Raw genomic sequence first — 64,452 nt, forward strand, 5'->3', positions numbered from 1 at the left:
GATTTTTTTTCTGCAGCCACCATTCGTTGAGTCTACGTCCTACATTAGAGAGAGAGAGAGAGAGAGAGAGAGAGAGAGAGAGAGAGAGAGAGAGGAGAGAGAGAGAGAGAGAGAGAGAGAGAGTACACATTAAAATTAAATTTATTATGTTTCTTATTTTTTTACCTCAGTGATTTAAGATTACCTTCATCCCTTCATCCATCGAAAAAAAAAAAAATAGCTAAGTTCTTTTTTTTTCCATAAAGTATGTCATACAGTACAAAGCGGACTGAACCAGCAAGAATATACAAATCCAAACATAAATCATTCTTTTCCTCAAAAAGATAGATCTTTGTTGTTTGTATTCAAGATTTTTTTTTCTTTTATAACCAACTACAAGAAAAAGCAGTATTTGAAGGAGTTCTTTTCTCTTCTTCCTCCTCATCCTCCTCCTCCTCCTTCTCCTCCTTAGCCTTCTGATATGCTATCCTGTCTCTTCCACTAGTAGTTAATGTAGGATAGTTATACATACAGCCTAGTAAGGACCTCGGTGTTAAGTACTGTTTGTATTGCTTTGTATTCCTCCTCCTGGTCTCCCTCTTCCTCCTCCTTCTCCTCCTCCTCCTCCTCCTCCTCTCCTCCTCCTCCTCTTCCTCCTACACTTCCTCCTTCTCCTTCTTCTTCTTCTACGGCACCTCATTCTGGTCCCGGTGTCAGTAAGGATGTGGATCCTGCCAGTTGCTTCTCAGAATCCTTCATCCTCTTTGACGCACATTCTTCCCTGACACAAAGCCAACCACATACCATGAATCACCCAACTCCCCACACCTAACTTACTCCGGGAATGTAGCACGAGGACATTGGGTGTGTGCCTAGCAATTCTCGGTTCGCTTCTTGTCAATATTGCATGTGTGGATCGGTGTTAGGGGGACATTGTTGCTGGTGTGTGTGTGTGTGTGTGTGTGTGGTGTGTGTGTGTGTGTGTGTGTGTGTGTATGTGTGTGTGTGTGGTGTTGGTGGGGGGTGTAGGTATGAAAAAATGTACTTTGTATCATCTTTGGTTTGTGATCAGTTCTAAAAGAAAGCACGCAGGAAGTAAAGCACACATACACACACACACACACACACACACACACACACACACACACACACACACACACACACATACACACACACACACATACACACACTGATCCTTCTCTTTGAACTCGTAATCCTTTTTTTTTCTTCTTCTTCTTGTTTTTATTGTACCACTTCTTCTCTTCCTGCTTGTTGTTGTTGTTGTTGTTGTTGTTGTTGTTGTTGTTGTTCTTCCACTTCTTCTTCTTCTTCTTCTTTAAATTTTAGTTCATCTTACCAAAAACAACTGTGTAAGAACCAACACATCCACTAATTATTTGTTCTTCCTTTATACCCCTTTGTATTTCAACGTGTTCCTCCTCCTGCTGCTTTTCCAGCCTTACCCTCTACGCTCCTTGATTTCCAGCCCTTACCTACCAGAGATTTGTAAGAACCCCTATTAGTTGTTTGTTCCCTCTTTGTATCCCTTTGTATTTCATTGCATTTCTCCTGCTACCCTTCCCACCCTACCTTCTACGCTCCTTGATTTCTAGCTCTTCTCTAGGAGCCCTTACCCCCGCACCACACGTCACCGCCACGAGTGAGACACTCAAGCACGCCGAACACAAACGCGCCGCTGTTGCAATAAAGCGAAAAATAAACTGAGTGCACATATTCCGTGTTGTAATTGCGAAGCGCGAGACCTGTTTGTGTCGCCAGCAGTGCGCCCTGAATTGGCCAACATATTTGTGTGTGTAATTTGCCCAGCAGGTGAGAGAGAGAGAGAGAGAGAGAGAGAGAGAGAGAGAGAGAGAGAGAGAGAGAGAGAGAGAGAGAGTGTGTGTGAGAGTGAGAGAGACTTAGTGTGTGCCTAGATAGTATCAAAAGGAGTGAACATAGTAGATTAATCGTAGTTATCGTGTGTGTGTGTGTGTGTGTGTGTGTGTGTGTGTGTGTGTGTGTGTGTGTGTGTGTGTGTGTGTGTTGTGTTGTGTATGTGTTTGTACAAATACACAACAAATGTATAATGTAAGCTGTATTTCTATTTTGACTACTATACTCGTACTTACGTGTCTTTGATGTAGTGGTAGCAGTAGTAGTAGTAGTAGTAGTAGTAGTAGTAGTAGTAGTAGTAATATTAGTAGTGGTGGTGGTGGTGCTGGTGGTCGTAGTAGCACCAGTAGTAGTAGTAGTAGTAGTAGTAGTAGTAGTAGTAATATTAGTAGTGGTGGTGGTGGTGCTGGTGGTCGTAGTAGCACCAGTAGTAGTAGTAGTAGTAGTAGTAGTAGTAGTAGTAGTAATAGCAACCGTTGTTGTTATTGTTTTGTTGTTGTTGTTGTTGTTATTGTAAATTTAAAGCTAGTTCATGTACATTTGTTCACAGAAAATAGTTCAAAATAATACAAATGATTCACACTGTCACTTCTACCAACACACACACACACACACACACACACACACACACACACAGTTCGTCCCGTAATCTGTCTCCGTTATCGCCTGCTAGTGTCCTGCGAGAAGCACGAAATCTTCCTTTTAATTGCCGCGATGGTTCAATTACCGCTTGATGAAAGAGAACCGAGTGAGGAAGAATTGGAGGGGAGAGAGAGAGAGAGAGAGAGAGAGAGAGAGAGAGAGAGAGAGAGAGAGAGAGAGAGAGAGAGAGATCCAAGAGTAAACATGAAAATCAAATTTGCCTTCATTCTCTTCCTTGTCTAAACTTTAAAAAGTTATATAGGTAATTTTCTCATTTTCATTCAATAAATAATGACAAAATAGAGCAAAGCGAACTGAACTAGGGGGAGAGTAGGGATCCAGTCACAAATTATTCCTTTCTCAAGGCTGATATGAAAAAAATATATATATTCAAGAATGTCTTCTTATAACGCAGTTCGAGTATAAGAAAAACAGTATTTAATGGAGACTTTTTTTTATCTCTCCCCTCCTTCTCCTTAGCCTTCCACTATGCTATCCAGTCACTTCCACTACTTGTCACTATAGAATAGTTATACAAACACCCCAGTAGGGACCTAAATATCTGTTGCTGTTTGTCTTCCGTCATATTTTTTTTTTTTCTATGCTTCCTCCGCCTACTCCTCGTCCTCTTACTAAACCTCCTCCTCCTCCTCCTCCTCTTCCTGTGTGTGTGTGTGTGTGTGCTGGTAGGTGGCTGGGTGGGGGTAGTGTGTATGTATGTGTGTGTGTGTGTGTGTGTGTGTGTGTGTGTGTCGGAAGGTGGGTGTGTGGGTATGGATGGGTGGGTAGGAGTGTGTGCAGCAAGGAGCCTACTCTATTATCTTTGGTTTGTGATCAGTTCTAAAATGAAGCACGCAGGAAGTAAAGGACACACACACACACACACACACACACACACACACACACACACATATGAGAGAGAGAGAGAGAGAGAGAGAGAGAGAGAGAGAGAGAGAGAGAGAGAGAGAGAGAGAGAGAGAGAGAGAGAGAAGGCTAGTAGGCATTTACACATACAACACAACTTTGATACGAGATACGCCAGTGTCTCTCTCTCTCTCTCTCTCTCTCTCTCTCTCTCTCTCTCTCTCTCTCTCTCTCTCTCTCTCTCTCTCTCACGCAGCTGCGGCTAGAGAAGCAGGAATCCCTCAGTGCTGCTCTGTATTCCCTTTATCCCTTCCCTTTATCTCTGTCTCTCGGCTTCTGGAGTCTCTTCTTTATCTCATTCTCAAAAGGACAATTTAAATTTTCCCATGACAATGTTTTATGGTGAAATATAATAGCAGATTTATTTCTTGGCAGGGTCTTGGCTTCGCAACAACGTAATATGAAAAGTAAACAGGTTTCCAGTATTCATTCTCGCTATAGTGGATGTTATTAGGGTTTTCAAGGATGTTTTCATGATTTTAGTGATAGTTTAATGACTATACTGGAATTAATGGATTTTCAAGAATGCTTTCATGAAATTAGTGACAGTCTATCGGTTGTACGAGTATTAGAAGCTATTGAGATTTTCAAGGTTATTTTCTTGATTATACTAGTGAGTTTAACAGCTGTAATAAAGTGTGGTGGTGTTTTCAAGAGAGTTTTCATGACTAGTGATAGCTTAACAGTTGTAGTGGATGTTGTTATGACTTCCAAGGGGGTTTCCATGATTCTAGTGATAGTTTAACGAGTATTCTGCATCAGCAATGAGAAAAATACTCATGGAAACCAGACAAATCATCTGTAAGGCTTTTGAAAATAACCCTTTTGAGAGAAAAACCACAAAAAAAATACGGGCCAAGTATTCCTCTTGGGTCTGTACCGTATGACAATTAATCTGCAAATTTAACCCCATCTGCAGGATTTTTTCTTTTGGCTGTCGACTGCGAAAGGGCATGGGAGGAAAGCATATGAAACACTTGCTCTCCCTCGCCTGACATTACCATCTACTCGTGCTTCAATTATGCACCAGTTAATGCCTCACTCTGCACCTTCTAATGGACTTACAAATTGTGTGTTAAAATTTCTCACTTTCCTGGGCTAGAGAGAGAGGGAGAGAAAGAAGGAGAGAGAACAGTGGTGGAGTTTCTCCCTTGTGTGCTTGTGTAATAAGGGCGATGCTGCTAGATAGCTGGAAGGCTACTACATTGCTGTCTGACTACGGCCTTCGTCAATACACACACACAAAAAAAAAGGAGTGTCATGCAACATTATACCAGTGTTGCTTCACTTTGATTCATTGTGAACTGTCGTATTTTCCAACATTGCGGTGTCTTGTCTTGATTATATTTGGAAGACCTTATGTTCTCCTTATTTTCTTATATTCTTCTTTATTATATTATGTCCTTTACTTTCAGATATTCTCTTTTATTTTCATAAGTTTATTTTTATTTTCCTGTATTTATTTTCTTATTTTCTCCTTATTTTTTATTTTTCCTTATTTTCTTGTTAACTTATTTTCTTGTGTTCTTTTCTTCTAGACACTACCTGAAGTTATTGAGATTTTCAAGGGTCTTTCCATGACTAGTGATAACAAGAATTCCGGATCACCAGTAGGAAAGACTATCCATTAGTGGCGGTTCATATATAGGCACTGCGGAACTACAGCTCCCCCTATTACCACTCCATATTATCGATAACATTCAATATAAAGAGTCCTATTCTTTAGTTCTTTCTTTATACTAGTACATTATATAATTCTTAAGCTTAATGTCAGTAACCATCCCGTAGTTTATGAAAAAAAATACAAAAATCGTTGTAAAGAACTGTGCGCTTCAGTTTTAGCGATGCGGTGTTTGGCTGTTGTGCGCATGCTCACATGTCCGAGATAAGAGAGAGAGAGCACTGTGGCTCACGTAGTGCCGACCCTGGTGTGTTGCTGGAAGCTAGTGTTTCTTTTTGGATTTCGTTTTTAAGTTAATGGATCAAGCTTGAGCTGTAACAATTTAGGATATTAGTAAGTAAAAAAATGTTTGATTTTGTTCTATTTAGGATTTATCAAGTTTATGTATAAATTCGTTTTCTATTTGTTTGTTTCCTTTTACACAATATTAAAATAATGACTAAAAATTTTCTGAAGCAGCACCCCCACTAATTTGAACTACGAGCCGCCATTTCATCCATGAAAGCCTGACTGATCATACATGTGAGCTTTGAAAATCTGTCCTTATAAAAATGCGAATCGTTTCAAAATAATTATGGGACTAAGCTCAAATTCTTATCTTTTGAATGTCACTCCCTGCTGCAATATATTGTTATCTGATCTTTTTAAATTTCAGTTATATTTTCACTGTTTTTATTTATTTATTTATTTATTCTTATTATTTTTATTATTATTCTCCACAGGCCAGTGAAGAACAGTTCCCCCCATCACCAGCGGATCTTTCCACTTCCCCTCAAGAGTTAACAGCGGCAAGGGATCCCGGCCCACCCCAGCTTTCAGTCAGTCAATCAGTCAGTGAGGGGTATTCGAGCGAGCCTTTCTCCCTCCCTCTCCGCTAACTCTCAGCAAAATTATGACCCTCATCAGCCAATCAGGGATGAATTTTGAAACATTTTGGACTCTAACCAGGACTGTTCACAAAGGCTCAGAGATGATCAGTCAGGTTCTCGTGGCTGTTTATCTCCACTAACGATGTTGAATCTGTTAAACTATCACTACAACCATAAAAAAAAATAAATAAATAAAAATAAAAAAAACACCCTTGAAAACAGATAGTAAAAATATTTGAAACTGGACACCGACACGTTTCAGAAGCGCTCCTTCAATTTTACCACCATCATGGCTGCTTTTCCCAACGATGGTGCCTAGTCTTCGTTAAACTATCCCTACAGCAGTAAAAACGCCCTTGAGAAACTTAATAACTACCATCGGAGATATTAAAAACAGTCAAGATAGGAGACCAACATGTTTCAGAAGAGTTACCTTAGTTTTACCGACGTCATGATCTATACGCTATCAACTGGCGAGACATTTAAAACTTTCTAGGAGCTTTCAGTATTCTGTGTGCATGCGAACGGCTCATATTGCGTCATGTAGCAAGTCGCCAAACACTAACTTTAGATCGAAGCGAGAGTTCATGAGCTGCAGCGGATTCATCTCCTCACTTGCAAGCCTCTGCCAGCCGGGGGAAGCGAGAGGCAAGGCTGGGATGGACACGCGCGAGATCTGCAGTGCCTCAAGTTATAATGAAGTGTTTGCGGCATGACTGAAGGACAACGTGGGCAGGTGAGGTGTAGGCGAGCTGGGTTGAGGGGCTAGGACGCCTTCCAGATTTAAGATTGTTATTGTTAGTCCACGTCGTTTTAAATCTTTGTAGCTATCGCTGTCGTTGTATCCCACATATAAGTCGACTGTGCTTGTGATGATGATGATGACTATCATGATAATAAGTGTGATGGTGATAACTACACCAACAACAACTACAGCTGCTACCACCAACTATATCTTATAGGCTTGATGTGGAGTGATTAACTCTGGAGGACCTGGTAGTAGCTGGATACCCCTGTTCTAGTATGAATGATTCACCACTGTTCTGATTGAGAACTGCACACTGCTTGTATTAGAGAGATCACTGGCTGCCTGGCTTACTGGATGTTCTGGAGATGACGGTGGCAGGATAGATGGTGGTGGCTGATTGCTTCTCCGAGGAATATTGTTGGTAGCGTGGAGATCGTGGGTAGTGGTTTGGATTATGGTTGATTGTGCGAGTAAAAGAACACAATCTGACAAGTTTTCTTCTTGATTTCATGATGGACAGAGATGTACACGCGTGATACCGAGACATAGATTACGGCGAACGTGACGATGCTTGATTATCTCCCTCTGAAGATTGACTATCTCTGAACTGATCTCTCTCTCTCTCTCTGAAATTATTGTGAACTCTGTGAACTGATTCTAGCTACGCGTACAGGCTTTATTTATGTGAAATGAAGTGGATCAGGATTCAGAATCTGAGATGAAGAAATGACCAATGAGGTGCCTGTAAATGAGGTGAAGGAACCAATCACAGAGTTTATTATTCTGGCCAACAACAGGGGCAATGCAAGTGTTTTCCCTAAGGGCTGGCAGGAATGTAGGAAAGATGTGGTATTCCCTTGAGAGAGCGATAGGGAGGAGAAAAGGCTAAAATATACTGAGGCTGGCCACGTGGGCACGTGGTATGAAATATGTGAATGATGAATATATGGTAATAATTGTTATGACTACAACAACACAACAACAACAGAAACATAAACATAACCAATAATGGTATTAATGACAGTAATAATGTTGATAACAATATGGATAATAACAATTCAAAACGTAGAAGGATGAAGCTTTAGACAACCAATTGCTAATTGTAGGTCAGTTATGTTAATCACTACTATTAAAATTAATCCGAGAGAGAGAGAGAGAGAGAGAGAGAGAGAGAGAGAGAGAGAGAGAGAGAGAGAGAGAGTGTGTGTGTGTGTGTGTGTGTGCCGCCAGCTAATCTAACAGCTTCCATCTCCAGGAGGGTCTTCTTGCCTTCTTTTCTCCATCAAGATCTTCTCCACATCCCCACTGCTTTCGTCAGAAGCATCTTCTTCCATTCCGAGTCCCGTATTCGTACGTAACTGATTGTAAATAAGGGCATTAATATGAAATATGGCAAAGAAAAATGGCAGATATGAATGATTATTTCTATTTATTTTTTTTTATTTATTTATTTTTTTTTATTTATTTATTTATTTTTATTTTTATTTATTTTTTTTTTTTTTTTTGCCAGTCCTACCAACAAATGGGTTAACTGTAGAACAGGGAATAAAAATGAAACTGCGATTCACTCACTCATTCGAAGCATTCGAGTGAGAAGCGACACACACTCAGTTGCCAGGATACCTTCACGGACGACAGTGATGCTTGCGCTTAAAGGAATATGCTCTGAAGGACTAGCCGAGGCTGGCTACCCATAGATAAGTACCTTGATGAGACCACTGGCCGGTAGTAGTAGTAGTAGTAGTAGTAGCAGTAGCAGTAGTAGTAGTAGTGGTTGTGAACGAGTGGTGCGATGATTTGCGCGGACAGGTAGGCTGGGATGAGGGTGGTGTGAAGGGAAGGCAAGCGTGGGCAGATGTTTATGAAGTGCTTGTTCACCTCGCTGGCGACGTCGTGGCTGATAGAGGATGGCGATACGCGCCGTGTTGTTCAGGCAGTTGAACTCGTTCACTTACTTTGGCTGATTTGACTCAGATGTTGAAGTTTGGTGGGGTAGTAGTTGAGCTCGGTGTGCTTTCTCTGATAGCCTTATTGCACAACGATCGGCAGAGTGTGGTATTGTTTGAACGGTGGGCAGTCTCTTCTGCATGAGTGTGTTAGTGTGTGGTGTCTTGTTGGGACCGCAACGTGTAGGATTGCCGATCTGTTATAGAGATAGACTACTACTATTACTCCTACTCTTAATACTTCTGCTATTGTGTTCTACTACTTCTACTATGTATTACTACCATTACTGGTGACCTTCTGCCCCTCCTTCCCCTTCCCCGCAAACCGTCACCTGGTATTTGAAACTCCGCCCATTTCACACACACACACACACACACACACACACACAACATTCGGTCATGTACTTCTGACCATTGCAACTACTGCTTTAACCTTATCACTGTGACATGAAACAATTAGCAGCACCAGAATCAGTGTGTTAAGTCTTTATAGGCATCTGCACGTTGGCGGTGAAAAAGAATACATTTTTGCAATTTCTTCCTAGTTCAAAGATTAGATGTGGCTGTAGAACAAGTAAAGATGTCTCAGAGTGATTGGTAATTAGGGTAAGGTATACCAAATGGCAGTCAAAGGGTTAAATACCAGTTATCAGTGTGTGTGTGTGTGTGTGTGTGTGTGTGTGTGTGTGTGTTCTGTGTGTGTGTATGTGTGTGTGTGTGTGTGTTTATTTTTTTAGGAGGTTAAACCAGTCACACGAAAACAAAAGCCTTCACCAGGTAGGAGGTGACAGGTGCCGCTTCTGAATAATTATATGGCCCAAGAGTGGCAGAATTATTACTGCTGGTACCTGTACAAAGCTAGGTTAGAGAGAATGGATGAAATAAGATTAGTGAGAAAAGTGTTTCTATGGAATGTTAGTAGTACCAGATGTGGGGAAGAAGTATGTTAAGATGGTAATAAAGAGTGGCTTTGAAACTAGTCGGGCTTTTCAGCGGTCGGAGGGGAGGCATTTTGAGAGTGACTGGAGTATGACTATTATGGAGAGGATTTAGAATGCGATGTAAGGAAGTGGAAAAGTGAGATAGACCGACTAGTAAAATGTGTGGGACTGAGTGAATGGAAGAATAAGATGGAACAAAAGAGTACTTTGGAATAGTATAGAGAGAAAGAGGTCCTAATGTATCAAAATCGGCATGAGGAAATCCTGGGTGGTGGTCCTCTTTTTTCGAGCGGAAGCACAACATATGGATGTGAATGCGAGGAGTTACAGATGGTCTGAGAGTCCCGCAGCAAAGTGTGCCAGATGTATGACATGGGAGAAGATGGAGCATGTGGTGTTGAGGTGTGAGAGGTATGAGAGAGTTTGGAGAGAGATGATACAAGTGATTCTGACTGAGTTAGGGCATATTACGAATGAAAGAGTGGAGACGACAGGAAAGGAATGGAATGGTTGTATTGCTGGGACTATGTAGAGTTGTAGACTGTAAGAGAGACGAATGAAAGGATGATTGAGGTTGTGAAAGTTTCTAGTCTAGAGAGAATGTAGCGTGCCAGATGTAGGGACGATTAGTGTAGATGATACTGTTCGTTTTTTTTTTCTGCTTGTCTTTTGTCTTCTACAGGAGTTGCCGATCCAAAGGCCTGGTTCAGGAGTGATCCTGAGCTGACGGTAGAATCAAGATCAAGACCTTCGCCTAATCAAGATCAAGATCATCAACAATAACAACACGTGCGCCGCCAGCAGATGATCGGGCACTGGTAATGGAGTAGCCATGGATGAGCAGTATTACGACTATTACGAAGGACAGTTTAGTGATGCTGACGAAGACAGGTTAGTGCATCAGTGTTTGTGCTTCTCCAGCCAGTAGATACAAAGTATTGCTGTTGCATCATTACTAGTAATCCTGGTTTGGTTTATATTACTTAAATATCCATGTTGTGACAGTTTTGTTGCTCACCGAATGTTTATTTGTATATGCCCTAGAGGCTTCAGGAAATATGTTAATTATAGTGAACTGAATATAAGATTAATTGTGGCCAGTGCAGGAAGTGTTGGATTGCAATGCCTCTTAAGGATATTATTTAAATAACGTAAGAGTGTTCATTCGAGTGATTGGTTAGGTTTTGATTCATTCAGTTCATTAGTTTCACTGCTGATCCCTTTATTGTGTAGATCACAACTTGAAAAAGTCATGTTTTACTGAGAAATAGACCGTCAATGTCAGAAAATTAGCAGAGTAAGGTTTTTTCCATAATCCCCATCTCTTATTTTTACAGATCAAGATTTTTGGTAATTCTGTGTAACGAAACCAAGGGCCTAAGGCAGAGTTACAACTCATGATGAAACAGCTCATATACCTGGTCTCAAATTTACAGTCACCATGTACAACCTAACTTACTCCAATCCAACATAACAAGAAATGACAAGCAGTGTCAATTTTGTGGACAGCCCCTTCTTGAGCTTGTGGCCTTAGTCATAATGGCTGTAAAGGCATTAAGAACTTTTATTTTTTTTACTTTTGAATTGCTTTTTCCAAATTATTTCCATAACCTATAATTTCCAATAGTGTTGCATATTCATATAAAATGCTCTACTCTTGAATTGAATCTGCCCTTATAGGTATAAAGAAAATAGATATGTGTATTTAAGAATTATCTTGTATCATTTTGGCTGATTTTTATATATTGGATCTGTTTGGCATTCTGTTTAATGATTTATCTGTTTGTGTTTCACTTCAGTATTAATCCCTCAAGAATCATAATTCCTTTGCACACCACAACAGTGACAGTGCCTACCAGCCATGCCGAAAGCTGCTTGTAAGGGAACCAAAGAACAATGTTGATGAGAACTGGGAAGTGAGTGATGAGGAAAAAGTGCAGCAAGATGGACAGCATGGAGAAGAGGAGGGTGATGATTCCGACTTTGATGAAGACGCATATTTTGTGGATGAAGACAGCAAAGGTAGGAAAAAAAAGTTACATTTTCTCCCAATTAAGCAGGATACCACATAAGAATGAATAGAATGGATGAATGCACTTAAACTTTTAATTTTTTTTGTCTCTCTTAGAACTACTTTTGTTTTTTACACTTTCATTTTGTACACATTCATCACCTCATTATGTTTTAATTTTATGTATTGAAAATGTTTTCTTATTCATTTATATATTTTACAGCTGCACAAAAATATGGGTTGGGAATAATATAGTGCACACTTTTCAACAGACCTTACAAAACAGTACAACAAGAGTAACCAGCAAGGACCCAACCATTCTTCCCTCCAAAATATGAAGGTAATGAAAAGTCTTATTTTGAGTTGATCTGTATTGCATTCTCATACTTACAGCACCTCATATCTGATTCTGCTGCATATATGTACACTCCCTCCAAAAACTATTGATGATTGGCATGATTGACAATTTTAAATTGACTGTAGTATTGTATTTAGAGTACAGAGCCAAGATGAAAAGGATCAATATATGGATGCTTTTTTATAGTGATTCAGAATGTATGGAGTGAGACTGTTGAAATATGTCTCTATATATATATATATACATATATATCAATGCTGGCATCTCAGTGCTCTCCTTTCCCAATACTTATCATCTCTGGTCTCAAAAGGTTTAGCCTAAAGTATCCTTTACTTTTAGAGTGAGTGTACAAGAAGTTAAGGGTTTGTCAGCCCCTCAACTTGTAGATATATCCATGTAAGTTTCAGTTTAGTGTACTCTGAAAATTCCAAATTACAGGTACCAGCTTTTTTAGATTTTACTGTAATTATATCTTCAAAACCTTAACATTTTTATTTTTGTGCTTGATCTTTTTTTTTTTTTTCATAGATGCATTTAACCCCATGGCTACTGGCCCCTATGACACCCCTACCAACCAGAAATACCAGCTAATTTTTTATTTTGTTTATTGGCTAAATTTATTGAAGAAGAAATTTTTTTTAAATGTAGAAAATTTTAAAATGTATCCAACTTGACCATTTTCAGGTTATTACTTTTTTATTTGTTTTATTCATTTATTTATTTTATTTATTTTTTATTTATTTATTTTATTTTATTATTTTTCTTTTTTTAAGTTGGATGGACACCAGCCAAGCGCAACAAAAATTGCAACAAAAAAAAAAAAAAGTTCACTGAGGTGCCAGTCCCCAAACAGAGTCGGAAACATTAGTCGAAAATACAGGAACCTCCCTCTTGAAAGCGTTCAAGTCATAGGAAGGTGGAAATATGGAAACAGGCAGTTAGTTATAGTTTACCAGAGAAAGAGATTAATTGAGAATATTGTTTAATTCTTGCATTAGAGAGGTGAACAGAATAATGGTGAGAGAAAGAAGAAAGTCTTGTGCAGCAAGGCCACGGGAGGAGGGGAGGTATACAGTTAGCAAGATCAGAAGAGCAGTTGGCATGAAATTAACAGTGAAAGATAGCAAGAGACACAACATTGCAGTGATGAGAAAGAGGCCAAAGACAGTCATTCAAAGGAGAGAAGTTGATAAAACAAAAAGCTTTTAATTACACCATATCTAAAAGAGTGATATGAGTGGAACTCCCATCATACATGTGAAGCATACTCCATACATGGGCAGATAAGGCCCCTGTATTTTCCCCATAGGAATCAATGTAAAATGGATTAATCCATTCCCAGACACCAGTCTGCCCTGTCTTATCAGCTTATGACACACTTCCACAGCCAAGATGGCTGCTTCTCAACATCTCCAGCTCCCAAATTATTTATCCAGAAAGAATGTATTGAATTAACTTAGTGACACAGAATTCATCAGAAGATACTGTTTATACCATGCAGATATTCTTTTTGTCATTGATTTAGAGATGAAAGCCTTACAGAAGGACACAGAAAGGAACAACCCACTTACTGCCAAAATTAAGGTGATCTATAACACTTTGACATCTTACTGCTGCCAAAAGCTACTGGAAAAATCCAGTTGTGCAGTAGTGATGGCATGCAATGGGTAATAAAGAAAACCACAGATGGCTTGGGATAACTCCTGAGCGCCGAAAAGTGTTTGTTTACATCGAGGCTTTTCAATGGGATCACATTTATCTTATTTCAAAGATTGAATTACTGTCATATACTCTGTCTCTCTTCCAAATATATAAAAATGAAGTAAATATTTATAGAAACTATAAATCAGTAATAAATAGCAGCTTTTCCTATGTCTTTTAATATTTGAAATTAAGTAACTTTGTTCTAGAACTGAATTATGGTACTGCAACCAAAGTAATAATGAGTTCAATATTTTGTTCAAAAATTGATATTTTGAGAAGGGAGGCATTCAGTAACTAAGATTCCACTGTGTATACTAACATAGACATGGCACTTCCAACACATGCACATATATATATACAGATGTGGCACACAAGGGGTTAAAACTGTATTGAAATTTTCCTTAGGTTGAGAAGTTCCAACCATCAGAGAAACTGTTTAAGAAGTATGCAAATAAGATATGTCTTGAGAAGTTTGAAGGCTTGCGTGGCTATAGTGATCATGTAACCAACAAAATTGTGGAGACACAGAGAAGAGCTGAGAATGAAAGGTAAGCAAGTTTTATGGTATGTAAAAATGTAGTACATACCTAATCATTTGGTTTATACATGAAATACATATTTGATATTTTCTTCACAGACACTGTGACACTGTATAATCTTGTATGTACTTTATACATAACATTTTTATCATCAACTTATGATCATCAGTATCAACAGCACTAATAGTCCTTCCTGCATATCCTTCTCTTTTAGAAGCCCCAGTAAAGGATGGCCATTATAGACATACTCCTTTGGTCATAAAACTTCATTCATCTTATACCACACATCTCTATCCATTCCTTTCATTCTATGCCACTCACTTCTTCCTATACTACAATGAGCTTTCCTCTCATTTACACTCTCCTTTACTCCTAAGCCCTTTCTTGAGTGATCTGAGCAAACTATTCCATTATGTTTTCTCATCCTTTCCCTTTAATAGTTCAGTCACAAATATACCATGTATCTCCTTCATACGTAATAGCATCTTTTGACAGGCAAAGAGTACGAGATAAATCAGAACGGGCAACAGTGGAGCAGGTTTTAGACCCACGCACTCGGATGATCCTCTTTAAGTTCCTCAACAAAGGCACCATCACAGAGGTGGGAATGCAGTCTGGAAGGTACCTTTTCACTTGGCTATAAGAAAGGAAGTGCAGATTAAATAATGATTACCTCTTATTCTCCCAAATGGCTTTGGTTCATAATGGAGTTATCCTTTTCAGATTAATGGCTGCATCTCAACAGGGAAAGAAGCCAATGTGTACCATGCATTGAATGGTGATGGTCAGGAGTTGGCTGTCAAAATATACAAGACTTCAATCCTCACCTTCAAGGATCGAGACAGATATGTTTCTGGGGACTACAGGTGACCACTCCACCCTGTCATTATTCTGACCTGTTCTATGAACCTCCTCTATATAATTACCATTTTCTTAGCATTCATTACTAATAATTTCTTAGAAGTTTCTTTTATTTATGTGATTCCTTCCAATTAACCCATAATTAAGTGAGTCTTGAAGAATCAAAGGTTTCCATGTGGCAAAAGACAGAAATAATGAGATGTAACTTGAGATTTAATGGACTCCCTTTTAAACAGACCACACCAGCAACACTTTAATTGTAATGTAGTCAGTTCATGATTTAGTTTTTGAAGGTGTATTTTGCCATAATTTTCTTTAACATCCTTATTTTCCTCTATGGGATTGGATGATTTAAGAATCTCCCACCTTTTGCATAGATATGTGATTTGGATGTACACAATATAGTATGATGCTGTCCAGGTTCCGTCATGGATATGGGAAGCACAACCCTCGCAAGATGGTACGAACTTGGGCTGAGAAAGAGACGAGTAATCTGTTCCGCCTGTTCAACTGTGGCCTGCCAGTGCCCCAGCCAATGGTACTGCGTTCCCACGTCCTAGTCATGGAGTTCCTTGGTACAGGTTCAGTCCCTGCACCAAGGCTGAAGGTAATTTTATTATCTGATAAAAAGATATTGCCTTGAAATATTATTGGCTTTCTGGCAACTTGTTCTTTTTCAGCTTGTACTGAAGTTATTTTAAAGGTTTGCAGGCTACTCATGGGCTGCCCTGTGGTTAACCTAATGTTTAGCTTGCTGATGCATTATTAAGAAGTCCTTGGTTCACATTCCTGGCCAGATGAAGAAAAGTTTCTCTTATTATCCTACAGTGGAAGTCAACAAAGTTCTCTGTGTGATGCGCTGGACTGCTCTTTCCTCTTCTCAGAAATCTTTCACCTCAACTATCTGTGTCAGACGTATCTAAATTTATTCATATCTTTCTTCTACACTGCCATCAGGGAGCGCAAGGCATCAGAGGTAGATAGATTGTGATTGATCTAACATACAACTTTTTAACAGTCTCTTTTAAATTGTAAGGCAAATTTTTTTTTTTTTACTTGCTACCTCTGTGATCCATTATACTGGATGAGCCTGTCTTTTTTTTGTAGGTGTTACAAAGACTGAAAGAATTAAACATCTGATAAAAGCTAGTTCTCTTTAAAGATATTTATCATTGTTTGATCACATTTTCAATTCAGGTATTCTCATAAATGAGTAAAGGAATCTCATTCTTGCTTCTCTGTTAGGAATTTCACACCAATATCTGTCTTGGCAGGATGCTGAAATCTCTGAGTCCAAGGCGCGAGAGTTGTATCACGACCTGGTGGAGCACATGTGGACCATGTACAGAGAGTGTCGGCTGGTTCACGCTGATCTCAGTGAATTCAACCTTCTGTAAGTTTCATTAATACTTTGTTTGTTAATACTTGGAGTTAGGATCATTAATTCCTTGATACAGTTCCCTGACACCATGAGTTTGTCATGATATAAGCACAATGAAGAAGCAGTGACAGTGATGTGTACCTCTAAGAATTGCCTCTAAATCTTCTTGCTGTGAACATGCATAAAGCCATACAAATAGCAAAAGAAAGGTGCTTCCCTTTACCAGCTATTGAAATGTGTTGAAGGTACAAAGACTGCCTTATAGTACTGTATTTGATGGCATGTAAGACCCATGGGCATATAAGATGCACCCCCTATTTCAGCAGGGCATATTCAGAAAAAAAAAATTTTGTTTTTAAACATGTAATATTTACAGCAAGCTAGTGGTAAAGCTGAACAAAAAACAAGCAATCACAATAGTAAAAATATCCTACATGATTGCAGTAATAAAATGGAGGTAGTGGTCTAGTCACGGAGGCAGGTAAAGAATGCAGCCCAACTGCCGAGATATCAACAACACACTTGGTGCATCACTGAACAGGGCTGCATTTTCAGTTTCAGCATTTCCTTACATCATATTGTGGTTGAAAAATATGATATAGCACCCTTGCCTATAATTCGGTGGTGTAAATCTTCAGGTGTATGGATGAAGGAAATTGCAAAATTAAATCTACAGGAGGCCTCACATTCACACAGGGTGATTTTTTTTGCCATTTTTATGATAAAAAGGTGCATCTTGTATGCTGCCAAATACAGTTTTTCTCAGGATGAATACGTAGGCATGTACATTTTGTTATTTGACCCTTCTCATTTGTGTTTGGTGACATTCAAGAAAGCATCAGAAAAATTATAAGAATAGAAGAGAGCACATACCTGCATTATTAGGCACATGTATCTACCTATAACCTTCCCAGCAGTGTGCAAACATATATGAAAAATTCTGAGTGGTGAGTATAATGTATGTGTAAGTTGTAAATATAGATAGTGATAGGATTCAGATGATTAGTAATGACTTGTTTAGAGGGAAGAGTCAAGAATATGAATAACCACACTGAAAGTAATATAATTTTCTTTCACAGATACCACAAAGGTCAGGCTTATATCATTGATGTATCCCAGTCAGTTGGGCCAGATCACCCACATGCCTTGGACTTTTTACGTAAGGATTGTACCAACATCACAGGTAAGCTCCTCCCTTCCATCATGCTGCTTTCCTTTGTCTCACCTGGTGAACACTCTCACTGGGGTTTCAACACAACAGCTTTTTATCTTTCTACCACTCTCCTCCACCACCTCCCATCTGATATAATCTACCCTCTACAGGCTGTGGGACAGGGTTTCCAAGCAGGGGATAAATAATTCCTGGAAGTAACATGATAGTTTTTGGTGGATAACAGGGAGATGCCAGAAAAAAATGTTGAGGAATTCAGGAAACCAAAATAACATTGTGACACATTGTGACTTGGGGATAACACACTGGATATACGATATGTGAATAATGGACTGAACAATATTAACCACTGATATAACCAAAAAAAATGAATTCGCTAATTAATGTCATTTTTCTTATAAATCTTTCTTCAATAAAGACTCAAAAATGTTTGATTAACAACAAAGTGCAGTGTGGAATGCTGCCCGAGCAAAAGAAGCTGCTCTGAGGTGCTAATGAATGAATGATCTTAAAAGAGAGATGCAATCTGTCTGCCTTAAGTGTTGGTAGTGATGAACAGAAGTGTACTGTTGTGATGCAACAGATAAATTGTGGTTTTGTTTATTGTATTGTTAAAGACTATTACATAATAAGCTTTTTTAAAGAATAAGGTGAAGTATGTAATACCTAACATTAAAAATCTTGTCTTCCTTTGCATCCAGAATATTTCAGGAAAAAAGGTGTTCCTACTATGAAAGTTCAGGAACTGTTCAACTTTATTGTGGACCAGAGCATCACTAAGGAAAACAGATCAGAGTACCTCGACAAGATGAAGGAAGTAGCATCCCAACGGCCTGTGGGACAGTTGACAGACCAAGAAAAGGTGGATGAAGAAGTGTTCAAAAATGTCTTCATTCCCAAGACACTGGACCAGGCAAGTAAACAATGTGTCCAGTTTTATGTACTCTTATAATTATAACTTCATGAATTGGGAAGAATCTTACTTCAACCGTTCAGCTGCATGTTGTATAGTGTAAACTTCTGTAAACAATATTATTATTATTATTTTTTTTTTTTTCTTTATTATTATTATTATTTTTTACTATTAAAAATGCTTTTAAAATTATAAAGCCTAACCATGACTACCTACACAGATTTGAAGCTATGCCTGATGTTTGGTAATAGAAACAACATTGGTGTTATTGCTTATTTGATCATATCACTCCCAGGTTGAGAATACTATTAGTCAAAAAGCTCAGACTGAGAGGTGATGAAGTTTCCTAAGAACTTCTTGTAGGAATTTGTCATGTAGCTAATTTATCTCTCTCTCTCTCTCTCTCTCTCTCTCTCTCTCTCTCTCTCTCTCTCTCTCTCTCTCTCTCTCTCTCTCTCTCTCTCTCTCTCTCTCTCTCTCTTGTCCTTTAAACGTTGAAAAATTATTATCTTAGTAGATCTTGGCTGTCTGTGTGTATATTGGTTTACAGAATATTTTTTTTCATGTTATTTTTCATCTTACTTTTAGGTTATAGATTTTGAAAGAGATATGGAGGATTTAAAGCTTGGAGAAAAGACTGAAAAGGACATCCATTACTGTCGTATCCTTGGCCTTAAGAAGGACCTCACAGGGCCAGAAGTCCATCCAGATTCACCAACTCAAGATTCATCTGGATCTGATGAGGAACATAGTAAAGGTGTGTTGTGAAATTAGTTTCAGTTTGTGTTGATATTGTGTTTCAGGTGTGAGGAGATGCTTGTGTGAGTACATTTATATCTGCAAAAACCTAGTCTTCACCATCCTAATGTATTGGAATATGGGTCTAGTATACAATTTTCTTGACAAAAGATTTAGCAGCCTGTTTAAAGTGTTGAGAAATCATGATGAATTTTCTTCATTATATTTTGACAAACATATGAGACCTAAAGTTGCAGTGCTTCCATGACATCACAGTTCCCGCAGTTCTTCTTCTATTGTGCTGGTTCTGTGTCATCCCTATTGTGTGCAAGTCTGCTTGAATTTCATAGTTATGGCTAGGTTTTGTGGTAAGTATGGCTTTTACCAAATAAAATTACACAGAAGATAGCCCAGATAATTGTTCAGAATGAGGCAAGCCAAGAAAGAAGATACACTTATATTTCTCAATCTTAAAAAATTAGAGCAAATTGTAAAGTATAGCTTTTTTTGGTTTAGATAATAATGCAGCAGGATCCATGTACGTCAGTACACTGGCCGCCAATGAAAGCGGCGCGTGTTATTTTTGTGTTAGTGGCGCGTGTTGTTTTTGTGTTTTTTCGTACCATGCATACCATTAAATTTGCCTTAATCATCTATTACTATCATTAAAAATATAATTTCTTTACCTTACCTAATATTTTGTGCTGTTTCCCTTCCTCTTTATGACAGATTCCAACCGACGTGGTACAGAATCTGCTAGTTTTTCCAGATATGTAGGTGACAGTTCTCCCCACACTTGCACGACCGCCTGCTTGAGCTTCGCTACACTGCTCGTGTCCAGATCCTGGAGCTTCTTTTTCATCATACTCCACACATTTTCAATCGGGTTTAGGTCTGGACTGTTTGCTGGCCAACTTTCAAAATAATTAAGTTCACACATGCCAAACCATTCCCTTACAATGTTGGCCGTATGGCATGACGCACCGTCCTGCATGAAGGTTTCACCGTTACACTTGTCGAAGCACTCTTCAAGATTGTCATGCAGCAGGTCAAGATATGTTTCTGTGTTCATTGACACTCCTTTGTCAAGCATAACTAAGTTGCCAACACCAAAGTAGCTGAAACACCCCCACACCATCACAGAGGAGGGATGCTTAACTGCGTTTACAGTGTACCGTTCGTCATATCTGTCCGAGTTTCTTGGTCGGCGTACTCTTTTGTGTGGTGTTCCTGTCACATAGAACATGCTCTCATCTGACCACACTACTCTTCTCCACTTCTCTAATGGCCAGTCTTTATGGTCCTGAGCAAATCTGACTCTTTTAGCTTTGTGGGCGGGTGTAAGCAGTGGTTTCTTTGCAGCACGGTAACTTTTCATGTCGAGGTCCTCCAGTGTCCGCCGCTGTATTGTCCTTATGGAGACATGTGTCAGCAGATCAGGGTAATTTTGTTTAATTTCTCTTCCTGTGAGGAATGGCGAGACACTTAGCTGACGCTTAATCAGTGTCAGTGTCCTCTTTGATAAAATACGGCTGCGTCCAGGGGCAGTTTTCTTCACTGGTGCTAATTTTCCGGTATTGTCTCTGCATCGCTTCAACCAGCGTTGTACTGTTCTTAGTGGGAGTCCTGTCTCCTTTGAAATATGCTTAGAGCCAAAACCACCCTTCCGGAGTGAGTCAATAAGGGCTATATTGACTGGGGATATTTGATGTTTACGTGCCATTGACACTTAAGTTTCCACACCAATATGAAAGAGAACGAAGAAAACTGACACACTGTGCGGGGGAGCGGGGTAAGCAAGTGTACTTCCTTACGTGAGCAAGTGACAACTGAGTGATAATTTTTTGAAGTGTGACGGTTGATAGATGTTTAAAGAGCCGGCCTATGTTGCCACTTCTAGATATTAGCCACATTCTTTTCAAATGAGCTACAGTTCTTCCCGCGCTATGAGATACGGGTTTGTTTATAATGCGCGCCACTTTCATTGGCGGCTGGGTGTAATCTCCTGGGTTGGAAGGGAGCAAAGGACACAGTAAAGTATATGTGACCACAATTCTTGTGTTGAATATAGCACAATAATGAAATGTACCCTCTTGTGTCATTCTTTTCAGATGATGATAGTGATGGTGAGGAGGAAGCAGGCAAACGCACTACACCTGGCAGACCAAAAGGGGAATCTTTATCTGTAAAGAAAGAACGGAAGAAGGCGGTTAAGGAAGCTCAAGCTGAAAAAAGAAAAACTAAGGTCAAGAAACATGTAAAAAAGAGAGCTGAGAAAGAGAAAAAGAAAAGACATTAGTTATCAGGAAAAATTTTAAAACTGTTTTCAAATGTGTAGTGGTAACTTTAAGAAAAATTAAAACCAGTGGCCTAATTTTGCAAAATTTCATTTTTAATGTCTTCATTCTTTTTATATTCATGGAAGTTGACTTTTCTATTTGTGTATTTTATACATCACCACATGTAAAGTATCATCCAAGAAAAGAATTAAAAAAATAATAAATGCTAAGAACAATCAATACAGTAAAAATTGAGTGCACATCTCCAACAGCTTTTCACATAAGTCAAGCAAATAACATCTGATTCATTCTTTCATCCTTAGACCATGACTTGAAGATGCCAACACTTGTGTCATTGCTAGTTCCCAAACTTTTCACACAGGATGTCAGTAACTGGTTTATTGGCCTATACTTAAATATGATTGCATAGCTATTTACTCGGTACGTAAAAGTACATAAAATTCATATCTTGAGAACACATGCACACAGATTTTTTTGTAAACAATTATTTGGTTATATAAATAATTTTGTTAAAGTTATAAAGGGACTGCTGTATACCCACTACTACAACCCCAGGGATAATACTTTCTTATAATGTATGTTTGTGGTGCAGTCCCAACTGCAGTACCTTCTCTTCAACTGTTCTTGCCCTTATATTTACCTCTTATAAGAGTTGAATTGGCTTCAAATTTAGATATGCAATGTACCTTCATGTTGCGCACAAAATTGGTAGTTAGTGTTCACACAGGTCACCATCAGTAAGCCTGGTGAGACACGGTCAGATGAGGGTCACTTCTTCATGTTTGTTTCCTCTCACAAAACATCCTTCAGGCACATCATCATTACATATTGCCAAGGTTGTTTCCATGGTGTCAGAGTCTGATGAGTGCCAAGATTATTCCACAGACTCGTGTTTGTGTGTGTGTGTGTGTGTGAGTGTGTGTGTGTGTGTGTCATTGTGCTGATGGTTGTTCATCATGACAACCAAGATATGCACCACTGCCATTCTTGCTCTCTTTACTGACGCTCATAAACACTTATTGTGCTGAAATATACCATCACATCTGCTTTCTGGGATGACATGTACTCGCAGAATAACATGAGGGTGTAGAAAACAATAATTCCTACCTGTCTCTCATTGTACTCCCCATGATGTCAGTCCAGAAAATGTAGATGCCCTGGAGGTATACGAGTTGAGTACTTTAATGTACATTTGATGAATTGAAGAATTCTTACAATTTTAAAGGAAAAACAAATTAATTGGGTTTGAGTATGAGGTGTAATTGTAACTATAAGTTACAATTCAGATTTTTTTAAGATTTAGGACCACTTTCCTTCATGAAGTCCAGATCTTTGAGGTTTACTGTACTGTATACTGTATTTGTATATGCATAGAATCTAGATATAAAAATTGGCTGTATATGACATACATACATACTTGAGTAATTCAGAGTAATGCATGAAAGGAGAATGAGAAGATTAGAGAATACAAGGGCTGAGGGAAAAAAAATAGACTTCTGTTGTAACCATCCTCTTGGGACAGTTCTTACACAGGATCAAATATAGATATATGGATAGATACAAAATTACTGAATTATTGTTTACTGATTTCTTGTGTAATGTGTCAGAATGGATCTTACCACAGACTATATGGCTGCATTGGAAAAAATACCATCTCTGCATTTTTTAGTGTGTCATAAAAGGCATCTAAAAGGATGGAGCACTTGGACCGCTTATGTATTTTTCTAGTGAGAGGTTTGTCTCAGGTATCAATCTTAAAGGAAGATCTCATCCTGTAAAACTGATATGTACTGATGATTAGTATTTGTGAAAAACACCTTTCTAGTGCAAGTTTAATAACAGTGTATTCTTACAAAGTCAACAGATCCTCATGGTCAGCTAGTGCCATACTGACTTGTTACACATGTGGCTAAACAATTATTTTTTTACAAGAAAAAGTACTTTGTATGGATTTAAATAAGACAGTTATGCTGTTTTGTGCTGGATTTATGAAGGCATCTTTCAGTTTCATTAGTGCAATTTTGGTAAATTTGTCATTAGGGTGCATGCATCATCTGTGCCTTGGTTTGCTCCCCACTGCCAGAAACACATCAAAGGAAAACCAGAGGAAACCTCAGTGACACTAGTGGTTTTACATTTACATACAGTATAGTATGTAAGTACCAGTCTATAATTCTTAATTGTTCATTTATTACATATGCTGTATGAACTAAACATGATTACATGTATTTCTTTCTGGATTCATTATGCTGATATAAACAAGCTTAGCACCATTAATTAAAAGATGGTGCCTGTCAACTCAGCTGAGGTGTGCACCACTGCTGACAGATTTAAAGAAAAAAGATTAAATTGGTTGGCAAAAAAGATGGGGTGCTATTGGATGTTTATTTTAGTAAAGGTGTAGTATGGATGACATGTTTTTGTGATTGTGATGTTTTATTATATTTTCAACTACTTTATGTACTTTTTGGCCATGAAAAGGATCTAATTGATTGTTCATGGATCTGACATTTTTGTAGATGTTTCTGTAGTCTGATCCCAGTGAATGTCGGGAACTGAATGTACCATGATATCTCTAAACCACAGCTTACTTGTCAATTAATTATTATTATAAATGGTTGAATAAATTTATTTTGTATATTACGTTATTTATTTGTTTTTAATGGGAGGATTTATCTCGGACTTTTTCATGATGTGTTTACAAAACCTCTTGCGCCATAATGTGTACCCATTTATGATTTTTTAACTCATCTCCATTTCCAAGGCATTATTTGCACTGTAGGTTGTTACCTAGGTTGTTAAGCAAATGGCATGCGCTCTCTCTCTCTCTCTCTCTCTCTCTCTCTCTCTCTCTCTCTCTCTCTCTCAAAGTCAGGAGGTATCCATCTTTAGTGAACTAGCAATATTCCCTTTAGGCACTTCATAGAAACTTTGTGTCATTTATATATAATGGAAAATACACCTGTCAGTCATAAATGACTGTGTTTAAATAGGATTAAGGTAACAAGGGAGAGGAGAGGAGGAGCATATGCAACAAGGAGACATTAAGGGCAGATTCACTCTATAGGGACGGTCATGGTCCATCACATATTATACGTACATCATCAATGGAGATCTTGAGCGGTAGTGTGAATGTTTCCATTGAAATGCATGTAATAATATGGGACTGGGCCGTGAACAGACCGTGACCGTCCCTATAGTGTGCATCGGCCCTGGACCTCCTTGATACGCATTGACTCTGTGGTGAATAAAATCCTTTACCCCGGGATATAGAACCGCTGTGGCATCAGGGTATCCACAGTTTACCCTCCGCAGGTTTCCCAAGGTAGTGTACCCATTTAACGAGCAACCTAAAGGAAGGAGATATATATATATATATATATATATATATATATATATATATATATATATATATATATATATATATATATATATATATATATATATATATATATATATACTGGTTGAGCTGTATCGACTGTCCGAACCTGGATTAGTAACCAAGTGCGCTAACAACTGCACTGAAGTATTCTTATTAGACAACACTGCACCACGGAAGCGCTGATGGAATTAGTTAAATTACGAGGATAAATATTTATACGACAAAATATTTGAAGAATAAGATCACTATCATTTATTATCATGACATGGCACGACTCGTACTTGGCTTGACGGCGGCGGCAAAGTACTCATACATGCGTGACACTCCAAAAAGGCTAGTCCATTTTTGTTATTGGTAAGGAGCATTTAGTAGATAATCCACCTGAACACGCCCTCCACCAGCTGCAGCGTCCCTCCAGTGTGTCGATTTCCGAAGATGACGCCCGCATTCTGTATGACAATTGCGCTATGTAATGAGGGTAAGTCATTGCAATAATGTCAATCTAATAATTATGTTAATTGATCAATCAATCAGTCAGTCCACTTCCCTGTTCCCCCAACAACAGTTCCAGACCCCTCGTGAAGACTATCGCCAGGGAGACGAGTAGCATCCACGAGATGAAAGGCACCACCGCCACCAACACAAGCACGAAGGCCAAGGCGACGCCCTCCATCACCGACGACTGCCCTGGTATCAAGTGCATCTCAGAGATTCTTGTTCTCTAAGTTTCGTCGTTTTATGTCTTCTATTTTTAACTAGCTCTGGCAGAAATTATTATGGCTTCAAAGTACTGTCATGATTCTGATTCTACATCATCACGAGAGAGAGAGAGAGAGAGAGAGAGAGAGAGAATTATGGTTTAAAACTTTAGTCTTCCTCCCCTATCATACAACCCTATCATGCTAAAAATAGCACACTGAATGGCATCGAGTTCCAACTGTGTCGTTCCTAACTTCCTCCCACTTGAGGAGTCTCAGATTATGACATTATCTTTCATTAATACAGTTGCGAGAGTTACCTCAACTTTCTAAGAGAACATTTACGTACCTCTAGACCAGTGGTTCTTAACCTGGGTTCGATCGAACCCCAGTTGGGTGAGTCAGTCTCAAGAGTTCGGGGTTCGGTGGAGGTGTACGTCCATGGTTCATTTTGTGCACCATTTTATTATTTTTTTCAACTACGAAGGATTCGGTGAATGCACATATGAAACTTGCGGGATTCAGCACCTCCAACAAAGTTAAGAACTACTGCTCTAGACTAAATTAAATTAATTTTGCAGTAGCCTACCTGAATCCTCCAAGCGGGGTTGGAAAGAGGACGATGGTGTAGGCTGTGGCATCACTAGTTTCACCCTTCCTGCCAAATAGAGAACCAAGACAACTACTTGTTAATGATGGGATAGCATACTACAGGAAAATGACATGTAAGAAAAGCAATACACTTTAATAAAGTGCACACATAACATTTTGGTTGGCAGTTGCTTTTAGTTACTGGATGTACTAGCATAGCAAAGGAGCGAAGCGTTTATTATACCGTGTGCTCCAGAAGTATATGTCCCATTACAACACTTTATATCTTAACTATGGAGAATATGAAAACAATTTGTACTTCCTTAAAGCTAACATCTTCAAGTTTCAGTGCTAAAAAATTCAATTCAGAAGCGCATACATTTTTTTTTTTTTTTTTTTTTTCAGATGTTCAATGTGCGTGCTGCGGGTTACACGACACACATGCAAACGGTAGTCCATTTCTTACCAAACGCGAACTAGCATAGCGTTGTCGATGGTTGCCAAAGCTTCAGTTATTCGAGTCATCCACCTCCCTGGCAAAGGGAGGTATTGTACGTACACCAAGCATTTCACAAGAAATTGATTATCGTTTGTCTACAGCATGTGTAGTGTAACCCGCGGCGCGCACATTGAACATCTGAAAAAAAAAAAAGTTAAAAAATGTAAAAAATGTATAAAAAAATTAAAATAGTTTCTTGCACTTCTGAGTTATTATTATTATAATAATTATCATTATTACCATTTAGTACAAAAACTTCAAAATATTAGCTTTTAGCAAGTATAAATTGTGTTTTGATATCCACCATAGTTGTTAAGATAAAGTGTTGTAATGTGACATATACTTTGGAACACCAGATATTGTTAAAAATTTAATAGAGATACGTTTTGTTAAGAGCTGAGTAGGTACTCATGACTTCAGCTTGTCACATAGGAAAACAGCAATGTTACAATAATAATTATCACATAGGAAAACAGCAATGTTACAATAATAATTATCAGTACGAATGACTATTGCTTAACAACCAAATTCAAGGCTGTTCAACCCTTCGCCCTCTATACTGCCTTTCCATCGCCCCCGGATCTCCTCATTCACCAGCTCCTCTGTTGTATTTTCGTTGTGAATTTTTTTACCATTCTAAATTGCACATTGGTGTCATAGCATCTCGCTTGAGCAAAGGAAAACCACGTAACTTTTGCACCTTTTCGAAGTAAAACATTAAGCTAATACAAGTGAGAGAAAGTTTCCTGCTGTTGTATACTTCGTGCCAGTGATAGCAGGCGGGCAGAGAATCCCACACACATGTCCGCCGAAAGGTGGCAATCTCTACATACTGCAGAGGTTAAACTTAATTTTTATTCTAATTACCAATGTGATACACATGTACATAATATTCTGTAGCTAGTTTGTATCAAACTTTCAGGTTAAGACAGTGTATCGTACGTCTGTGAAGGCTTTACAGAGCACTTGCTCAATGCTGAAGAATGTAGATGCTTGAAAAATTCCAATAATTTACATTAGGTCCTTTCAACACCAATAATAGAGCGCAAGAAAAGTTTGAGGATGCAGTTTAAGAATCAACAAGACGAGTCACTGAAAAAAAAAAATAAATAAATAAAACAAAGATATAGAAAAAAAAATGGCGAAAAGTCATTGAAGACCCAAACCTTTAGAAGGCCTCACCAAGTGTAGGTGTCACGAACCGCTGGTATCTGAAAGCCGGAAGTGGCATCAGCCATCACGGCAATACAGAACCACAGTAAGTACTGCTGGTTGTGCTTCTGATAGTTTCGAGGATCCAAAGATTCAAGTTTGTGTGTGACACGTTGAATCCCATTTTTGACGGAGGCCATGTGTCCAGTAAAAATAAATATTTCACATTAAGATATTTTTCTATTAGTAGATTGTGCACATTTGATATGTAATCAGTTTGGTAAATAATTTTGATCACTTGGCAGCTGGTAGCAGCTTTACCTGCGTGGAGCTGCTAGATAGCGTCTGTCACAGTTTTCTTTCTTATTGTACGTCTGGCACTTAAAAATTAGTAAGAAACAAGGAAATGCATCTTTGTGAATAATCAGACATTCCTCTAGGAGCAGCCAAATGAACAAGAAATACTGGAAGGAATACGGAACATGGCACAAGCGCAAATCGCAGAACTAAGTGCACAGGTGCACGCAACATTCATGCAACACAAGAGTTGCATTATTATGCAGAAAAATTCTGCCCAATTTCAGTCTTTCGTTATTTTACTGTAGGCTTGGCATTACAAGAATTGATGTGAAGCAGGGAAATGCACCTTTGTGAGCGAGTAATCATTTCTGTAAGAACAGTGATTAGGTATTTTCCTGTTGTGCTAACATTGAATTGTGATACTTGAAGATAGGTACATTTTCATATAGTACGTACTGCACAACTTAGTACATATAGGTACAAAGGGTACACTAATGGCACACGTGCGCAGGCGTATCATAGCTAACTTACTGCACACAACACTGGTATTACCTGATAATTTCCAGAGGACTTTGTTTCTGAGCTTGAAAGACCAGTGGACTAAATCAGACCCAGCGTGTCAGATTACTCATTGACTATGATGACCCCGTCTTGGTTCAGTTCACGGTCTCAATGGAGAATTACGGAATGAGGTCATGTGGATAATCTTAGAAAGATTAAAGTCTTCAGAGCAGAGCTTCATCTGTCAAGCACTATGTGTATGATCCAAAGATATTACATACAAACAGATACTTTAAAATTAGCCATATGATCTGCACTAGTTATTCCTCTATTCAACGATCTCTAAGCTTCCTGCATCAGAACTTTAGTTCCTCTGTTAAATAGTAACCTAGACAGGTATTCACCAAGGAACGTATGTACAATGATAATTAGTGTAAGTGTGGCAGAGGCATTTTTGAGAGTAATTCAGTCGATATACCAAATCACCCTCACGTATTGGCGTTCACACAGTCTCAGCTCAAGTAAGCAGAGTGGCTTCACCGCAATAATTTGCAAGACGTTTACATTATTATTTTGCTCCAGCATCCCCATGTCTAGGTTGTTCACATTTATGCTTACTACGAGAGATCAGTCAGTGACATGTCAAGATGTTTATCCTTGACCACATTTTCTCCTTCCAGTACACTGACATCGAGGTATCCAGCGATTTTCCGCCCCCCTGTATACTACTAGGGCAGATAACTGTTTGCCTTTCTTATTGGGACTCTTCTCCATTAAGATGTATATTTATCTGTTAGGAATCAGGCTGTCTTGTATGCATTCCAGTCTATTCGTCCCTCTGAAATTTACATTCTTTAGAGAGACGTAGGTTAAGAGGGGATAGATGATAGAAGTCTTTAAGTGGTACAAGGGTTATAACAAGGTGGATGTAAGCAAAATTCTTAGGATCAGCAACCAGGATAGAACAAGAAATAATGGGATAAAGCTTGAAAAATTTAGGTTTAAGAAAGAGATAGGAAGAAACTGGTTCTCAAATAAAGTGGTAGATGAGTGGAACGGACTCAGTAATCATGTTGTTAGTGCTAAGGCATTAGGGAGCTTTAATTCAGTCTTCCAGCAACTTCGCATTTTTTCCCTATCTCCTGTACTCCTCTTATTCATCCATATCGTTGTTTTTTTTTTTTTCGTGTATCTTGCATTTAATTCTTACTGCTACACCCCTCTTCTCCAGCAGACGGCGGTGGTGCCATCTAGTGCCAGCTGGGAGAGTGAGGCAGCAGCAGCAGCAGCAGCAGCAGTCGTGACGTCACACTCAACACGTCAGTCTTCAGTCCCTCCAAGATGGCAGAGGATGGTCCTTCAAAATGTGACATCGAAGCTGTTTTCAGGCGACTCCGGGCCGTTCCCACCAATAAAGTGAGTGTTTGTGAGAATCAAGGGTTTGTAGTTACTATTACTATCGGAGAACTTGTTGATTTTGTGTGATTTGAGGGAGTTACTGGATATTATTTGGGTGGTTTCTTCCTGCCACCTGTGTGTGAGTGTTGTGTTGGATTCGGCCACATCACTGACATATTTCTGCTTGTATGTGTACGTATCGGTATCCTTGATGTGGTGTGTGTTTGTGATTGACTAGTTGTGGGTGTTTTGGCTAGTGTGGATGTGGAGTTAGTCTACGTATCAGTTTATTATGTAAAGTCTGGATGTCATTGTTCTTGGTATTGTCATTTTCTGTGTAGTTTGACTATATGGTAATGGAGTTGTGTTGTAAGTGTGTGATTAGCTATATATGTAGATGCGTAAGTGTCATTATGCACATTGTAGCCTAACTTGCTAAATATTTGTGTGTGTGTGTGTGTGTGTGTGTGTGTGTGTGTGTGTGTGTGTGTGTATATATATATATATATATATATATATATATATATATATATATATATATATATATATATATATATATATATATAATTTTTATTTTTATTTATTTTTTTTTTTTATTGTGTGTGTGTGTGTATCACCAGATATGCTTCCCATCACCATAGGTCACTCAGCTTGAGTTCATGGACTCCTCTGTCCTAACTGGAATAAAAGTTGAATATGTATGCTAATAATCTTGCACAGCCTTTATGATTAAATGATACAATTCTGTTTGCTGTCTGAGTAAGGCACCTATGTGTGGAACACTTCTGTCTCAGGCACATGAACTGTCCAGTCCTGGAAGGGAGGATAAGGACATTAAATAGAATGATGATACTGATGAATTGTGTTCAGTATAATATCTTCCTTAGAAGTGTCATAGAAACACTGAAAACTTATCTCAAAACTAGCCACTAGATCACCAGATGATAACATGAGCTGCACTGTAGTGAGGATATATATTTCAGTAAAGGTTTACTTTATTGCCATTGCATTGAATCTTTCACTCTTCCCAGACAAACTCAAAAGGAGGAGGACCAAGTTGCCTTGGAACCTCATACACAATCTAAACTTGATTATTTTTAACAAACAGGGTATTATTCTAGCATTTGCTCCTAATTCTTTACATTGTTTTGGCTGTCAAGTACATTATTCTTGGGCCAAAGTAGTGGTGTCTTCTTTGTGATGTTCTTGTCACACATTAGTGATTTTCATATTACTAATTCCTCGTGTCTTCATATACTGAATGAAGTATTGAGGGGGAGCATCTTTAGGCTGAATCACTGACATGAAGCTAAAACTTATCATCATTGTCAGTGTAAGAGATAATAACATAGTATCATAAGATTCAAAGGCACTGGGCTCCTACACATGTGTGTTGAGAGAGAGAGAGAGAGAGAGAATGCGACAAGATACTGTTTTGATTTAGGTGACTGATAAGGAGGGGAATTGAGAAAATCAAGACAGAATTAATTTAAAACATTGGAATTAAATCTTGATCATCTGTATGCATATGATATCTGTATGATATCTGTATGATATCTGTTTATCCCAGGGAATCTAGAGATGAAGAAACAAGGTCCATGACACTGTAACTTATCCCTCTTGGGTGATTCTTAGAATCACTGAGAAATTGACCCAAAGGCAGGACAAATTGGCCATGGAAAGACATTTAGCATGATTAAGCATTTGGCAGGACACTCATAGGAAACCTGAGTTTTATTTAACACATTATTGATCAGGCTAAGATGATTGCACCAAATCACAAATAGATTTTAGGTCGCCCCGACTTTCTCGTCACTACAGTAGTGGTTATTACTGGCAGATTCTGTAAAGTGATAAAATTCATTTCATGGGGAAGCATCTTGTTGAATAGTTCTTACTGTAAAGTTTCATGAACAGTTGTTATATTCTCTCTGTTCACTTTTGAATACAGAGACTTGATACTGTGGTCAGACTCTTCAAGATAACATGGATGTTTCCTTGACATCAAACATAATCTTTGGCAGGTTTGTTTCGACTGCAGTGCAAAGAATCCTACTTGGGCCTCTGTCACCTATGGAGTATTTATTTGCATTGACTGCTCAGCAGTGCACCGAGGCCTTGGGGTGCACCTCACCTTTGTGCGGTCCACTCAGCTGGACACCAACTGGACCTGGCTGCAGCTGAGAAACATGCAGCTAGGAGGCAACACCAATGCTGTAAGTCATTATCACTAAAACACATGTTTTGCTTTTATTTTTTTTAGATATAAATTATATAGTAGGTATTTACAAATTAATTATGGTATATAAGTTTATTATATTTCCTAAAAAATGCCTAGAAATAGAAAATTCATATATGGAGTGTTTTTTATATCATAACTTACCTGTATAAATTATCATTGTTACATTTAATTCTTAAAATGTATTGAATTTCAATAGCATATATTAATGACTTAAATTTGCCATTGTTTCTAGAGAACATTCTTCCACCAACACAACTGCACCACCAGTGATGCCCAGCAGAAGTACAACTCCCGGGCCGCTCAGCTGTACCGGGAGAAGCTGTCCCAGATGGCCCAGCAAGCCATGAGGATCCATGGCACTAGGGTAAGCCAACCCTTTGCTCCTCACTCTAAACTCCCCAGTAGTTCCCTCTCAAACATTAGTGAGCATGGAAATTTTTTTTTTCTGCATCTCTATAAAAAAACATTTTTTTGAATCATTTCCATATTTTCTCTGTTTAGTTACCTTTTGAAGTTTAGTATTTGTGCACTTAATTATGAATTAACCAATTTCTTATATTTTATTTATTTATGGAAGATGCAATGAGTATTCTGTATTTAGTGATAGATTGTAGATAGAGAAGCTTATATCCGTGCTTGAACTGAATGAACAGATTAGCTATGCAACTCTACAGAACTGAAGTAAAACTAAACAATATTAGCTAGTGGATCCTTATAATTTAGATTGAACATTCAGAAAGTGCTGGATAACAGACAGGATACTTATAAAACCTTGGTGACCTAGCAATGTGAGGATTAACACATTCATGTCACAGCCAAGAGTGTGTTTGCAGCCCCAGCTGGCCATAGAGAACTTCAGCTTTGTCTCCTTTCCTGCTGTAGGCTCTCTGCCATCCTGGATATTGTAGCTTGGTATCTAGCTTAATTCTTATGATTTTTCAAGACTCATGCAGCCTGGTGATGATAATTATGAACCTCCTAAAATTGTAAAAATGTGGAAAGGAACAGTCTCCCTTGTCTCCTCTGTATTGCTTAGTATATGTAGGAAAGGAAAGTGGATGATATCATTAGCTGCCAAACCAACAACTGAAGTTAGCATGGACTGAAATCAGAAGCTCAATGAAACCTGTAGTGTGTTCAGAATAATTTATACAGCACAGGTAGATATGTTTCAGCATTGAATGTGTGTGTGTGTGTGTGTGTGTGTGTGTGTGTTCCAACAACCTTTTTAGGACAACTTGCAGGCTGAGGTTAGAGAGTGTCTGAAGCAATTTTCATGTAACCCTAGCATACTAGAGATAGAGACTTGGATTATATATAAAGATGTTTTTATTCCCTCTGGAAAGATGAACCTTGATGCTGCCCAAACCCAAAGCCTGGCTGGTCCAGTTGGCCTTTCATCTCAGGGCTTCCTTGCAACCAGTCATCCCAAACTCAAGGGGGTGAGAGGCCTGTAGCACTGTTTAAGGTGTATCTGAAGGCCATAGACTTGCAGTGGTATCCTCTTGTAGTAGTGACACTATTAGCACCTTTATTAGTCTCTGATTTTTGTAAATAAACATGAAAGAGGATTTTAGATATTATGGAAAAAAATAAAGTATTTGAAATGGCTATACTTGTACCTGGAATTGTGCAAGAGGCTCACCAATGGAACAAATACTTAAAACATACCGTGGAATACCGAATCTTCAATATCAAATTAATATATTTGCTTAACATGCATCTCTGAAGTTAATCAGCCTTTTGATTTTGCCTGATGGAGGCTCATGGCCTTCTGAAAGTTGCATTTGATTTAGCAAGGCACATTTTTTTTCCTAATATTTCCTTTTGGCACATTGGGAAGAGGAGAAATGGGCTGGGAGGAGCCTTACTCTATTCCTGTCATGTTTTTATTCACACAGTTTACAAGCATTTGTAAGTAGATCAACATATACATTTGTTGTTGACCAAAACATGTCATGGTGTCTGTTCTTATATGATGAGTAAAGATGGTCAGCCCAGTATTCCTCTTTATGGAATCTTCACTCACACCAGAGTCTAAGGCCAAGAGGAAACATATAGTGAGGAGGAGGAGCATAGTGTATGTTCCCAGAATTCTATTATTCTGCAGTTGCAAGCACTTATACTATTTATATAACACAGCATTTGGTTTCCCGTGCTAAAAAAATAAAAAAGCAAACACTTTTTTTTTTATCTCAAGGGATGGACTTCATTTCTATGGCCTACAGTTCCCACAGTGTGCAAGCTTATAAGGTCCACTTCTTCCTTTAGTAACTCGCCATGGCACCTGTGAAAACTTATCAGTAACCTGTGTTTTACATCCTTCCTTGTAACTCTGATTGGAAAAAGCAATTTATCCTGTGCTGTATCAGGCTGCCTGACCTTCACATTATTTTTTGTGTGGTGCATACAGTTGTCTTTCATACACCCCACACATCTTAGTTTCACTGCATGGTTTGATGTGCCTTTTGAGAGTGTGATAAGGTGAATATTAGAAGAATTATTGACTACTGTAAGCTGCCTTTTTATATAGACCAGAAATACATATAGATTTTATGGATATGCTCTCCAATCATATCCTTGCATCAGTTACCTAGCTGTCCTTTGGTACCAGATGTAAAACATGTATTGTGCCCTACATCCTGCCTCTTTACATTACATTCTCTGTTAAAGCACATGTCTGGCACTTCAGTGGAGAGAGGGTTGACTGAAGGAATTGCATTCTTGCATCACTAGTTATTCTAAGGGAGCAGTTCTTCCTTGCACAGAGCATATAAAAGGAGCTTATAAGCTTAATAAAATGGCTCTTCTTCCTGTGCAAGTGTACCTACTCAGCTTTTAAACATTCAGACACATCTTCGTCTCTTGTCCTGTTTTTATAGTCTACGTGAAGCAGACACTACTGTGTGAGACTTGCACCATGTCTTGGTAACTCACCTTGTGTGGTGATTTTTCTATATTTTGCTAATATATGTGTGGTTTAATGTGGGAATGTGTACATGAGAGAGAGAGCAAGAGAAAGAGAGAGAGAGCAAGAGAGAGAGAGAGAGAGAGAGAGAGAGAGAGAGAGAGAGAGAGAGAGAGAGAGAGAGAGAGAGAGAGAGAGAGAAAATGTGCATGTACATACAAACATTTGCTTATTTGTTTTATCTCCAGTAAGTATTTGAATTTATGTGTAACCAAGTTTTGGATATGGTTGTCAGAATGATTGGCCTCATGTTCCAACATGAACAACTGTGCATAGATAGAGAGAGAGAGAGAGAGAGAGAGAGAGAGAGAGAGAGAGAGAGAGAGAGAGAGAGAGAGGAGGGGGGGGGGTCACTAGTATTCACTGCAGCATTCTGTTCACAGGTTAACATTGATGTTGCCCACCCTGAACCTCAAGAAGAGAAAAAGGAAGTGGATTTCTTTGAGGATCATGCCAGCCATGCTGCTCCGCCTTCTCCTGATGTGCTTGCTGCCCCACCCACCCTAGCCACTCTCAAGGTTCAGCTTCACCTCACTCCTGTAATGTTTTGGGGAGACTTAGCTATTGTATTTACATCAAGTGGATGGATGGTTAGAATAAGAGAATGCTAATCTTGGGATGGTTAAAGAAGGTAGAATTGATAGAGAAATGAAATAAGCATTATTCTAGGGCTAGCCTGGGATAAACAGACGGTTGACCAAGTGGAGAAGTCTAAGGGATGCTTTTTACTTGCTGCAGAGTCATATAGGCTAGTGATTATTATTATTTATATTATTGTTATTAGTTAATATTATATTTATATGGTAGTCCTTACTAATGAATCCTTTCACTTGTGACAGAATTCCAATCTGAATAATGGGACAGAAGAGCCTGTGGGTGCCCCTAATGTGGAGGCAGCCCTCAATATGTCAGCCACAGAGGCCCAGAAGCTGGCCTCTGAGCCACGGAAATCAACCATCGGCCAGCGTAAGCCTGCCTCCAAGGTGAGTGTTGGGCTTGTGGCTGATGGGAGAGTCATAGTTGCTTTGGTTCCACTCATTTGCTCTAGATTTTATTTGCTAGTGATGTGTAACTGCTAAAGGTTCCATTATAGCAAAGATAAATTCATTGTTTTTTTTTAGATTGTGTATGCTAATGATGTGTAAGTGGCAAAGGTTCTATTATACCATGATTAATTCCTTGTTTGCATGTGATTAGAAAATAAGGTACCAGTTGTTCTCATACCTGCATGAAGTTGATTGTTTTATAAGTAATGAGAAAATACTGAATGCTTTGGTGATGGTTTGTGCAAGTGATGTGTAAATACTAAAGATTGTCTTGTATCAGTGATGATTTGATGGTGCATCTTTGCTTGTACATAATTCAGAAGTATTTAAATGGAGATTGAAATTTAAATGGAGATTTAAATGGGTGTTATAAATGGAGAGTACAGCATCTCATATTTGTGGAATGATATCTATTTCATGTTCATAAGTGTTTATTAACATAAACATTGTGTCATGTATTGCATGTCATTGAACTCACACCAAGCACTTAAACCAGATGAAGCTGCTCATATAAACCAGATGCAGCTGCTTATATAAATCCACTCAGATAAATAATAAATGCTTTCTTTTGGGTCAAGTTTTGCGTTAGGTCTTAAGATTTTTTTTGCAACATGCAGCTTTTGATTTTATTTATACTAATGAATCCTAATTAGGAACAGTATGATAGGAGGTGTTGTTTTGCCTCAGTGATGTATGGGTGTGGGTGGACAAAGTGTGACCTTTTCTCTATAATACTTAATGTTAACTTTCTGTGCACAGGTGGACATCAGTGGGGCTTCCCTCAAGGTATTGCCCAAAGTGTGGAGAAAGATAGGCAATGACTGCTTTGTGTGTGTGGGTTTGGGTGTGTGTAATAATGGTTCATTCTGAATATAAAGGCCTTCAGTCATTAATTAATTTCTTAATATTTTAGTGTTGGAATTTTACAGCACTTGAATATTCTTTAATGAATCTGTTCCTATAGTTATTATCCAATTGTCTGTCTGTCCTGCACTCTGCACCAAAACACTGTCTTATTTATTAAGTTATTGCATATAGCACCTTTTTGTATTTTGTCACTTGACAGCACTACCAACAGTACAGACTAAGTTTTTGTATAGACATACTTATTTCCACAATATTTTTTCTGTATCTCTGGGCTTAGACTGACAGTGTCTGCTTAGAGAATAAGCAATGGCCATTTATATGTAAAAGACATGTTAGTATTATGATAAAACTTTCTGTAACAGCTTGGAGCCAAAAAGGCAGGAGGACTTGGGGCTCAGCGTGTCAAAAAGGACTTCAGTGCAATAGAAAAGGAGGCTGCCCGCAATGACCAGTTAAGGCAGGAAGCCAAGCAACTGTCCAAAGAGGAGCAGCAGCAGTCGGTAGGCAATTCATTACCTTGTTTGATAAATTATCTACATTTACTTTGTGTATTTTCTTAACCATATATTCAGGATAAAAGAAATGTTAAAAATGTGAGAAAGTTGATGCCTCATCAAACTGTAATTTCTTGTGTAATATTTAAGCAGAACCTTCCCTCCAAATATACAGAAACTTAGGTAATAATTCATCTATATTTTCATTACATTTTCTGCTATGTTATACTTTTGTGATTAAATTGATTTTTTGAATGCAAAAATGTTGTAGTACTATCCATCAAGCACTGTGTGTTTGTTAAGAATCTTCTCCTTTCCTCCCGACCATAGTTACAAAGCCTTGAGCGTGCCTATGAAGACATGAGTCTGGCTGGAAAGCGTGAGGAGGAGAGGATGAAGAGAACTGATCCCATGAAGGCACAGCAGGCAGAGCGGCTAGGTATGGGTCTGGGGGTGAGGAGGTGAGTGGAGCTGTTCACACCAAAAATTTATGTGTGGAGTAGCATTTTTCTAAACTTATTTTATTCTATTGTTTTTAATATTAAAAGATGTAAAAGAAAACTTCTGAAAGCATAAACTTATGTAGTTGTGGAGATGCCTTGATATTTCTCAGTATAAATAGTGCAAGTCATAGGAAGTTAATGTAGAGAAGGTTGGAGAAGGCTTTAGGACACATGTGAGTAATCCAATGCAGGAACTATTTTGTCATCTCCCTATGTATCAGGACTGATGCTTGTTGTTATCTCTATTTGTATTTAATTTTCAGGTTAAGATAGTGTATATAGTATATTTGATGAAGTATGGATAGGATGTATCTTTAGAGGGCAGGTTGCAAGTGCTCTCTTATGTTATTGAGACATTTATCTTCAATGTTATTGATATTGAGACATTGCTTGTTTATCATTTTTGTTTCTATATATAAGTATATACTTATATATACATATTTCTCATGAAGGAAAGGACATAATTTCTTAAAGCTTAAGGAGCAATATTTAACCTTGGTGCTTATTATTATTGTTTGTTGTGATTCAGTGAGGAGAGCATTGTTCATTATTATGGTCTTCCTCCTACAAGGTTTGTTCTTTGTTATCAATTACAGTTTCTGTACTATTCCAAAGCTCTTAAATGTAGATTTCTCATGAATCGTCATATTCATTATTATTGAAGTTGTATCATTACTAGGATGCCATAATATCCTAAGGTAATAGTAATCCAGTGGAACTTCAGTTACCAAATGTCTCCCTTTTCGAATAAATTGGTTTTTGAACAAAATTTTGAACTTGTAATTGCTTTGGTTATCATACCATAATTCAGTTATTGTACAAAGTTACTTGATTTTAAGTATTAAAAGACAAAACAAAGGCTGCTGTTTATTACTGATTTATAGTTTCTATAAATATTTCTTTAGGTTTTATATTTTTGATGAGAGACATAGTTCGAAAAACAATTATTTAATCTTTGAAATATGGAAAATGTGATCCCATTGAAGAGACTCAATGTAACAAACAATGTCTTGGCTAGCTCAGGAGTAATCCCATCTCTCGAGCCACATGTGGCTCTCTTGATGACCCCACAATGCCATCACTACTGCACAACTATGTTCCCAGTGGCTTTTTCCATCAGTAAAATGTCTAGGTGTTACAATCACCTTCATTTTGGTGGTGAGTGGGTTGCTTGTCTCTGTGTCACTCTGTAAGGCTTCCCTCGTTAGATCATTGACAAAAAGAATACCTGCATGGTCTAAACAATATCTTTTGATGAGTTCTGTGTCTCTAGGTTCATTAAATACATTCTCTCTGGATAAATAATTTCTGAGCTGTAGATATTGTGAAGTAGCCATCTTAGCAGTGAGAGCATCTGTCATAAGCCACTAAGACAGGGTGGATGGATGTCTGGGAATGGATTAATCCATTTTACATTGAATCCTATGTGAAAATGGTTTTGGTTTTCAAATGTTTCAGATTTCAAACGGCATTAATGAATGAATTAAGTTTGAGAACTAAGGTTCCACTGTATTGTAAGACTTTGTTAATGTATGATTTAGCCTTGTCTGTGTTTGGAAGCAGAGTACTTAACCCCTGTCATGAGAAAAACATCCATAGCCTTTTGTCATCTTTTGTCTCTTAGAGGAACTTGATTGATTGATTTATTATTCAGCTTAGTTTAACTGGAAGTGGCATGACAGTCCCAGTATCAGTAAGTCTCTAACTCTGCTTGTCCTCCCTCAGTGGTGCCTCTCACAGCATGTTTGGGGAGATGAAGACAATCAGCCAGGAGACACCCTCCAGCATGAAGTCCAATACATCCAGCCTGGGCAACAATAACTCTTCCAGCTTTAGAGACGAAGATATTGATGATGACTTTGAAACCATCATCAGGTTTTCTTCAGGCCCCCCAAAGTAAGGCTTACTAAGGATGATGGGCATTATGAGTGTTTGCTTGGGTTTTTGCTGAGATCTTTTAGAAGTAATCTTTATATAAGAAATCACAAATTTACTCTTTTTTCTGAGCATGTGCCTTCTTTTCCTAGTATTCAGTGGGAAGTTTATTGATTGTTGCATAAATAGAATGTAAGAATTTTTATTTACTAGTTGAAGAGAAACTATGAAACACTCAAAACCAGTGTTATTTATTTTGTTCTTTTTGTGTTTTTTGTGTTTCTGCTTGTATATGTGTTTGACTCTATGTTCATGGGGAATTCTTTTATTGGCTATAATAAAAGTGCATGATGGTTCAGATGAACAGTATTATAGATGTTTTTAAAATGTAGCTTGAGAAGAACCATGTCTTAATGCTTTGGGAATGAATCTCTCTCTCTCTCTCTCTCTCTCTCTCTCTCTCTCTCTCTCTCTCTCTCTCTCTCTCTCTCTCTCTCTCTCTCTCTCTCTCTCTCTCTCTCTCTCTCTCTCATGTTATCTAATCTGATCTAATCTGTTCTGGTGGTTATTCCTTGGAGGTCCTTCAAGAGGATGATCATGACAGGAGCTTTTCAATTTGTCCATGTCCATACTTTATAATCTTGCACTATTGATCCCATCCAGTCCCTCATTCATTCTTTACCAAATATTCCAACATCTTTTTTTACCCTGTTGTTCTCATCTCTTTCTGGTATATTGTATGTTTAGAAGAATCTAGATTAAGTATGCATGCCATTCCAATGGGAAAAATTTACATTATTCTGCTAGTATGTAATCCCTTCAGTTTCCTCAGTGATGTGCAAATGCTTTTGACATATTAATATGTACTAGTGTGTATAGGCAATATGTTGCTGCATTCATTGATAGTTGTAAAATATTACTAAAGGGATAAAGTTATGGGACTGGAGATTCACTCTTTGTACTTTTTATCCTGTTGTAAATTAAGGTTAGAGTGAAAATAGGGTAATTTAACTCTTCCCAAACCATGATGCAGACATTGTCTCAGCTATATCACATTAAAGGTGGATTCACACTGGCTGTGATGCTATGCTAACAATGTGATGTGTGCTATGCAAAGCCATGTGGCTTCCAGTTGCTACAGTATTAAGTAAGGGTATTCACACTGGACACAATATTATGCTCTGTGTCACTCATGCAGCTTGCCTGTTGCCAAACTGGTGATTTTTTCAAACATAGCTTGCCTGATGCATGTATGTCCCAGGTTACTTTGAGTCACTTCAGGCAGCAAGGGCATGTCATCCCTTGTCACTATACTGCTCCCCTTGGAAGAGAAGGTGCATGCTGCTCTTGCTCCCCTTGGAAGAAAAGGTGCACACTACTTGTGGAACAACTCATAGAAGAAGAACAGAAATACCCATGCTTGTACATCAGTTTTATCAGATTTATTTCATGCACTGAGTTTCTTTTTTTCTTCTTCATCACCACAGCTAGCAGTAATAATTCTTCCTCCCCACCAAATCACACCCCTCACCAAGAGACCATGGAGTAATATCTCCCATGATGCTGCAAATGCACTGAGCTGCTTAGTAATATGACAGTTGACATGAAAACCATTTGATAGCATTAGCATCACTTGCAGTGTGAATACTCACATCGCAAGCATCACTAGCATCAGTCCATTGCATCACATAGCTAGCATAGCATTGCAGCTGGTGTGAACCTGCCTTAATGAGGATGTAAGCCTCTCCGTTGAACCATTATCATCTTAGAGTATCTTCAATATCTGAATAATTGATAAGATTTGTATCTGAATTAATATTGTTTCCCATTATTAATATCAGTTGAGGATGGAGAAGTGCAGCTCCAAAGTATACAGACTCATATTATTAGCAAAATAATTCTTTAACATTTCAGTGGTAGTACTAAACTTGTTATTCTTTAATGCTTGATGCTCGGTGATGAAATGTTTTTGCTTTTCAGTTTATGTGAACCACAATGTTATGTAAGATAGTGTGTAATCACCTTCCTTAGAATTCACAAAGTAAATTTTTACCAAGGCTCAAATTTGAATATTTTCTTCTGAATCCTTGTAGACAGAATTTATCCATATACTTGGCTGACATCCACCTTAAAGAGGGGGAGGAGGATAGCCAAGACAAAAGCATCTACATAATGTCACACCTATTTAATCAGTAACTCTTCTGGAAAGATTAAGATATCATGTAAGCTCAACTATGAATAATGTTCCAGTCATCAATAACTAGAAGGTGTCTTAATGATATATACAGTGGATCAATAATCCTCAATAATATTCTTTGCATGAATTCACTAATATCACCACTCAGGTACCGGGACAGTCCCTTTGAAGACCAGGGTAACTTTGGCTTCTCCAGCAAGGGTCCAGGTATTGATGACCTCCTCAACAATAAGCCTTCACCTGCTCTGACCTCTTCCTGGGACAATGAATTTGACAAGACCAACAACTCATCTTCAAACTCATCCACAAACATGAGCAATCTCTCCTCCAGTAAAGGTGAACTGGAGTTGTAATTCTTACCTGTGACTGTTCTTCTCTGTGACTGAGTTTTTAAGTGAATTAGAAAGATTTGCTTTTTTTTTTCTTTTTCTTTTTTTGTGGGAGCTCCCCATTATTTCTCCAAAACAAGATTTAGTGGCCTGGTTGTGTAGTGACTAATATGCTTGTCTTTAACAGTAGTTGTAGTAGTAGTAGTAGTAGTGTTCAAATTTTTTTTTTTTTTTTCATATTGTTGCCATTGTTTGTCTAGCTGTGAATAAAATTGGATACAAGTCAAAGAATTGTGACCCAACTGTCAACAGAAGTGGAAGGTTTACCCATACTGCTTTCCAGAAATTATCTATGCCATACTGTGATAGGTGGTAAAACAGACCAATTTTGACAAAAACTATATTATATAGGAGCTATTATGTGAAGAATGTGCTTGTCCCATACACAGTGAGACTACACAAACATGTGCAACTGTGCAACATGTTAGACAGAATGATATGTAATTGAGCTGGCCATTTTGTGGTATTGCAACATACTTAATACCAGAAATGTAGCTGTGATGAAATGACGATGGTGAGGATGTTGATGCATGTAACTTATGTTGAGATGGGACAGGATGTACCCACTTTTTCTTGTGGATGCTCCTGAGGAATGTCACAAATAGGTAAATAGATAAATGGAATATAATCTTTACTAGGAATAATTTTTCTTGAATGTATCTGCACATGCTGGTTGACATCAGAAAAGCAAAGTTAATTCTAAATTTCTTCAGTTTCAGCATCAGCCAACTACAAATTCAACCCTGTGGAAGATAACCAGGCCCAGCAAAAGTTTGGCAATGCTAAGGCCATTTCCTCAGATATGTTCTTCCATGACCGTGATCCCAACAGTGAGGTGCGCTCCACCCTGGCCCGGTATGAAGGCTCCACCTCCATCTCCTCAGCAGACCTCTTTGGGGGTGGCCAGACCCAGAGACAGAACTACAGTGGTGGCTCCCTTCAGGTAAAGCATATTCCAACATTGACACCTTTTTGACACTATTTTATTCTGCAGCATCATAGTAGCATTGCATAAATTCTGCTTTTGACAAGTTAAGTTAATTAGGTTACAATTATATGTTTTAAGTTCTGTGCTTTCATTTATAATAGAATTTAAAATAATCTTGCTTTAATAGTTAAGAATGTTCCTTGCTCATTTTTTTTTTAGTTCAGTGGAATGCCTCATGTTGTGTTCTTGGTCTTCAGTAATCATGAACCCCTATGAAGCTACTTAGTTTATAAATTCGCTGTCAAAATATGGACAGTTGGTGTTTACATACATGGTCCTTATCTCGTGTTCATGAATTGTTTGTCAGTTTCATGAAGAAAAAATGGAGTAAAATTTTATGCATCTACACAGTTCTTTGTATGAAGGGAATTTCAAGAGAGATATGGTTTACTGCAGACTTTCACCCCCTGTTTTTAAGGTCATATCTTCTGTGTGAGAAACTGGTTTATAGTGCTTTATGTATTTCCCAGTTTGTGCACCCCACACAACTCCTTAACTCCTAAAGGACCTGTGGTGGTGGTGATTTTCATCTCGTTAAGACTGGCCCTCCAGCGCTAAATGTTGAAAATGGCCTGTATTCACAAACATAACTTAAACTTAGCCTGCAATGGCAGAGTAAAAGAAATAGATTTTGTAGCTACCATCAAGTCTTCCTTTTTCTAATGATGCCATCCAAAAGTCTCTATGTGTAGTGGTTATGGAGAGAGACCAAGTTGAAGATGAGAGACTTGGAGGGAGCGAGTCACTTGCGTGTCTGTTTTGCCAGACTGGATATGGCTAGTGCCTAATTAAAACAGGTGCTCTTAACTCTATTCATGCATATTAAACAGTTTTATCAAGTTCTCACCGTGTTGCACTCTTACTAAGATGTGTAACAAGTGGTCAAGTGCAAGCGGGTAATACACATAGCGAAGATTGGGAGGGAGCGGACAGGGAATTGGACTCATCTCAGTCATTCTCACTGTGTTTCGCCATGGTTAGAGCAGAGCTAAGACTGCGAGATTAACCCAACTAACTCACGGGCAGTATTTTCAATGACAGAACTACAAAAATTAACAAAAAGTAGCAAAATTTGGAGTAAAAATTGCAAAGCAGTTATAATCACCTCAGGTCCTCCCCTTGGTAAAGCATGAATATAAACAGGTAATGTAAAGAAAGGGATTACAGTACCTGCTTATATATGTCTCATAGAAATGGACAAAAAATTAACCTTCACAATGTTAAGTCAGGAAGTGTGCATCTTGGAATTATGATAATTATAAGGTAAAACAAATTATTAGATAATTGATTTAAGTCTTAGCTGTCAGCACTTAATGGGAATTTAGCCTAGTTTGTAGATAAATTGATAGGAAGTAGAAAAGACATTGAGATGTAATAAAATTAATAAAGCTGCATGATATAGGAAGTGACAGAAGCAAATGAAAAGAGTAGATATGGTTTGATGTTGAAAATCAGCCCAGAAATAAAAAAAAAACTTCAGTTTCCTCTTGGTAGTGTTCCATGAATAATTCTAGTATATCCGATAAAGCTTCACATGTCAATGTTGGGTAAAAAAGTAAAGAAATGGAAGCTGCAGTACTAATCAGATAATCATGGAAGTTATTATTAGCAAAGCTAACAATAATAAGGTGATGCTGCAAGGATTTTGGATGTTTTTATTATAGCTTATACATCTTCATCTTTTGTTAGTTTGTTTATAAGTTTTTCTATGAACTGAAAGCTAGTCATCTTGTTCATCATGCCTTAATTTTTTTTTTTTTTTTTTTTTTTTTATAAGTTTACTAAGTTTAGAGCCAAGATAAAGTATTGCTGGGTGCTGTAAAGCCAGGTGACATGTAAGGATTGTGGAATATTACCTAGCCAGCCAGCCAGTTATTTCAAGGTAAGAGGTCTAGGGATTAAGGAGTAGATAGGATGGTATTGCTATTTTGAAGGAAGAGTTAGTGTCTGTATGGTACATGATGGAGGACTTCTTTAATATAGTTAACTGTTTATTGAAAACTTGTTTGTTATTTCAGTGGTATAGTTGTTTCATATGTCAGTGCTGTCTGAGTGAGTGGTCTCTTCCTTTTTTCTTTCTTGTGTCTTTTCTGTTGTGGCCATCTTGTAGAAGTCCTTTGAGGAAAGTATGAAATGTTATAGATGTAGATAGAAAGAAGTGTGTCTGGGTCCTCCTCTTCTAATCTGGATGATGATCATGATGTGTTATGTGTAGTATAAAGAATACTGAATGAAGACCAAAAAAGAGATAAGCAAGACTAAGGAGAGTAGGGAATGTACCTAGTAGGAGGAGGGTAACAGTTGATGGAGCAGCAGGCAGAACAGCACCCAAGCAACAAGTGCAACTTGGTCATGGTGGGATCACCCCAGTCCCTCCCCCCTTCCCCTCCCTCAGGCCCCAGACCTGGATGAAGTGCGAGAGTCTGTCCGGCAAGGTGTGACCAAGGTGGCTGGGCGGCTGGGGAACCTGGCAAACAACGTCATGTCCTCTCTTCAGGTACTGGAGTAGTGGAGGGTGTGCCTGACCACTGTGCTTAGTTACTGCTACTATAATTCAGGCTTTACTAACATCACCTCCTGTGTATCACTTGCACAGTGTTGAAGTGAGATTGGTTTGGTTGGAGTATTGGTGTTAGTGGTGTATGTAAGTAGTGGTGGTGGTGGTGGTGGTGGCATGTAAGTGATGAGAAATGTTTGCAATTTGTGTGAGGGAGATAGATACACATATTGATATTTGTAGGTTTTCAACTATTTACCGAATCACTGAGGACTAATATACTTCATGTAGACCTTTTATATTGTTGTTAATTATTGGTGATGATTACATTGGGTTATTGTTATGCTCTTTTATGTATTATAATTCAGAGATCCAATATTCTAAAATCATGTAACCTTAAAACATAATGTTTATTTATATTCTGTAACATGGGCACATTTTATATTTGTTCCATGATTAAGAGAAAATAAGTAAATAGTAAAATATAAGAGTCATTTAGTCACCAATGAAGAACACATTTGATATAGGGCAGCTGGTTGTGGTTGTGAGTATTGTGTTTCACTTTAACTCACAGTAACATTTGGGTCAACAAGGAGAAACTGAAGATAGGTCATTGTAGTACATTTGTGAAGTCTAATTCCCTACCATTGAACAAGTTTCCATTGCAGAACAAACATTTTGCCTATGTTTAGTAAAATTCCATGAAGGCTATTTATCTATCTAGATATCAGAGTAATAATCCTCCATGAGGAAGACGGTTCTTTTGATATAAAAACCAGTTATGTGTTTTCATGCTCAATTGATCTGGAAACAAAGTTCTGAAAAATATAGTACAGAATATGCATTTACTAGTAAAGACTAAGATGACTGAAGTGTTCTCAAATTATCAACTGTGATGTTATAATGAATTTTGAAATAATATTTACATATTTTGAGTCTATCAATTGAAAATATTGGAAAATGGTTAAGGAAAAAGTAATTGGTTTATTTGAACATCTGGAGACTTAGAAAAGTCTTCATAGTTGTAAATTTGGTTTCCAGCTCTCAGAAGTAAATATCCTTGTGTAGCAAAAGTTCAAAACCATCAAACATGACAAAAAGAATTTTCTCCAATACACATCATTAAAAAAGTGATGTTGTTGTGCCAATACATTCCTACCTAACAAGCGTGTGTGAGGCTTACATAAGAGACACTTAGGAGAAACCACAAAAAATGTACTCTGACCACCATGTATGAAATTTGGTTATTGAAGTTATATGTATTTTTGATGTTAAAAGATTTTAAATTCATTCTTAAGGGCACTTAGATTTTAATATGATATATTTTAGATGTAAAAACTCAGATAGTATGAATATAATTTATCAAAACTATTATTTATGAAATAAGCTAGTCTTCCGAGACAATATAAATATTATTTACTTAAACTGTTAGTCATAGAATAAATCAGTCCTCCCCAACAATGGAAATATTATTTATCTAAAATGGTTACTCATAAGGTACATCAGTCCTCCCCTCCTAAATACCATACACTATTTTTTAATATGAACACCAGATATTTTTATAAAATAGGTGGTAAATTATCTGGCAGTTATGCATTTTTCTTTCTTTAAGCAATACTACAAAATTAATTTGCAAATACCTTAGATGCTTACTTTGAAGTAGTAATCTTCAGCACCATAAATAAGCTAGTACACATTCATTTCAGAAAATAATAATTAGATTATCATACAAGCAGTAGCATCTTTGTCATCATTGTTCTCTAAAGACATTTGTAGTGTTGCGGTAAACATTGGTTTGCATTGGAAGGCAGGCAACAGCTTGTTGAGTGTTGTGGCCATATATGGTGGGTCTTATCAGGCATCCTGGGTAAAATTATAATTCAAGCCTACTTAGTCTGAGGCAGTCATCTTCAGGTAGTTGACTTCAGGCCACTTCTGAGCTTGTCATGTAAAATGACTCATACTCAATGAAATTAAGTTTTGATATTACCATGTTATGTTGGCCATTTGTGCAGGTGCAAATCTGTTTTTTTTTTTTTTTTTTTTTTTTTTTTCATGCTCATAAATTTTATGTTGGCAAGGATCTACAGTACTCTTGAATTTTCAGCTTGTAGTTTAACTTAAAGTATAAATTCAGCTGTTTGCTATTAAAAGGGATAAACTATGTTGTGTTGCATTTTAAGTTATTTCCTAAGTTTTTACATATAGTTAAGGCATCAGTAGATACTTACCTGCAGGTGTCATATTGAAATATGGACATCATTTTATTTTAGCACATTTAAGTTTTCCCTTTAATTTAATTCTGGAGTGATGCAAACTAATGACTCAGTTTCATCATCAAGGTAAAATTTTAATTTAGTGCAATACACCTGGTATGTAATTCTCTCTTACCAAGCTGACTGACACACTAGAAATGTCAGTTGAAGCTAACCTACTTTGCCCATTAAGAAACGACTGAATATACTTAATCAGCAACTTTTCTTAGCAAAGTAGGTTAGCTTCAGCTGACATTACTAGTGTGTCAGTCAGCTTGGTAAGAGTGAATTACATCCCAGGTGTATTGTCCTAAATTAAACATTTTACCTTGATGATGAAACTGAGTCATTAGTTTGCATCACTCCAGAATTAAATTAAAGGAAAAACTTAAATGTGCTGCTATAAAATTATATCCCTATTTCAATATGACACCTGCAGGTGAGTATCTACTGATGCATTAACTATATGAAAAAACTTGGGAAATAACTTAAAATGCAACACAACATAGATTATCCCTTTTAATGGCAAACAGCTGAAGTTATACATTCAGTCCTTTCTTAATGGGTAAAATATGCAGCAGTGGCTGGGTACGATACTTGGCCAGATTAATTTGTTATGCAACAGTTTGAAAGTCTCTAGTGTTTGGGATTCTTCTTAGTAAAGTGAAGGACAGTAATTGTAAAGACCTAACAGTATGTATGTGTACAACTCCACAAAGCCTTCTGAGTTTGGACATTTTGGTGTGTCACCCATGATTAAAGGTTAATACATACTTTTCTGTACATAGCAACTGTACTCTTGCCCTAGCAAATGAACAGGAAAGTCCTCCCCTCATTTGAAGACTGCAGTTGTATGTGTATTATTTTTTGTATTCATTTATTATATTTTTTTGAGGTGGTGTGTCTAACAAAATATGTGTTTTGTCATTGGGTTTTGTTGCACGTGGAAGTGAGGCTGACGAGGGCATCCACATTTTCTTTACATAGCAGCAATGTCTATATTTCCAGCTTGCTTGTGTGCATGAGCTTTGTGACTTCTCTTATATATTGAGATACTTTTCTTTATATTTATTTGACATCTGAGGCATTTATTATTTTATTAGTTTTCTTTCATTTATTTTTCATGCTTTTGTGTGTTAACTTTTGCTTGCAGTTCGAAAATTGAATATTAGTCAAGTTTTGCATATACACATGTTTTAGATTTATCAGATTGGTTACTTTTTGACAGGAATTTATTGTTCATCTGTGAATGTAGATAAAAATTTGAGCTGTGTGCAGCTGACAAGCATGCCTTGAAGTGTCACAGTGCCTCTTATTGAATAAACTCTCTGCCCAGCATACTTGACATATATGTGCATAATAATGAAGGAAATCATTTAAAGGTAAAGGTAGGAGTTTATCTTGTAGTAGATAGCATAGTGCTAGTCTATATTTACTTTACTCAGACCTGGGCAGGTTAGGATACAAGGCCACTGCATTACTGGAATACAAATATTGGTTGTTATGGTACCACAACAGCAAGGTCTTAGGATTTGGGAGAACGTTGCTTCTCATCAAAAAACTGGTGTGAGCCAAGATAGAAGTATCAGTGTTGCACATGTAATTTATGGCACTGAGATAAATAATCAGTTTCTGTAGAGAGAGAGAGAGAGAGAGAGAGAGAGAGAGAGAGAGAGAGAGAGAGAGAGATTGTCTGTGTGTATACAGTAACATACACCTTTCCATGAGCATGTGTGCTTAGTCCATTAGGAATGTCTACAGAAGACAGTACTAAGCTGTCAGTGTGAACATTGATGCTTCACTAATACCTTGCAGTGTTCTTTTTTCACATTCCTTGTTTATTACTTTTGAGCTGATATAGTTACTAACTCATGCATTTTTCTGCTCTTCAGAGAAAATGATGACACGGTTAGACTAGTAAGTACAGTCTACCTTGTGCATGATAATTTTGCACATGTTTGTTTTTGCACTGCATGCTGGCTTTTTTGTTCATTTGATTGTAACAGTTATGCTTACTGAAACTTTTTCAATCATGTTTATTTTAGGTACATTATGCACTCAAGTGATTTTTCTGCAATTCTGAATTAGTAAGTTGCTGCTTCTGCCCAAAGTCACCATAATATAAATTGAATCATGATTCCTTCTCTAGTGGCATTTGACTTTGTGTGTACAAAGCATTTAATTACTGATTTCAGTTTACTTTTGATTTGTTATTTTTGAAGAGATGTAAATTACTTAAATTTGCTGAATTAGATAAATTGTTGATCTTTTGAGATATGTTATATTTCATGATATGAGTGTCATGTCATAGTTCTATAGATCTTTTTGAACTTCCTGACATGGTTCCAGCATTCAAAGTTAGCAACCTTGTTTAGCTCACTGCAAGCTACATGTTACAGTGGAAGACATAGATTGATAAGAGGAGGAAGGGGGGAGATTACCTACCCAGTATCATATAATACAAGATTAGAGGCTCAGTGCCAGACTGTGTAAGCATTAAGTTGATTTTGCAATCAGTGTCTACAGATCTGAATTTATAGAAATTACCATAGTACAAAAATTAATCAAGTACATTATTGTATGATTTTTTGTGTGGATTTGTTTATTTTGCATTTCATGTAAGTTTGGAAATTGAGATGTGATTTCTCTGATTTGGTCACCTTATGTTAAAACTCCATATGCCATAATTTAAATCCCATTGTATGTCATGATTTTTCATTGATTGAGCAGTGCATTTGTTTAGATTTCTTTAAATATTTCTATTGAATAGTCAAGTGATGGTACGTATTTACTACTTAGAGAAATATATAATGAATATTAGAGTATTTATTTCCTTTTAGTGATGGGATGTAATCTGAGAGTGGTGATGATCATTCTCTTTTTCATTATTTTCTTTTTGTACTTACAAGCATGTTTAATTTTCATTGTTGCCTCTTAAGGTGTTGGTGGACTATGAACATAATCACTTAAGCTTCTTCCTTTATTTTATGTCTCAATATGAGGAAGTATGTGCCAGATTTTATTAAGGTAAAAAAAAAAGTTAGAATACAGAGACATTATTCAATACTGTTTTTAATTGAGTGCATGGTACAAAAGAGAGGAAAGATATAGCATCAAGATTTAGAAGCTGCATGCAATGCAGCAAAAAGATTCTGGTGATGCAAGAAATATTATAATATAGTAATGGCAAATTCCACCGTGTCACTCGATGGAGTTTGCAAAAGTAGTGTGTGGTGAAAGAAGAGTGGATGCTTGAATGAAGAAATAGACACAGTTGCAGCTGAAAAAAGATGTTCAAACAAAGTATGGTTGCAGATGAAAGATGAGCTGTCGTATGAGAGATATAAAAAAACCTTCCTTTTCAGCTTGTGCTCATAGTGGTTCATTGTGTATATTGTCACTGCACAAACCACATATTATTGCACATGTTACAAACTTCCCAGCATCTTTTTATCTCAACATTTTGTCAAGTCCTTATAAAACTATGTTTTATAAGATTTTTTACCTTGTAGATCTGTCAGAAATAACATTTACTAACCCCTTCAATACTACATTTTTCCTTTGCATACATGATGTATATGATAATCACACAGTAATCAGTTTAGTTATTCCTACTGAAAGCATCCCTGTATTCTTGAGAGAGAGATAATAAGCGGTAAAATATCCTGGATGCAGTCTATTTATCATCATTTCTCTTTCTGTGTACAGTGACTTTTTCTCTTTTTAAGTTGGGACTAGCTCTTGGAACAATGATTTGGTGCTAATTATAGTTTTGCTGATGAAAGTCATGTTGAGACATCAAAATCCAAGTAAGGGAGTTTAAGTACCTGTTAACTAAAAGCAATGTATCATTTTCATAGTCTGGTGGTTGCATTCCCTAAAATGTGGCATAGGGAGGTTTAGGTAGGAAATTTCACCTTTCTCATTTTCCCCTTTAAATTCACAGATCATTTATAACTGGTCTCCCTGTACTCGTCTGCTCAGGCCTCAGTGGTGTCAGACTGATGTGTATCTACCTTGTTATATTTACATCCAGTGCAATATTGTGCTTGTGTGGTCCTGTATCTCTTGATCATGTCTTTCCTTCATGTTCTAATCTAATCTAGATTTGCCTCCATTTCATATATATATATATATATATATATATATATATATATATATATATATATATATATATATATATATATATATATATATATATATATATATATGAAATGGAAGCCAATCTAAAATAGATTAGAACATGAAGGAAAGACATGATCAAGAGATACAGGACCACACAAGCACAATATTGCACTGGATGTAAATATATATATATATATATATATATATATATATATATATATATATATATATATATATATATATATATATATATAGTGGAACCTTAGTTACCAAACATCTCCCTTTACCAACAACTCCATTTTGATAAAGAATTTTAACTAGTAATTGTTTCGGTTGCCGTACCATAAGTTTTTTTTTTTTTTTTTTTTTTACAAAGTTACTTGATTTCAAATAGTACAAGATGTGAAGCAAAAGTTGCTATTTATTACTAATTTATAGTTTCTATAAATATTTCCTTCATTTTTGTATATTTAGAGGATAGACACAGAGGGTAAGACAGTAATTCAATCTTTGAAATAAGTTAAATGTGATCCCTTTGAAGAACCTCAATGGAAACAAACAAGGTTTGGCACTCAGGAATAATCCTCTGTGACCCACAATGCCATCACTACTGCACAAATGAATTTTCCCAGTAGCTTTTCCCCCACAGCAATATGTCATAGTGTTATAGTCACCTTCATTTTAGCAGTGAGTGGGTTGCTCCTCTGTGTATCACTCTGTAAGGCTTGCCTCATTTGATTGGCGACAAAGAGAATGCCTGCATGATTTAAACAATATCTTTTGATGAGTTCTCTGTCACTAAGTTCATTCAATACATCCCTTCTGGATAAAAAATTTCTAAGCTGGAGATGTTATGGAGCAGTGGGAGTGTTGGTCATTATCCACTAAGACATAGTGGATGGGTGTCTGAGAATGGATATATCTACTTTACATTGATTCCTGTGGGGAAAATAGTTTTGTTTTTTTAACATTTCAGATTTCGAACGGCGTTCAAGAACAAATTATGTTAAAAAACCGAGGTTCCACTGTATGTATATTGAAGCACCCTTCCTTCTCAACTCCTTGTGTGGTTCCTCAAACATCAGGCTTCTCTGTCTGCAAAATAGCAGATTCTTTCTGTCTAATTCTTCTCTGTCTGCAAAATAGCAGATTCTTTCTGTCTAATTCTTTTAATTATTCAGTATTTTTATAAAGTGAGCTTTGTGTAAATGGACATGTGTGGTTTACAACTGGCAGTTTTCATTGAACAAATTTCTCTCCCAGTTTGCATTTTCTTCTGTATTTTTGGTATCTTTGTCCTATTTGGTATGGGAAACATGGTTTCAGTTTAAGTAAGACAGATTAGTGCAATGTGGTTTTGAGAGCAAACACAGAATGAATCAGAAGTACAGTACTTTGTTCAATAGTGTTTCAACTGCCTTCTTTAGGAGTACAAAAGCTGTTACACCATTTGACCCATATACTTTAAAGAAGACAACAACACAAATGTTAAAGAGTAAAGTACTGCTGTTTCATCCTGTTTCCTCGCAATGACTTGCTTAATTGATTTGATGCTGATGTAAAATAGCTAAGCCCCCCCTAATAGATGATTTACTTAATGTAGTGGACACATAACAATTAACTTTTCCTCTTTATTGTTCTTTCCAGGATCGCTACCTCTAAAGACCTTGGACCTTGCAGTGATGTGGGGCACATGATCCCTCTTCCTGTCATTTTTGTGTCGTCTTCGTTTTTATTGTTAGTGCAATCTTGAAAACATATTAATAGCTTTCTGGTGAATCACATCACATCACTTTCAGAAACATTGGCAATTTCATAATTATGTATCTGCAAAAACTAAACAAAAAAATGCAAATGTATCTGCTTTTCATATCACTGTTTTATATATATTACTTTTTTTTTCATACTGTTTTTTGTGATACAGCACATATCTTTAGTCCCTTATACAACATATATTTCAGTTGAAAATTTGTACAATATATTTTATTTGATATTTCCTGGTTTGATCATTGTTATTAGTGTTTGTACAGAGGATATAACTAGGTAAGATTGTTAGATATTTATATCTGGGGAGGGGGAAGGTAAATTGTTCTAGGGTTTCAGACTAACTATTTGACTTATGATGTGGTCTTGACTTATATTGTAATAAAAAGATGTCATTATGAGAGACAGTTGTAAACATTGAGTCGGGTGGGGGGTTGAATAGGACAAATTAGCATTGTAGAAAGGAGTTTCAGGGCTCAGAGTGGGGTGTCACCTTCAAGTCTACCATCCTTCAAACACACACACATTTTGGGAAATGTATATAAATTCTTCTGCCAGGCATTTGGTGGTTCTGTGGTCTTCACTGATGCAGTCTTGAGTTCTAGTAAATATCATTGCACTGCCACCATATGTATTATTTGTCATTTTACAATATCCTGAGTTTTTAAAAGATATGGCTCACTAATTGAAGTAATCATTGTAAACCACCTTGATTACTATAATAGGTATACAACTATTTTTCATACAAAGTATAGCTTAATGGAAAATCATATTGTGTATGTATAGTGTAGACTTTTCATTATTTTTTAAGTCATTAAGAAGTTAGTAGAATTTAAACATCTCTTTAATTACTGGTATTATCAGTTCATGTTTTCATTCCTGTGGTCAACTTGAATGAGTTGCGCCCTAAAGCCTCTCTGAGCCAGACTTTGTAAATCATTCCTCAGTATCCAAGTTTGAAAGGGTAGCACTTTCAGCACCTGAAAAGTAATGTAATACTAGGGATGGTACTAGACCACATGTATCTTCACCTCTTTCTGTATTAAAGATATTTAAAAGGGGTTTTATTGATCAAAATTCTGTGCCATCTATTCACAGTTTGTATCTTGAGGATTTAATGTTTTTTAGTCATGCTCATTTTAGCATTAGTAATTTCTGATATTTATCTGGTAATCATAGGGATTGGGAATAAAAGAAGATTTCAATCCATTACCTTTAATTTTTCTTGTGCAGGCTTTTGTGCTCTGATTCAGAAAAAAAAAAGCCAGAGCATCAATGTGTGATTTTTATGATATCTACTAAGCCCTTTCCTTAACTGTTGTACAGTACCATTAGTATTTTCTTTTATTTATTTATTAATTTACTCATACATATTCAGTTATGCCCATTGAAATGTAGGCTTACTTATGAGTATGTCCATTCTGGTTCTTGAAATTTTTTTTTTTCATGGTGCATCACCCTCACTGTATCTGCCAGACTACACCTTTGTCTCTTATATTTTCTTGCTCTCTTAACTCCTCTTGTTTCTCTTTATTCTACCCAGTGCTTCCTGTATGTTGATTTTCTTTCATTTACATTTCACCACATTTGAAGTTGTGGATGAGAATCAAACATAATATTGCAGCTTTATTTAATACACAGACTGCATGAGGGACTTCGACCAATGGAAGACCTGTTGGGATGTTTTCTCACTCAAAAGAAAACTACCTGGGGGACTAGAAGTTTTTTGGTAAGTTTTATTTTAAGGACTCCATACATTAGCTTGCAAGAAAGCCATAGGTGTGTATGTGGTCTTCTTCCTAAGGTGAAGGATTTGGTTCTTGATGCATGTGTAGGCAGAGTTGCTCATGGCATCACTCAGAATGGTCATGGTGTACCAGTCTTGTGTGAGACAGCAGACTGACACGCGACGTCATGATATATATATATATATATATATATATATATATATATATATATATATATATATATATATATATATATATATATATATATATATATATATATATATATATATATATATATATATTAAAAAAATAAAAAATAAAAACCTAGGAATGCAGATTTGCCATATATATATATATATATATATATATATATATATATATATATATATATATATATATATATATATATATATATACATATATATAAGTAATTTATAAGTGGGAAGTTGTAAAGTAAGTAGGCAAGTGACAGCCCCTATTCTTTCTCAATTTGCATCTTTAACTGCAACATAAGTGAGCGTCTTAAGCCTTACCTTCGTCTACATGTCATTAAAGGAACACGAACACCATTGTTTGCATCTGAGCTGTTGGGGGAGGATATGATGATATCCAGATGACTTGCCACCAGGAATAGGAAACCACATGAAAAATGAAATGGGTACAGATATCTCTGCATAAGAATCTGGAAGTGACTAGTGCGTGTGTGCAGGAAACGTTCTTCCATATTTTTAAGACAAAGTGGGACATATGTTTGTAGCAGAGCCCAAGTGATAACTGCCCGATACTTTAATATTACCACACCTAATACATTAATGGTTTTTGCGTTTTTGTCCTTTAACTACCAATTATTCATATGCTGCTGCTATTGCTGCTGCTGCTACACAGTCTTACTATTCCAATGGGAGGTAAAATCCATGGGAACACATTGAAATGCGTCAAAGGCCACACACAACCAATAAGTTGAACCCTCATATATGTTCTTTCCATTTGAATGTCACATTTATTACATTATAAGCCATTAACTATACTTCGATTTTATATACGTATAAAAAGTCTACATAGCACATCATTCTGTCTACTTGTGGTTCTATGATAGCGCTAGGTCTGGCCATCGTACTCATCTCCTGTACCCAAGCGCGTGTAGCAAGCTACAGGACTGGAACAAGGATGGAAGGATAATGAAGCTGGAAAAATGGTTGAGAGTTTTGTAAGTCAAAAGAGAAAATCAGGAAAGGAAAGAGGAAGACTTTAAAAATGTATTAGTAACATCTGTCTACGTAATGACAGTTACCATAGCAGGTGAGTGAGCTAGGTAGTTATTGTACATGTCATGTGCTCACACAGCTAGAGTAGAAGATACAACATTGTAGTGCTACATGTTATATATATATATATATATATATATATATATATATATATATATATATATATATATATATATATATATATATATATATATATATATATATATATATATATATATATATATATATATATATATATATATATAGAGTTTAGGATTTAAAATGATACAAAAAATCATGATATATACAACACTACAAATTTTTAGTCCTTATTTCTACCTCGAAGGATTAATTAAAGAGGTAGATTGATTAAAGCTTAAAATTACTTGGGCGTAACAACATAAACTATCACTGATTAAAAAGGGATTGGAGAAGCAGCAGAAGCTGTCTATTGTGGAAAAGGGGAGGAGGTAATCAACAGGCACTAACAGTAGTTATACTGATGAGGGGGAGGAGGGGTTGAGAGAAGGAAACGTAAATGAATCCGACACGAGCACTGTCTCAGTTGGACCAGGAACTTTAAAGGAGACGAAGAAGGAAGAGTATTGGTTTATACGGGTATGTATACAGTATGTTCTGTGTTGTAGGCTGTATGTGGGTAGGTGCTGATAATGTGTGCAGCATTTATGTCAGATTTTTATTTAACTTGTGTAATGTTTTATGAAATGGAGTGATTCACGAATTCAGGCTGTGGTGTATAGTTGGTGGTTGGGATACTAGTGTTGTGTCACTTTAGTGAATGAAGGTTTAACAGTTAATTGCGTTTTTGTAATTGTGATTGTGCAGGAACTTCATGACCAGTGTAGTACCTCTAGCATGGAGCTTGAAATATGCGTGTTATGTATGATTTTTTTGGATTTATTATAGTTTAAGCCATTACACACTACGTGGTAATAACCTACCTCATTTTGTTCTCACTATTCACATCATTTCTAATGATTACACTACTTGTCGGAAATTAATAATAACGCCACAATAGGCCTGGGAATGCACAGCGCTCTCAACTTTTTCTAAGTCCACAGGTAAACATAAATGGTGTATTGTTGCCTGAACTTCAGTTGTTAGGTTAGGTTAGGTTAGCGTTTTATTATAGTTTAAGCCATTACTCACTACGTGGTAATAACCTACCTCATTTTGTTCTTCTCACTATTCACATCATTTCTAATGATTACACTACTTGTCGGAAATTAATAATAACGCCGTGGGCCGTGGGTAGAGATTGGGGACATTGGCTTAAACTATAAATTTACCGATTTTTTGGTGCCCTGCGCTCTAAATATTAAGAATCTGAACCGTCGATTATGGAAGTAAGATTTAATTAGCATACATTGACAGTTTCGCTGAAGATTCTTCGAGGTTAATTGATTCATGTACAGAGATAACGTGTACGGAATATGTAGTAGCGGCGGTGTTATGTGCAAAAGTGTTCGTCTTTGCGGAAGTGGAATGGGTGAAAAGAACAGATGTTACTGCCATATTTGAGGTGCCTATTCATTAATGGTATTGCAATACCATTAATCTGAAAACAACTCATTTGCAGACAATCATGCTTTTTTTTTTTTTTTTTTTTTTTTTTTTTTGTCTTCAGTTTAGTGTCACTAATTATTATAAATGTCCACCATCAGTAAATGCAATTATTTGAATACCAAAGAAGTTGGAAACTTTTTAGTGCCAAATACAAAATAAACAAACTGGAACATGCCAAATGCATGGTTCCACTGTAATTTCATTTTCTAAGTTACCAGATGGTACAAATTAAACCAGCAAGCTACACAATGTAGTTGAAGAACACTGATCTGCTTAGCTGACAAATAACAGGTGAATCTTATAGTTGATACTTTGAGGCATTGCAGTTTATAAACTACATACAAAATTCAATTGATCAATAAAACAAATATTGCAAGGCAGCTATTTATGGATACAGTAACAAGTGTTTTCCCATTGGGCACTGCCCAATAGTGTGGACACATCTTAAGTTACTATGCTTTTTCCTCAGTTTGACTTGTATTAAGCTCTAAAACCAAACCATTACAGATTTTTTGTATGAGGCAAACAGGAATTTTAGATCACTACTCTAATGGAGGAATGCGAAACATCTTTATATACTATTGGGAGAGTAAGAAGAATTGTGCTTAAGAACCACGGTCTAAAGAGGCATGTAAGACTATATAGGATTTAGTTTTAAGTTGGCTTTATGTAAATAGTTATATTAGACATGTAAATACTCTAATAGTAAATGAAGTTTTTATTTGCCTGCCTTATAGGTAGGACTTATGCTCATTTATTGCCCTTATTTTATTTAAAGCAATAAGCCTTCAGGTGTATATGAAAAATGTAAATTTGTAAGATATCCAAATAAATTTATTGCAGTGGATCTATCGATAAATAAAAATCTGTACATATACAATGTGGAAGGCTTGAAGAATAACAAATATGGCCTGGTATGTGTATTAGCATTAGGGAGGGCAGGAATAGAATGAGTGATGGTGAAATACAGAATCAATTGTGGTTTAATTCATTGTTAGAATACATATATAGGATGTTAGAATACGTATGTAGGAAATTCAAGAGTAGAATAAATGTGGATGTGAAAGTTCAAATAGCATATAGGATCTATCCTGTGCAGCCTAGAAATAACTAGTAATACCAGGAGGACACCCCCCCCCCCATCCAGCTCATGAGCTGGGCAGCCAATTAAGAACTTACTTTACATTTGGAGATAACTGAATCACCTCTTCTCGCTGACAGTTACTCTTTAATCCTCATCTCCTCATACAAAAAGGTTGTGCAATACCATAACTTCAATAAGTCTGTCACCTTATAACACTACTTACAACACTACAGAGGTACGAATGAACGTGCCCTTTGCCCAGTATCTTGGTGTAAGCCTCCTCTTCACATACTCAGGTACTCAATCCTCCATTTCACTGAAAGTTACCATCTATAAACTAGACTTTTTTTTTTTCCAAAAGGGAGGTAGCCAAAACAAAATGAGACTGGAAGAGGTGAAAGGGAGTGGTAGCCAAGAAAGAAGTGAAAGGGAGAGGTAGCTAAGACAAAATAACTCAGGCAAGATAAAAAAAAAAAGTCAAGTTTAAAATCTAAATTTATTACTAGACAGAAACAAAAGACCATGCTACCTTGACTGCGACTGCTAACCTTCATTCATTGCTGCATTCCAATCAATGGTCTTTTGTTAGGTGCCGCTGACTCTCGTGCCGTCCTCCGTACTGATACACTCTGGGTATAAAAGAAATTGTACCATACAAAAAAAAAAAACACGGCATTAACTTGAAGATGAAGTGTTGAACCTATTACAAGAACATAATGAGCATAAACGTTGTCGTCCTTCACCTTCCTACGTAATTATCCGTAGTCCACACCTCAATGATACGGCGTCGAAAGACAAGGCGTTGGAGCTGAAGCGTTTCACGGCTCCGCTGTCGTATGCCAAAGTGTCCGTTTGTGCGGAAATGTACCTTGTGCTCCACACTCCTCCGTTATCTTTGCTCAAACTTGTGTATGGAGGCTGATATCCTAACCAGAGCAAGCACGATCATCAATTGGCATTTTGAGCGTATATTGTGGGAACTGTCTAGACGATGCATTCACCCTACAGTCTCCCGGCTAACACAATCATAGAATGCATCGCTAGATATAATTATAAGTAACAGATAACTTTGCTGTGGTTAGACCTAGCGGGGAGTGGTTGCAGCCGGGATGAGTTATCACTGGTGTTCCAGATCAGTGACTGGCCGTGTTCTCGTAGCAAACAGTTTCCCTGCTGTAATCCAGGGTTTCGTGCTTGCAAGTTCTTATTAACATTTTGTGTAATGCGCAAAGTGTAAGCTGTAGAGTGTCGGATAACTGTACTGATAAGCGGCTGACTGGCGACTACTGCGTGAAAGCAGGCAGGTTCGCCCCCTCGTTATGGAGATATAATGGTCTCTCAGCTCGCCACGTCAAAACAATAGCTACTCGCTTTCCGCTTAGTTATTTCCCAATTTATTCATAGTAGTAACTAATTTTGTTTGAACTATATTAACCTTAATTAACCTTTAATGTAACTTTACAATTTAAGTACAAATCACAGCACAACGCAATAATACATTAATATTAGGCGTATGCGGGTGGGAATTTTCTCATATATAACGCATCACCAGCAGTCTTAAATATCGATTATTTATCCGAAACCTCCGGGTACCTCCGATTCGCAGTTTCGCACGATAAGGACATACCATCCTGCACTTTCACGCATTTTTAAGTAAATACAACTACTCACGCTGTCCCACGTAGTATATTAATGAAAAATTATTATTACTGTTAACTAATTCATTGGTCAAAGGAGGTCGGCTCTTCACTTCGGGTGCGACGATGCTGATGTCCGCTCCGAAAATCTTAATAAAATGTCCTATTTCTTAATTATTTGATAACAGTGATTGTGGTAGCGCATATCAGTAAAATAAGGTCTACAATCTTGGCTGGAAGGAAAACAGAATTAGAAAAGGTTTCAAATAATCGATAAGTAATAGATTATAAGACTACTGATAATACGTTATTATACACTCAATGGCAATTGAGGATCACGCTTGCTATCAGCCCCATAGTTCCTTTCATACACGACTTTTCTCACAGAGGGTTATGGAGCACAAGGTACACTTCCGTACAAACACTTTTGCACATAACACCGCCGCTCTAAAGCCGTGTCCACACTATCGGGCAGTGCACGACGTGCACTGTTACCATATCCTGTTCCAATACACAAGCTGAGAAGGGTGAGTGACAGGCACAGAGGTGACGTCAGAAGCGAGGAGACGACGGGCAAACATGAACGAGCAGCTGCCCGTGCGTGAATGCGCTCGAGCAGAAACACCCGAGACGTCTCGTCTGATAGGTGGTGCGAAACACTAGTTTCCTTAGATCTATGAAATCATGTTTACGTTCACTGTGGAGTTCACGTAGTACGTGGAGTCGTACGACTTCCCAGCTCTCGTTCTACGCAACCATACGCAACCATTCTTTACACCATTAAATATTGCTTGTTGTCAGAAATGGAAAATCTCTCTTTAAACATGTGCACACTCTTTGCCGCAACCACCTCTTCTTTTAAGTTATTCCATATTTCAACTGTTCGATGAGGAAAGCTGTATTTCTTAATATCTCCCAAACAATGACTCTTTAATTTCTTCATATGTCCCCTTGTACATTTATCTCCTTCCTCCACTTTTACAACTAGGTCATCACTGTCTATCTTCTCCATGCCATTTACTAATTTGAACATTGTTATCAGGTCTCCTCTTTCCCTTCTTTCTTGCAGTGTTGGTAATCCAATTTCTTCCAGTCTTTCCTCGTAACTTAGGTCTTCCAATTCAAGCATCATTTTCGTAGCTGTTCTTTGTATTCATTCCAATTTCCTTATATCTTTCTTCTTGTGTGGAGACCATACCACTGCTGCGTATTCCAGTTTGGGGCGTATCGTGTGTTATGATTTTCTTCATCATTTCTTTGTCTAGGTAATTAAATGCCACCCTGATATTTGCTAGCAAATTATATGTAGAGCCAAATATTCCATTGATGTGTTTTTCTGGTGATAGCGTGTCTTGAATTATTACTCCCAAGTCTTTTTCTTCTTTGCTCTTTGGTATTGTGATTCCTCCCATCTTATACTCCCATGAAGGTCTCCTTTTACTTCTTCTCATCTCCATTACATGGCACTTCTTTATATTGAATTCTAATTTCCATCGTTTACTCCATTCATAAATTCTATCAGTATCCCTCTGTAGTTCCTCACAATCCTCTTGGTTCTTTATTACTTTCATCAGTTTTGCATCATCTGCAAACATGTTAATGTAGCTATTTAAACCCACCGTCATATCATTTATATAGACCTGAAACATTATAGGTGCCAACACAGACCCTTGTGGTACTCCGCTTGTTACTTTGCACCAACTTGATTTATTATCTCTGATTACTGTACTCATTTCCCTACCTTGGAGATAATCCTTCATCCACTTAAGTATTTTTCCTTTTAGCCCTCCTCAATGTTCCAGTTTCCATATGAGACTTTTATGTGGAACTGTATCAAAAGCTTTTTTCAGATCTAAATAGACTGCATCAACCCAACCATCTCTCTCTTGTAGTTTATCTATTACTCTTGTATAAAAGCTCAGTAAGTTTGTTACACAAGATCTCTCTTTCCTGAAACCGAATTGTTTTTCTGTTATTATATTTTCTTGTTCAAGATATTGCACCCATCTGTTTTTAATGACTATTTCACAGAGTTTACTTACAATACTCGTGAGTGAGACTGGTCTGTAATTCAGTGGTTCCATTTTATTACCTCCTTTGTATAACGGTACTATATTTGCTCTCTTCCATTCCTTTGGTACTTTTCCCTCCTTCAAAGAACTGTTAATTATCTCCCATATTGGTTCTTCCAATTCCTCTCTACATTCTTTCAATATCCATCCATTTACTTCGTCTGGTCCCATCGCCTTCCTAGTATCTAGCTCTTCCAGTAGTCTTTTAATTTCTTTTCTTTCCACTTGTATGTTTTCTATTCCTTTCTGTTGTTCCTCATCTCCCAGTGATGCAAAGACAGTTTCTCTTGTAAATACAGACTTAAAGCTTTTATTCAGTATCTCAGCCATCTCTTGTGTGGTTTCATAAATTTCTCCATTTTTCTTCAGCTTTGTAATGGTATCTCTATGCTTTATTTTTCCATTTACATATCTGTAGAAAAGTTTGGGTTCTTCTTTACACTTTCCAACTACATCTCTTTCAAAATTTATTTCTTCTTCTCTTCTTATTTTAACATAATCATTTCTAGCTGTCCTGTATTCTTCTCTATTTATTTCATTCCATTGTTTCCTCATTTTTTTCCATGCCCTCTCCTTCTTCTTTTTTGCCTCTGCACACTTTGCATTAAACCACACTTTCTTATTTTCTTTTACCTTATATCTTGGCACATATCTTTCAACACCTTCTCTAAACTTGCTTAAAAACACTTCATATTTTTTCTGCACCTCCATACCTCTTAATAAATTATTCCAATCAAGCTCTCCGTAGAATTTCTTTAACCCTTTAAAGTC

The 64,452-nt window shown here is 37.2% G+C and overlaps 3 protein-coding genes across 15 annotated transcripts; 2 read left to right on the forward strand and 1 right to left on the reverse strand.

The window, feature by feature from the left end:
• The first annotated feature begins 8,459 nt into the window (after window positions 1-8,459).
• On the forward strand, window positions 8,460-24,239 carry LOC135105217 (serine/threonine-protein kinase RIO1-like). Its single transcript, XM_064013337.1, has 13 exons — window positions 8,460-8,545; window positions 10,306-10,514; window positions 11,467-11,645; window positions 11,907-11,974; window positions 14,102-14,244; window positions 14,731-14,836; window positions 14,959-15,101; window positions 15,517-15,703; window positions 16,371-16,489; window positions 17,557-17,660; window positions 18,350-18,561; window positions 19,150-19,318; window positions 21,411-24,239. Exons 2-13 carry the CDS (start codon window positions 10,456-10,458, stop codon window positions 21,596-21,598), a joined length of 1,677 nt encoding a protein of 558 aa, XP_063869407.1. The 5' UTR covers window positions 8,460-8,545; window positions 10,306-10,455; the 3' UTR covers window positions 21,599-24,239.
• Window positions 24,240-25,207: 968 nt separating this feature from the next.
• LOC135105224 (uncharacterized) lies at window positions 25,208-28,447 on the reverse strand. Of its 3 annotated transcripts, XM_064013352.1 has the most exons (4): window positions 27,952-28,136; window positions 26,269-26,337; window positions 25,529-25,668; window positions 25,208-25,430 (listed from the first exon to the last, which is right to left on the reverse strand). In XM_064013352.1, the coding sequence occupies exons 1-4, from the start codon at window positions 28,119-28,121 to the stop codon at window positions 25,330-25,332; spliced, it is 480 nt and encodes a 159-aa protein (XP_063869422.1). In that variant the 5' UTR covers window positions 28,122-28,136; the 3' UTR covers window positions 25,208-25,329. The 3 variants fall into 3 exon arrangements, with proteins under 3 accessions (XP_063869422.1, XP_063869444.1, XP_063869433.1); XM_064013374.1 differs by lacking the exon at window positions 25,529-25,668 and having other exon boundaries at window positions 27,952-28,406; XM_064013363.1 differs by lacking the exon at window positions 25,208-25,430 and having other exon boundaries at window positions 25,460-25,700; window positions 27,952-28,447.
• A 1,532-nt stretch (window positions 28,448-29,979) lies between these two features.
• On the forward strand, window positions 29,980-55,535 carry LOC135105181 (ADP-ribosylation factor GTPase-activating protein 2-like). Of its 11 annotated transcripts, none has more exons than XR_010270753.1 (15): window positions 29,980-30,138; window positions 32,145-32,336; window positions 32,595-32,726; window positions 33,709-33,804; window positions 35,714-35,848; window positions 36,170-36,313; window positions 37,606-37,743; window positions 38,068-38,198; window positions 39,966-40,136; window positions 42,461-42,648; window positions 43,415-43,644; window positions 46,060-46,186; window positions 50,334-50,358; window positions 53,543-53,593; window positions 54,214-55,535. XR_010270753.1 is itself a non-coding variant. In XM_064013277.1 (14 exons), exons 1-13 carry the CDS (start codon window positions 30,064-30,066, stop codon window positions 50,340-50,342), a joined length of 1,743 nt encoding a protein of 580 aa, XP_063869347.1. In that variant the 5' UTR covers window positions 29,980-30,063; the 3' UTR covers window positions 50,343-50,358; window positions 54,214-55,535. The 11 variants fall into 11 exon arrangements, 5 of the variants coding, with proteins under 5 accessions (XP_063869347.1, XP_063869340.1, XP_063869384.1 ...); XR_010270746.1 differs by having other exon boundaries at window positions 46,085-46,186; XR_010270751.1 differs by lacking the exon at window positions 53,543-53,593.
• The last annotated feature ends 8,917 nt before the right edge of the window (window positions 55,536-64,452 follow it).

The sequence above is a fragment of the Scylla paramamosain genome, chromosome 1 (genome assembly GCF_035594125.1).
Source record: "Scylla paramamosain isolate STU-SP2022 chromosome 1, ASM3559412v1, whole genome shotgun sequence".
NCBI classification, from domain to species: Eukaryota; Metazoa; Arthropoda; class Malacostraca; order Decapoda; family Portunidae; genus Scylla; species Scylla paramamosain.

Excerpts from the sequence above, each read along its gene's own strand:
- LOC135105217 (XM_064013337.1), top strand. The coding sequence starts at position 10,456 with ATGGATGAGCAGTATTACGACTATTACGAAGGACAGTTTAGTGATGCT. Across the intron at positions 16,490-17,556 it reads CTCAGTGAATTCAACCTTCT|ATACCACAAAGGTCAGGCTT; the intron begins GTAAGTTTCATT and ends TTTCTTTCACAG. Across the intron at positions 18,562-19,149 it reads TTCCCAAGACACTGGACCAG|GTTATAGATTTTGAAAGAGA; the intron begins GCAAGTAAACAA and ends TCTTACTTTTAG.
- LOC135105181 (XM_064013270.1), top strand. The coding sequence starts at position 30,064 with ATGGCAGAGGATGGTCCTTCAAAATGTGACATCGAAGCTGTTTTCAGG. Across the intron at positions 42,649-43,414 it reads CAATCTCTCCTCCAGTAAAG|TTTCAGCATCAGCCAACTAC; the intron begins GTGAACTGGAGT and ends AAATTTCTTCAG. Across the intron at positions 43,645-46,084 it reads ACAGTGGTGGCTCCCTTCAG|GCCCCAGACCTGGATGAAGT; the intron begins GTAAAGCATATT and ends CCCCTCCCTCAG.
- LOC135105224 (XM_064013352.1), bottom strand. The coding sequence starts at position 28,121 with ATGGCCTCCGTCAAAAATGGGATTCAACGTGTCACACACAAACTTGAA. Across the intron at positions 25,669-26,268 it reads ACCCCGCTTGGAGGATTCAG|GGCAGTCGTCGGTGATGGAG; the intron begins GTAGGCTACTGC and ends ACTTGATACCAG. Across the intron at positions 25,431-25,528 it reads AACTGTTGTTGGGGGAACAG|AATGCGGGCGTCATCTTCGG; the intron begins GGAAGTGGACTG and ends ATTGTCATACAG.